This window comes from Hyperolius riggenbachi, chromosome 6 (assembly GCF_040937935.1).
Source record: "Hyperolius riggenbachi isolate aHypRig1 chromosome 6, aHypRig1.pri, whole genome shotgun sequence".
NCBI lineage: Eukaryota > Metazoa > Chordata > Amphibia > Anura > Hyperoliidae > Hyperolius > Hyperolius riggenbachi.
This window is the reverse complement of record NC_090651.1, coordinates 387,263,385-387,335,473: the sequence shown is the minus strand read 5'-3', so window position 1 is coordinate 387,335,473 and position 72,089 is coordinate 387,263,385. Positions and strand designations below refer to the sequence as shown.

Below are 72,089 nucleotides of genomic sequence, written 5' to 3'. Positions count from 1 at the left end.
CTTCAGAGTAGAGAAAGCAGCATGGGCCTCTGAGGACCAGTGGTGAGTATCTGCCCCTTTTTTGGTGAGACTGGTGAGAGGCGAGATCACCGTAGAGTACCCCTTTATGAACCTTCTGTAGTAGTTGGTGAACCCCAGGAATCTCTGGAGTGCCTTCATTCCTACAGGCTGAGGCCACTCCAAGACATCAGAAACTTTTCCAGGGTCCATAGAGAGGCCAGAGGTCGAGATTATGTACCCCAGAAAGGCGACAGAGGTCACTTCGAAAATGCATTTTTCCAATTTAGCATACAGCATGTTCTGTCTCAACTGTCGTAGCACAAACCCCACATGTTTCCTATGTTCTGAGAGGTTGGATGAAAAAATCAGTATATCGTCTAAGTACACCAAGACGAATCTGCCCAACACCTCTCTGAACACCTCTTTAATCAGCTCTTGAAAGATGGCCGGGGCGTTACACAACCCGAAGGGCATCACCAGGTACTCGTAATGCCCGTCGGGTGTGTTAAAGGCCATCTTCCATTCATCACTGTCCCTGATACGCACAAGGTTGTATGCACCCCTCAAATCCAGCTTCGAGAAAATCTTAGCATTGGTGCCAGGCCAGGTAAACAAATCGTCAATTAAAGGCAAAGGATAACGATTTTTTACTGTAATATTATTTAAGTCCTGATAATCAATGCATGGATGGAGGCCTCCATCCTTCTTTTTCACAAAAAGAATCCTGCCCCTGCTGGTGACCGAGAGGGACGAATAAAACCTTTAGCTAAATTTCCTCGGATGTATTCTTGCATAGCCAATTTCTCTGGCCCAGATAAATTATAGAGATGACCTCTAGGGGGCATACAACCAGACCTGAGATTGATGGGACAATCAAAAGGACGGTGAGGAGGAAGTTTATCTGCTGATTTGGGACTAAACACGTCTGCAAATTCTGAATACTGGCTTGGCAAACCTTCCACCTGAATCTTGGTGTTACCCAAGGTTACCTTCGCTAAACAATGATGATGGCAAAGGGTAAACCAGCTCGTTAGCTGTCCTGAAGCCCAATTGATCTGAGGAGAGTGAAGTTGTAACCATGGCATGCCAAGAATGATCGTGGAAGTTGTCATCCGCAAAAACCAGAAACTGTAGACTCTCTTTGTGTAACACCCCCACCGTAACCCTTAACTCTGGGGTCTGAGACAGAGGGTTTTTACTGTGCAGAGGAGAGTCGTCCAATGCAGTGACCAGAATTTGTTGATTCAAAGGGAAATAGGAACCCCTAATTTCTTTGCAAATTCGTAATCCATAAAGTTGGCTGCTGAGCCAGAGTCTAGGAAGGCCTCAGTGGCCACTGTTTGATCTTCCCAAGATATAGTACAAGGAAGGAGCAAACGTTTATCATCTAGAGGTAAAGACTGTGCGCCTAGGGTATTACCTCCGACTATACCTAGGCGGCAGCATTTCCCGACTTCTTGGGACAATTCTACACTCTGTGACCCTTCTCTGCACAGTATAGACAGAGCTGTTCTGTTTTTCTGCGACTCTGCTCCACCCGGGACAATTTTGACCGACCAATCTGCATTGGTTCTGGAGGAGGTGAAACGGGTGGAAGTGAAATGGATGGAGGCGAGGCGTAGAAAACATATCTCACATTGTTCCTGCTCCGAGTCTATTTTTGGTAACGTAGGCGACGATCAACCCTGACTGCTAATGAAATGGCCTCATCAATAGACTTCGGTTCAGGATGACCCAACATTAGATCAGAGACCGCGTCTGACAACCCTGACAAAAAACAGTCTAGAAGTGCGAATGAGTCCCATCTAGCTGAAACTGCCCATTTCCTGAACTCAGCTGCATAATCTTCCACCGGATCCTTGCCCTGCCGCAGAGTCTTGAGCTTCTGCTCAGCGGTAGAGGCAATGTCCGGATCATCATAAATTATAGCTTTAAAAAATTCCTCAACTGAGGTTAGAGCTTTCTGCCCTGTCTGGAGACTATATGCCCAGGTCTGAGAATCCCCTGACAACAGAGTCTTAATGAACATAACTCTCTGTGCCACGGTTCCTGATGAATTGGGCCTCAACTCAAAGTAGGATAACACTCGATTTCTGAAATTCTGGAAGTCAGATCTGTGACCAGAAAACCTTTCGGGTACAGGCATAAGTAAGTCTGTACTTGGAGGAGATCGCACTGTATTCACAGCTGTCTGAAAGACTTGTACAGACCTAGACAAAGCGCTGATGACTGTCCAGCATTCGGGTTTAATTCTCCACCGAAGTGGTGAGTGCATCAAGACGGCTGTTAAGTGCGTCAATTTGGTTTTGGTCTGCCATTCTGTAACGATCGGTGTCAGCACAAAGAGAGAATCTGATTATTGGTGATCTGCAGTATCTCCAAGAATACAAACATATACCTGATTATTGATGATCTGCAGAATCACCGATAATCCAAGTATAACTAACCTCTGGTCACCTATATAGTGTGAGTGTTTGGTGCAACAGTAATTACTTTGAGTAAGACCACCCGAGGAGCAGGTGGTCTTTGGCAGTATGGGCGATACTGCCTTCTGGGAAGTGCGAAGACCCTCCAGCAGCCTGAGATCTCCAAAGGGGTGGAGTCCCAGTCTGAAAGTAGGAAGGACCTGTGAGTGAGTGACACCTGAAAGGTGGATGTCACTAGCAGGTCTGGAGACTATCTCTAAGGAGAGAGATAGCTCTCTAGGTTGGGCAAGCCAGGTCGGCAACACACAGACAGACAAGGTACATAGACAGAAGGCTGATTCGGTATCCAAAGGCAGGCAGGGTTTGGCAACAGATAATCAGATATGCGTAGGTACCGAATCAGAAAGCAGAGGGATAGTCAGGAATGCAATAGGTCATAACAGATATCAACAATGCCTAGTCTTGGGTGTGAGGTCCATGGTCTCTACACCCTGGAACTAGTCTGGAGTATAATATTATGGTACACAATATCCCTAGTCTTGGGTGTGAGGTCCGTGGCCTCGACACCCTGGAACTAGTCTGGAGTATAACAGAATGATAACACAAAGTCCCTAATCTTGGGTGTGAGGTCAGTGGTCTCAACACCCTGGAACTAGTCTGAAGTATAACACAATGATAACACAAAGTCCCTAATCTTGGGTGTGAGGTCCGTGGTCTCGACACCCTGGAACTAGTCTGAGGTATAACACAATGATAAACAGAAGTAATCTGGCTCAGTGTGAATTCCCAGGTCCTCCTGGTTCTAACACACTGTAGGATCTGACTAAGGTCTGAGTGCTTCCACGTAAGTGTTCGCAACGGCAGACAACTTGAGACTGACCAGCAGTGACTATATATAGTGCGGCGCTCTCCAGCGCCACCCATCAGCGATCAACCAATAGCCATTTGCTTTGAGGTCAGCTGACCAACCTGGTCAGCTGATCCCTCCTTGTTTGTCATAAAGGTTCTGCCTCTCAGCGCGCGCACGCGTATTCCTCAGCCTGTGTGAACTAACAGGCCCAGCCACACCAGACGCAAGCTGCTGCGTGCAAACTGCCGTGCTGGACGCGGAATCAGCCGCCTTGCCGCCAGTACATGCGGCGGCTTTTCCACGTTTTTACACAGCAAGCTAATAGTTCCGCCACGCCAGCTGTCAGACGCCGGGAAGAGGATGACTGGCAGACATTTGCTTCTTACGCTCAAATACTTCCTTCACGGACAGCTGGGTACTGCTGTGGGCAGAGGAGAAGGAACCGCTCAAGGGAAGAGGCGGTGTGGAGGAGGGTGGCTGTGAAGGTGCAAGGGAGAAAGTGGATGAAGACGATGCACCTGAAGGAGGAAGAGGAGAAGGAGGGTGGCTTGTCTTTTGAAGGGTGCTGCTTTTCCTCAGGTGTTCTTGCCATAGCTGTTTGTGCCTTCTCTCCAGGTGCCTTCGTAAGGCACTTGTCCCTACGTGAGAGTTGGCTTTTCCATGGCTCAATTTTTGCTGGCAGAGACAACAGATGGCTTTGCTCTGATCTGAGACACACACGTGAAAAAATTTCCAAACCGCTGAGCCCCCTGGGGTGATGCCACTACGGTGGCATCAGCAGCTGACGTTGAAGGGCATGTTGGCTGGCTGGCTGGCGATACATGGCGCCGGACACTGCCCCCAGCTGTTTCGGAGGACGAGCTCCCTCTGCTTCTAAGATGGAGTCGTCTCCTCCTACTCCTCTCTTACTCTCCCTCTGAACTGTCCCCTGGTCATCTCCTCTACCGGGAACATATATGGTATTCGTATAATCGTCATCATAATCCTCCTGGCCAGTTTCGCTTTCCTCAGACACCTCCTCAACTGCACCAACTTCAGGTGGTTCATCATCCCCCTCCTCACACGTTACATCCATACTATCGCCACCTAACTCAGACGTATGAGGTGGTGTACCTGCGCCTTCTTGTTGTTGTTGCAGTAGTGGCTGGGAATCAGTGATTTCACCACCACCACCAAATAACTCCTGCAAAGTGTCAAATGCAGCGGATGTGGTGCTTGCTGTAGCGCTGGTGGCTGCGGGAGATGAGGTGTTCTGTGTTAAATAGTCAAGCATGTCCTGATCTTGGGAAGTGATGGCACGTGCTTTCTTCTGAGCACTGAATTTTGGGGCAGGTCCGCACGAAATCACAGCAACACCACCTCGCACAGACCTGCCGGTGCCTGGTGGCCTTCCTCTGGGTCTGCCTCTACCTCTTCCTCTACCTGGTTTGTCCATTTTGTCCATTTTGGGTGGATGCTAGGTATATGCAGTGAGGTGGGTTCACTCAACACAACAGGTAGTAAGATGCAGTGAGCTGGGTTCACTGAACCGTAAAGGTATTTAGATGCAGTGAGGTGGGTTCACTGAAAAGTAAAGGTACTTAGATGCAGTGAGGTGGGTTCACTCAACACAACAGGTAGTAAGATGCAGTGAATTGGGTTCACTGAACAGTAAAGGTACTTAGATGCAGTGAGGTGGGTTCACTCAACACAACAGGTAGTAGGATGCAGTGAGCTGGGTTCACTGAACAGTAAAGGTACTTAGATGGAGTGAGATGGGTTCACTCAACACAACAGGTAGTTAGATGCAGTGAGCTGGGTTCACTGAACAGTAAAGGTACTTAGATGCAGTGAGGTGGGTTCACTCAACACAACAGGGAGTAAGATGCAGTGAGCTGTGTTCACTGAACAGTAAAGGTACTTAGATGTAGTGAGGTGGGTTCACTCAACACAACAGGTAGTTGGATGCAGTGAGCTGGGTTCACTGAACAGTAAAGGTACTTAGATGGAGTGAGGTGGGTTCACTCAACACAACAGGTAGTAAGATGCAGTGAGCTGGGTTGACTGAACAGTAAAGGTACTTAGATGCAGTGAGGTGGGTTAACTCAACACAACAGGTAGTTGGATGCAGTGAGCTGGGTTCACTGAACAGTAAAGGTACTTAGATGCAGTAAGATGGGTTCACTCAACACAACAGGTAGTTAGATGCAGTGAGCTGGGTTCACTGAACAGTAAAGGTACTTAGATGCAGTGAGGTGGGTTCACTCAACACAACAGGTAGTAAGATGCAGTGAGCTGTGTTCGCTGAACAGTAAAGGTAGTTAGATGCAGTGAGGTGGGTTCACTCAACACAACAGGTAGTTGGATGCAGTGAGCTGGGTTCACTGAACAGTAAAGGTACTTAGATGCAGTGAGGTGGGTTCACTGAACAGTAAAGGTACTTAGATGCAGTGAGATGGGTTCACTCAACACAACAGGTACTTAGATGCAGTGAGGTGGGTTCACTGAACAGTAAAGGTACTTAGATGCAGTGAGATGGGTTCACTCAACACAACAGGTACTTAGATGCAGTGAGGTGGGTTCACTGAACAGTAAAGGTACTTAGATGCAGTGAGATGGGTTCACTCAACACAACAGGTAGTTAGATGCAGTGAGCTGGGTTCACTGAACAGTAAAGGTACTTAGATGCAGTGAGGTGAGTTCACTCAACACAACAGGTAGTAAGATGCAGTGAGCTGGGTTCACTGAACAGTAAAAGTACGTAGATGCAGTGAGGTGGGTTCACTCAACACAACAGGTAGTTGGATGCAGTGAGCTGGGTTCACTGAGCAGTAAAGGTACTTAGATGCAGTGAGGTGGGTTCACTAAACACAACAGGTAGTAAGATGCAGTGAGCTGGGTTCACTGAACAGTAAAGGTACTTAGATGCAGTGAGGTAGGTTCACTGAACAGTAAAGGTACTTAGATGCAGTGAGGTGGGTTCATTTAACAAAACAGGTAGTAAGATGCAGTGTGATGGGTTCACTGAACAGTAAAGGTACTTAGATGCAGTGAGGTGGGTTCACTGAACAGTAAAGGTACTTAGATGCAGTGAGATGGATTCACTCAACACAACAGGTAGTTAGATGCAGTAAGCTGGGTTCACTGAACAGTAAAGTTACTTAGATGGACTGAGATGGGTTCACTCAACACAACAGGTACTTAGATGCAGTGAGGTGGGTTCACTGAACAGTAAAGGTACTTAGATGCAGTGAGATGGGTTCACTCAACACAACAGGTAGTTAGATGCAGTGAGCTGGGTTCACTGAACAGTAAAGGTACTTAGATGCAGTGAGGTGAGTTCACTCAACACAACAGGTAGTAAGATGCAGTGAGCTGGGTTCACTGAACAGTAAAAGTACGTAGATGCAGTGAGGTGGGTTCACTCAACACAACAGGTAGTTGGATGCAGTGAGCTGGGTTCACTGAACAGTAAAGGTACTTAGATGCAGTGAGGTGGGTTCACTAAACACAACAGGTAGTAAGATGCAGTGAGCTGGGTTCACTGAACAGTAAAGGTACTTAGATGCAGTGAGGTAGGTTCACTGAACAGTAAAGGTACTTAGATGCAGTGAGGTGGGTTCACTCAACACAACAGGTAGTAAGATGCAGTGTGCTGGGTTCACTGAACAGTAAAGGTACTTAGATGCAGTGAGGTGGGTTCACTGAACAGTAAAGGTACTTAGATGCAGTGAGATGGATTCACTCAACACAACAGGTAGTTAGATGCAGTGAGCTGGGTTTACTGAACAGTAAAGTTACTTAGATGCACTGAGGTGGGTTCACTCAACACAACAGGTAGTAAGATGCAGTGAGCTGGGTTCACTGAACAGTAAAGGTACTTAGATGCAGTGAGGTGGGTTCACTCAACACAACAGGTAGTTGGATGCAGTGAGCTGGGTTCACTGAACAGTAAAAGTACTTAGATGCAGTGAGGTGGGTTCACTAAACACAGCAGGTAGTAGGATGCAGTGAGCTGGGTTCACTGAACAGTAAATGTACTTCGATGCCGTGAGGTGGGTTCACTAAACACAGCAGGTAGTAGGATGCAGTGAGCTGGGTTCACTGAACAGTAAAGGTACTTAGATGCAGTGAGGTGGGTTCACTGAACAGTAAAGGTACTTAGATGCAGTGAGGTGGGTTCACTGAACAGTAAAGGTACTTAGATGCAGTGAGCTGGGTTCACTGAACAGTAAAGGTACTTAGATGCAGTGAGGTGGGTTCACTGAACAGTAAAGGTACTTAGATGCAGTGAGGTGGGTTCACTCAACACAACAGGTAGTTAGATGCAGTAATGAGGTGGGTTAAGTAAACACAACAGGTACTGCAGTATATGCAGTACTGGGTAGTACAATGTGCAGCTCCCTGTCACACACACAGGTAGTCACTGAATGTGCTGGGCTGCTGGCAGTGGCACACACACTATCAATTAGCAAGGCTGTGCATGCAACAAAAGTGTCAGTTTGACACACAGAAAAAAAAGTACAGGATGTAAAAGCAATAACAATCAGCCAGGAGCAAGATAAGCAGCCAAGAGCCTAACTAATCTGTCCCTAGATGAACAAGTCTGCAGCAGCTGTCCCTAGTATGTCTCTAGCAGGCACACGAGTGAGGCTAATGGCCGCCGGACCCTGCCTTATATAACGGAGGGTGGGGCTCCAGGGCTTAGTGTAGCCTGAATGGCTACAATGTGCCTGCTGACTGTGATGCAGAGGGTCAAAGTTGACCCTCATAGTGCATTATGGGGCGAATCGAACTTATTTATTTTATTTATTTATTTGTTGTATTTATAAAGCGCCAACATATTACGCAGCGCTGGACATTAATTTAGGTTACAGACAATATTTAGGGGTGACAAACAGCAATATGACAATACAGGAATACAAGAAAACCAGATCACACAGCACAGTATGAGTACAAGGTAATGCTTAGTCAGTCACTGGATGGAGCATGGAGATCACACAGCACAGTATGAGTACCAGGTAATGCTTAGTCACTGGATGGGAGCATGGAGATCACACAGCGCAGTATGAGTACAAGGTAATGCTTAGTCACTGGATGGGGCATGGAGGTCACACAGCACAGTATGAGTACAAGGTAATGCTTAGTCACTGGATGGAGCATGGAGATCACACAGCACAGTATGAGTACAAGGTAATGCTTAGTCACTGGATGGGAGCATGGAGATCACACAGCGCAGTATGAGTACAAGGTAATGCTTAGTCACTGGAGGGGAGCATGGAGATCACACAGCACAGTATGAGTACAAGGTATTGCTTAGTCACTGGATGGAGCATGGAGATCACACAGCACAGTATGAGTACAAGGTAATGCTTAGTCACTGGATGGAGCATGGAGATCACACAGCACAGTATGAGTACAAGGTAATGCTTAGTCAGTGGAGGGGAGCATGGAGATCACGCAGCACAGTATGAGTACAAGGTAATGCTTAGTCACTGGAGGGGAGCATGGAGATCACACAGCACAGTATGAGTACCAGGTAATGCTTAGTCAGTCACTGGATGCAGCATGGAGATCACACAGCACAGTATGAGTACCAGGTAAATCTTAGTCACTGGATGGGAGCATGGAGATCACACAGCACAGTATGAGTACAAGGTAATGCTTAGTCACTGGATGGAGCATGCAGATCACACAGCACAGTATGAGTACAAGGTAATGCTTAGTCACTGGAGGGGAGCATGGAGATCACACAGCACAGTATGAGTACCAGGTAAATCTTAGTCACTGGATGGGAGCATGGAGATCACACAGCACAGTATGAGTACAAGGTAATGCTTAGTCACTGGATGGAGCATGGAGATCACACAGCACAGTATGAGTACAAGGTAATGCTTAGTCACTGGAGGGGAGCATGGAGATCACACAGCACAGTATGAGTACAATGTAATGCTTAGTCAGTCACTGGATGGAGCATGGAGATCACACAGCACAGTATGAGTACAAGGTAATGCTTAGTCAGTCACTGGATGGAGCATGGAGATTAGGCAAGTTAGGTTCACTCAAATGCATAGCATGGGTGCACAGTAATGGAGGTGCATGATCAGGTAGGACACAAAAGGAGTGAGGACCCTGCCCAAAGGCTTACAATCTAGAGGGAGAGGTAGGGACACGAGAGGTAGGGGACCAGAGTTCGGCTGTGGGTTTAGAGCAATTGTGAGGGGTGGTAGGCAAGAGTGAAAAGGTGAGTTTAGAGGGCCTTCTTGAAGGTGTTGAAGGAGGGGGCTGCCCTAATGGGTGGAGGTAGGGAGTTCCATAGTGTCGGAGCGGCTCTTGAGAAGTCTTGGAGGCGTGCATGGGACTGGGTGATGCGGGGGACGGTCAGGCGAAGTTCATTGGAGGAGCGGAGTGAGCGGCTTGGTGTGTATCTCTGAGTAAGATCAGAAATGTAGGTTGGACAGGTTTTGTGGATGGATTTGTAGGTCAGACACAATATCTTGAAACTTCCGCAAAAGTTTGCTTGGTCCAGGCGAACGCGAACCCCCAAAGTTCGCCTGGAACCGTTCGCGCTACATCTCTAGTCTGAAACAATAACTGCTCATTAAGTCAAGCCAGATCATAGACTCTGTCAGTCTCATGAAGGTTCCTTCTAATATGTCCTACTGCTGTTTATGAAGACTGAATTCATGGATAAGTTTTATGAAAACATAATTTTTGTATTTTCGTGCCAATAAAGTTGTATCAAGTTTTGTACTGCAAGATTGTGCCGTGGTACCTTAACCACTTCAGCCTTCAGTCGTTTTTTTACCTTATGCATCCGAGCAATTTTCACCTTCCATTCATTCACTAATAACTGTATCACTAATTATCACAATGAATTGATCTATATCTTTTTTTCACACCACCAATTAGGCTTTCTTTGGGTGGTATATTTTGCTAAGAATTATTTTTTTCTAAATGCATTTTAACAGGAATATTAAGAAAAACATTGAAAAAAATCATTATTTCTCAGTTTTCGGCTATTGCAGCTTTAAAATAATGCATGCTATAATAATTAAAACCCACACATTTTATTTGCCCTCTTTGTCCCGGTTATTACACCATTTAATGTATGCCCCTATCACAATATATGGCACCAATATTTTATTTGGAAATAAAGGTGCATTTTTTCAGTTTTGCGTCCATCGCTATTTACAAGCTTATCATTTAAAAAAATATTAGTAATATTCCCTCTTGACATGCATATTAAAAAAGTTTAGACCCTTAAGTAACCATTTATGTTTTTTTTAATTGTAATTTTATTTTTATTTTTAAGTTAAAAATTGTATTTGGGTATTTTTTGGGTGTGGGAGGTAAACAGTTAATTTTACATGTAATTTATTGTGTTCTGTGTGAAAAAAAAATGTATGTACATGTAGTTTTACTATTTGGCCACATGATGGCCACAGTCATTGTTTTTAATTCCCATCCTGTAAGCGAGAACTCTTTCTTACAGGAAGTATAAGGAGGACGATATTTTTTTTTTTGCATTCATTGATCTCCAGGATAATGGGGGGCACGCAGCCTTTTGGATGTGACAGTCAAATAGGGGGTGTGGTGGATCACCCGTTGAAGGACTTTTGCCCTTCCCATTGAAAGAAGCCTTTCCAAACACATATAAATGGGATGCTGCACCACATAGACAAACACAGAACATTTATATTGAGTGGAGCAAAATAATTTTTTTTTTAAAGGCATTTTTTAAAGGGAACCTCCGGACTAAAAATCGACTTAGCAGCACTGAAAAGGCTTTGTGTTTCTTTAACAGTTTCACAGCATCAGAACTTTGTTTCTTTTATACAAGCCTCATTTTTAGCTGCACAGAAGAAAACTGCCCGGGCTTTTTTCCCTGATGCTGTGCAAAGCATGATGGGATTTCTGATTTTGTTGTTCTCGTTCTGCTGTTTTGGTGGAATTTTTTTTCTTACATTTTGAATTTGACATTTGAAGCCTAGCATGTGCAGCTGAGAGGGGTAATCAGGACACAGGACAGTTGGAACTGTGTCTCCTGCTCCATGTCATCTCCTTTCAACCAAAAAGACGGCTGCCCCCATGACAAAGATGGCAGCCCCCATGAATCACAAACATTTGCCTGTTCTTTTAAAACAGGGTGGGTAAGAGATTATATTACCTATCTATTCTAATTAACATAACTAATGTAACTTGATGACAGCATGTTTGTTTAGGCTGAAGCTCCCCTTTAACTATAAAAAAATCAAACAATCACAGCAGCAATCAGAGGCTACCAAAAGAAAGCCCAACTACTGGAAAGAAAAGTTGTATGGCTGTGCAATAGACTTATAAAGGTGCAGAGTGCAGAATTGTACAAAATCATCTGGTCACTGGGGGGGGGGGGGGGTGTAAGCCTGTGGTTCTCAAGTGGTTAAGAAAGTCCACTAATAACGTAATGTATTAAAGAGACTCTGAAGTCTCCAAAAATGAGGTTTTTACTTTAAAAACCTCTTTAACATAATTGCCCCTCCTAAAATGCTGCATCCCCGCGGCTGAAGACGCCATAAATCACCCCAAACTCCCTTGGGCACATTGCAGGGCTCCTTCCGCATAGAGGCAGAGCTTTTGGCTGTAGCTCTGCCTCTACACGCGTCCATCAGCACTGATCACCGCCTCTCCCCACCCCTCTCAGTCTTCCTTCACTGAGAGGGCAGGGAGAGGCAATGATCAGCGCTGATTGACGCGCATGGAGGCAAAGCTACAGCCCAAAGCTCTGCCTCCTCAGACAGCAAAATGCAAGACCAAGAAAGTTGTGGATTTTGCGGGTGGAGTTAGGGGTGATTTATGGAGTTTTCAGCCACTGGGATGCTGCGTTTTAGGAGAGGCAATTATGTTAAATAGGTTTTTAAAGTAAAAACACATTTTAGGAGACTTCAGAGTCTCTTTGAAGTAACTCTATTTAGCTTTCAGTTTCTTCTTCATCTTAAAATCTTTACTGCAAAATGACACGGCAAAATAGTCAAACAACTGCTATAGACCAGGTCAAGCTTACTATTTACTTGCTTATGCAGAACATGTACTCAATTTATTATGAGATCAGATGTCATGTAAATATGTTGTCACTCCACAGATCCTTGTGTGCTGGAGTAATCTGTTCCCCAACATTAAATTCAGAAATTATTTAAATAACAGATTATGTCTTTTGTCAAGAACTGCAGTGCTTACGTCTTGACAGAGCAAAACGTTCTAAGAAGTAAAAATATTTGTTGTTTTGACACAACTCCTTACACGAATCCGGCCATGAAGTATGGATGACATTATGACAGTGCATGAAGCAAGGATGAATGGTTAATTAAGATTAATACATTACTTTTCTCCTTGTTTCTGTTTCATTTAAGTTTAACTCTTTATGGAAATGGGTAAGGGGTACTGCAGTACCCCTATACTAATGTCACCTGGGGGACGGCATCATGCAAGGGACATATATCCAGATGCCACCATGCAGGGGACATATATTCAGGCTCAATAAGTGCCTTAATATAGGTGGTATTATAAAAAGGTACACCTGAAAGCCAGAGGGATCTTAGTGTGATGCTGGGGGGACATATTTTCTGACCACCCAGCGCAACAAGGCTAAACAGCTGGACAATGGAAGAGGTCACACAGGCTGCCCAGAGCAACTGCAGCTCTGGGCTTCTGATATCGCTACAAATAAAACACAATGGCAGCGCAGTGCGATGTTGCGCTGCCTTAGTTCGCACTGTGCTGCCTTAGCGATAGCAAGCATTCAGACAGGTACAAGACAGGACTATAGATTGGAGCGTAACTAGTAGCAACCGCAGCTCACACAGAAGCAGAGCAAGCTGGTTAACAACAGTCACCAGCAAGCATCCTACCCAGGCAAGACTACAGGATAGAACATAACTAACAGCAACTGCAGCCTATAGTTACGTTCCCAGAAACTAGAGTAGCAGGAATACTACCAGTCACCAACGTGGTGATGGCAGAATCCAAGCTATCTGGATAATGGACTGACCCACCACGGATTTAGCGAATGGCCATCAGGCAAGGGAACTGTCAGAATCTGTTCTGCTGGCCTTGATTCTCTAGACAGTTTGTTGGTTTCCTATGCAGGCTGCATAGTTCAGTCCAGGGAAAAGAGACCTTTTTGTCAGCTTGCAAGATTCAGGAGGCTTCCTGCTGTAGTGACTTGCATTCACTTATCTTGTTGCAATTGGCATTTCTGCTTCCTTTGAAGGTTTTCAGTATAAATGTCACTTTCTCCCAGAATTCCTTGCTCGTCATAGGTTCTGTTTTGTAAGACTGACCTTAGAGAAACAGTCTCTTTGTATCTTGTAGCTAAAATATCCTAGTGTAGTTAATTCTTGGGGAGTGCATTTTGCACTCCTACTAGTGCAGTCAGTTTTGTGTATTATTTGTACTGCCTAGTCTTGTCTTGTCCTGTCCTTGCGATTCCACTATCTCCAGTGGTGGCTGATAGTGAATCATTCAGTCCTGTTCCTTGATCGCATTCGCCCTAGCTCTAGAGGTGGCGGATGTCCCTTGTCTGTGTCTTGGAGTATAACCTTGGCAGCGGTTGCTATTCAGTCTGTTTTGTCTGGAGCAAACGCTTGCTGTTGTCTGGTGTTAGGCAACTGATTAGCAAACGTTCCCGCTATCTGTTTCTTTGTTTCCGTGTTAATTTGTTAGTCAGAGTTGTTACTTTTTGTCACTGTTGCGCTTCTCGTGCGGTGACCGTGAATTTAACCTGCTTGTCACTGTTGCACATAACGTGCGGTGACCGCGTTTGCTGTGTCTTCCTTTAATCAATTCATGGTCTGTCTTTGCTCAGTCTTGTGTTTCTGATAGCAATCGCCTCTCTTGCGATTGGCTTTCTCACTCTGGTCTGTTCGGCTGTTACATGTCTACCATCGCTAGGTGGCGACTAGATTGGTAGACATTAATATATCTGTCTCTGTTCTTGCTCTCTGTCGAATTGCTACCTTGTTTATATTTGCCCAATAAGGAAAAGAAAGGTATAGCGCTCAACAGTTCAAAAAATATTCAGACCAGAGTAGTATTGGCTCCTTTTAGATTCCATCCAGTGGTTTCGTAATTATCCCCATACACAGTGTCAGAACAAAATACATATGAATGGAATTATAAAATAATTAAAATAATTAAAAGTCCCAAACAGTTCCTTCTAGAATATCTTCATATAAGCTCTTCTTCAATGTAAATGCATATCACACATACACGCTCACCAGATATTGTGGCCAACCAGTCACGATCGGCAATCGCGTTTATGATAATGATCAGTGGTCCACAACGACTTGCTCAATCGATCCCCACACCTTCAATGCTCGGTACATGTAAACAAATACATGATCATAGTGCAACTCTGCATCAAACTCTTTATGACACCGCCACCAAAAATAATTTCACTGTCACCAGTGAGGTCTTGATTTTAGCATGCACCTAATGTGCTATCACCCGTTTTTCAAACCAGCCTCTCACCTGATGTAAGTGCTGACCTCATAACAGACCAGCGTCAGCGCTTTTTCATAAATCTGCGTGTCACTCAGAACGTGGTTGCCTATGAACTAAACAGGCCTTGACATAGCGTAATACTGTCTTGTTTATTGTAAAATAATTAAAATAGTGCACTCACAAGTTTCAAAGTAAAATTGCGCATTACAAAATCCAGCTCCTGGTTCAGCGTCTCACTTGCTCCGTAGGCTCCGCCCAACTAGTTTCGTCATTCGACTCATCAGGGGCATGGCCTATCGGAGCCGGGAGACGCCATTTAATCCATCCTTCTAATCACATGATCTCTTACTTCAGTACATTTCATTCGCCTCTTAACCATACCATTGTACGCCAGCCTCACCAGTAGGTGGAGACTAACAGAACTACAATACCCATAACCCTGCTCGTTCCTACATCCGACATCCAACGCTGGCGTGCAGCTTAAAAAGGATATATTATGGACTACATTACCCATAAACATCCCCTCCTATTAGCATATACCTCAATTATGGGCACTACTTCAGGATGATTACAAATTAAAATAATTAAAATAGTAAAATCAAATATGCCTAAATATTCCTCTCGGGATACATAAACATATATCCACATCTAATTCTATGTACGGCCCTATTCTATATGGGAAGTCAGGTATCGATACTCTTCTTTCTAGATCTATTCTCCCCCTATGTCCATTACTATACACAGCTCATAAAATGTACCTCCGCTTACATTTGACATGGAGCACTGCCGATGCGCACATACACACATATCATGTGCATCATCCAAAGCTCCACCAATTCAGCAGTCACCCAGTGGCTGTTGCATAAATAATAAAACCCATTCTAATATCTAAATTATAAAATCAATACCACTTATAGATCCCAATTATTTCATATGGTAAAACCAACATTTGATATACCCCAACCAATTCAGTATATTATGGTTATGTTCACACTGTCCCTAGCCATCATAGATGAAACAATTAAGATCCAATTCGACATTCAGCTCTCCTGGAGCCAATGTTTTCAAATTATATATCCAGCGAGTTTCCAACTTTGATATCTCCCTAACCTTATGGCAGCCCCTCCATCTTGTGGTTAACTTCTGCAAACCACAAAATTTCATGGCTGCTGCATCCCCACCATGCTTGTCTACAAAATGCTTAGAGACACTGTGTCCTATAACTCCATTCTTAATGTTATTGATATGCTCCCCTATTCGTTGTTTAAGGGTTCTTTTAGTACGTCCCACGTACTGCAGCCCGCACGGGCACCATAATAGGTAAACCACGTGCGTACTGCAGCAGTGGATGAACTCCCTCACTTTGAACTTCCTCCCTGTCTGTGATGATATAACCTCTTTTGTTCTAATCCCCTGCGCTTTTTCACATGCCACACATTGGCGACAGGGATAAAAACCTGTATTGCCCCATGCATCAGTTTGATTCATTACTTTGGGTCCCTCCACATACGTTTTAACCAAGCTCTGTTGCAAATTCCTCGCACGTCTATATATAAACTTAGGGTATGCAGGGAGTGATCTCCCTAAAATAGGGTCATTTCTAAGTAGACCCCAATGTTTCTTATATACCTTTTCAATTTGTTTGTATTGAGAGTTGAAATCCATCATTACCGCATACTCAAAGGCATTACTACTGTCATTATTAGTGTCCCTTGGTTTTAACAGATCTTCTCTGTTCCTCATACATATTTCATCAGCTACTTCTTCAAGTTGTGGTCTATTGTACCCCTTATCAACAAATCTATCTATAAGCATATTTGATTGGGTGATATAATCTACCATATTGGAACAGTTCCTTCGTATTCTATAAAACTGCCCTTTTGGAATATTCTGCATCCATTTAGGATGATGGCAGCTTTGTATTGGTATGTACGAGTTCCTGTCCGTTTTTTTAAAGAACGTTTTAGTGCCCAGATATTTATCCCTTTTCATTATTACTATATCCAAAAAATCAATTTCTTCTTTACTATATTTCATAGACAGGTCAATCCCCAATGTATTTGTGTTCAGCCACTGAACATATTGTTGTAATTCCTCCTCTTGTCCTTCCCATATCCAAAACAAATCGTCTATGAACCGTTTCCAATTAATAACTCTACTACTATTGGGATCTGCCAACACAGATCTCTCCCATTGGTCCATAAAAATATTTGCCACACTGGGAGAGAATTTCGCCCCCATAGCGCACCCTACTGTTTGCAAATAAAAATCACCATTGTACCAAAAATAATTGTGTGACAAGCAGAATGTTAAGAGTTCCAGAATAAACATAATCTGGTCCTCCTTAAGTGAATCCTGATCTATCAGTGCCCTTTTAACAGATTCTAATGCCCTTTGATGCGGAATGATGGTGTACAATGCCGACACATCGGCTGTAACTAATAAACAATCTTCATTAATCTGCATCCCGTTAATGGTCTGCAAAAAGTGCTTGGTATCTTTTAACAGATGCGGAAGGGTTGTTACCACCGGTTGCAGGAATCTATCTATATACTCACCCAGTCTCTGATTAAGGGAACCTATCCCACTAACAATCGGCCGCCCAGGTGGGTTGTTTTGATTTTTATGAATTTTTGGGTTATGATAGATCACCGGAATACGAGGTGCATCTATCATAAGATAACAAAACTCAGAGTCATTCAAAATCCCTCTGTCCAATCCATCCCTAAGGATTTGTCTCATCTCTTCTTTATACTGACTAGTTGGGTCACCCCTTAGTTTCCTATATGTACCTGAGTCGGATAATATATTTTCCATTTCTTCCTTATATTGTTGTATGTGCATAATGACCACCCCCCCTCCTTTATCTGCCGGTCTTACTACAATTTCTTTTCGCTTGTTGAGTGTGTTAATGAGATGGTTCTCCTCTTTATTCTTTTAAACTGGATTTTTTCTAGATCTTTTAATACCATGTTCTTAAAATTTACAAGCGTACTTTCTTTGGAGAAATCCGGTGGGTTAAACGTCGATAAACGTCGTTAAATGTCAAGGCCTGTTTAGTTCATAGGCAACCACGTTCTGAGTGACACGCAGATTTATGAAAAAGCGCTGACGCTGGTCTGTTATGAGGTCAGCATTTACATCAGGTGAGAGGCTGGTTTGAAAAACGGGTGATAGCACATTAGGTGCATGCTAAAATCAAGGCCTCACTGGTGACAGTGAAATTATTTTTGGTGGCGGTGTCATAAAGAGTTTGATGCAGAGTTGCACTATGATCATGTATTTGTTTACATGTACCGAGCATTGAAGGTGCGGGGATCGATTGAGCAAGTCGTTGTGGACCACTGATCATTATCATAAACGCGATTGCCGATCGTGACTGGTTGGCCACAATATCTGGTGAGCGTGTATGTGTGATATGCATTTACATTGAAGAAGAGCTTATATGAAGATATTCTAGAAGGAACTGTTTGGGACTTTTAATTATTTTAATTATTTTATAATTCCATTCATATGTATTTTGTTCTGACACTGTGTATGGGGATAATTACGAAACCACTGGATGGAATCTAAAAGGAGCCAATACTACTCTGGTCTGAATATTTTTTGAACTGTTGAGCGCTATACCTTTCTTTTCCTTATCTAGTCAAACTGAGATGTACACTCTGTATGGTAGATAGCGATCCAGTAGAAATTACTATATGCATATAGATTGAAATTAACACTAAACTGAAGTATTATTGGAGTGGATAGAGGAGCGCACGGTCAGACCATTATCTTATATTTGCCCAATGCTGCTTTACGTCGTGCAATTTCAATCTGGCATCTGTGGTTGTACAGAGGTCTTGTTCCTCTGTACTCCACAGCTCCACCTGCTGGTTGGAATTCCTCTCTACAAATGTATTTACATATACTGAATACTTTGCTTCTGTGATTGTGGGGATTTCCATCTGCTTCAGCGCACTTGGTGTGCGCTGACTGTGGAAATCGGCACCAGATCATTACAGAAACAAGGCAATAAACAATAATACAGAAAAATAACAAACAGCTCAACTAACGGATAAATATATATTAGCAAGTCTGCATATATATTTATCAAGAAACGAGCTAAAGCACAAATAATAAGGTCACATTGAACTACAATAACAGATCTATAAGAGTGTCAAGGTGCCCAGCAGATCAGCGAACTGACCGCTATGACAGGCGGGGTCTAAAATGGGAGGCAGACTTTTAAACTGGCATCAGCCAATGGATGCAGGTATGCAAATCTCCACACAGCTGAATGGTAATCATTCAATCCTGAGCTGGCTTGATTACCATTTCCTAGCTGGCTGTGAATGCAAAGGACTCCTGTAATGATCGCTGCTGCAGCAGGTGTTGCTGGAAGTAGTAGTGCTGCAGCTCAGGCAGTTCTGATCTCTTTCCATGCAAGCTGCATAGCTTTGTCTGCCTTTCCCTGCTGTCAGCTTGTGACTGATTATCATTCACCTGTGTGGGAATCTGCATGTCTGCTCCCATTGGATGACCTCAGTATAAAGATCTGCTTCCTGCAGGACTCCTCGGGTTTTCATAGCTTCAGTTTAAGCCTGTCTTGCTGTCGCTTCAGCCCCCGATCGTGTTTCTTGTTCTAAAAGATACTTTGCTGGTTTTGCATCATATATTGGTTCATTGCCCATATATATGCATACCAGCACGTTTGTTATTTTCCTTGTATTCGTGTTACGTTGATACATCAGTGTCGCTGATGTATACGTACACAAACTGTTTATATCCTGTGTGCAGTTAGTCAGCTTTCCAGCACGTTTTGGTAGGTTGCGCGTACCGTGATCACCCGTGCTGAGGTAGTTACCCTGCTCCTGGTTCTGTTTGTGGATTGCGTTCATCTCTGCGAAGAGATAGCGAATCCGTCTGAATCCTGTTCTGTTACCATTTGTGGATTGCGTTCATCTCTGCAAAGAGATAACGAATCCTTCTGAATCCTGTTCTGTTACCGTTTGTGGATTGCGTTCATCTCTGCGAAGAGATAGCGAATCCTTCTGAATCCTGTTCTGTTACCATTTGTGGATTGCGTTCATCTCTGCGAAGAGATAGCGAATCCTTCTGAATCCTGTTCTGTTACCATTTGTGGATTGCGTTCATCTCTGCGAAGAGATAGCGAATCCTTCTGAATCCTGTTCTGTTACCATTTGTGGATTGCGTTCATCTCTGCGAAGAGATAACGAATCCTTCTGAATCCTGTCCTGTTACCGTTTGTGGATTGCGTTCATCTCTGCGAAGAGATAGCGAATCCTTCTGAGTCCTGTTCCCTGTATTGCTCCAGTCTGAGTCAGTGTTCCTGCTTATGTTATATATCGGTTCATTGCCGATATATACATATGTTAGTCAGACGTTACAAATAGTTTCATTGATAGCTGTTATTGTAATACGCTAGGAAATACTTATTGTATATGTGTCTGTGTTACGTTCATCTATCTTGATCCTGTTATTTCCTGACTATCCTGTCCGGTCTTTGTGAGGCACGCCATCGCTGCAATCGCATTGGCTGCCTCATTCCAGTCTGTCTTGTTTTGGACGCTTGCTGTCGCTAAGTAGCCGCTAGCTAGCAAGCCTTCATTCTGTCTACCTGTCCTGATCTCCTCAGTTCTGGTTTATGCGCTCAGCGCTACTTTGCGCTGAGACGTTATAACGAAAAGCATTGTTTGTGGCTGTCAGATCTGCACCGGCTCTGTGCGCCACAATCTCCTATTGGAGTCAGTCCTCCCCTCCACTATACTAGGGATAGCCTGTTTCCTTGTGCTAGTGTGTGTACCTCCTCCACGTCAGCTCATGCGTTGCATGCTGACTGTGGAGAATACACCACCAAGCCTTACATTATGAAAACCCCATTACCAATCCCCATTGTGGGGGGGATTCCCAGAAAGTATGACACTGTTAATTATGGTTCCTGTTCCTTTAAGAAATTTGAAGAACTTAACTCTGAAAGAGAAAATGAGTTTTTCTCTGAATGTGCCAGGTTCCTGGCCAATCCCGATCTCCAAGCGACTCCTGTTTCAACCTGGGCACTCCAACTAAGTTATATTTTGTTTAAAGGGGAATTATTCCAGTGGGCATTTGATGTTCTCAATCATTCCGATTTGAAAGAGAGACCGCTGGAATTTCTAGCGTTTGTGATCCATAACTGGTTGCGCATAGATCCATTGCCTTTTCCTCTTAATGAACTCCTGGCAGCAGGCCAATCAGCTTCTCCTTCAATTGCTTGCAAAAATGTTTAGCAAGCAGAAAGTGTTACTGATAATTTTCCTGCAGCCTTGAATAAATCACCAAAAACAGCAGGGTCTAAGGCAAAACGCAAACGTTCTAAGAAACGTGTCCGATCTGCAGAGTCGTTATCCTTAGCGACTGAGACCTATAATGAGATTCTGCCATTAACAGATAATGAAATGCAATTGTCTTTCAGGGGAGTTAAATGGACTTATGAAACTACTAATGAACTTTCCTCCCTGGCTAGGGAAAATAAAGATTTTTGTTTAAAAGAATTATCTGAGTATGATTATGAGGAGATATTACAGAGTATTGAACAAATCAACTTATTTGTGAAGCAAGGAAAGTTTGCATACACTACAGTTCAGCAGCACTTGCTACAGGTATTGGAGATTCTTAGGAATAAGGAATCTGCCAATCACCTGCTAATTAACCCAATATATGTCCCTGCTACAATCATATCTGCAAACCATGATCTGCCTGTTAAGTATGCTTGGAATCCTCCATTTGAGAAAGGAGAGATGGAAGCTCTGGTCAATGAATGGAAGAATGATTCAAGTTCATTTTGTCAATTTTACAGTGCAAAAGGTGAATTAGTATTGAATGCATGCATTAAGTCTGCCTATAACCTAATAAAAACTGGTGTGTGTGGGTATGACTTTGTGGCTCCATTGATTGATGTGTGGGAACTGATTTTGGATGATTTTTATGTGACTCCGAATTCGCAAATTTGGCGTTCTGACCCGCCTGCTTCAGCACCTTTGGCTGATTCAGCAGGTGATTCGGAGCTCTTTTTGTGTGAAATTGAAGTTCCTGCAATTCCACCCTGTACCATGGATAACTCAGTGTTACTTACCAGTAAAACAGAAGCCACTGATACATTCTTAACCTTGCCCTGCGCAAATTTCTCAGCAGAGAATCCAGAGGTCCTGCTGACTTCCGAGTCCAGCCTAGCCAGTACTCATGACTCTTTGTTCAGTGAAACAGACACCAGAAAAATCTTGCCTGCCTCTGCAAACACTTCTGCAGAAATTACCTGTGTTAATAAAGTTCAACTCCTGTCTGATCCAGCAGATGCCAATAGATGCACTACATCAGTTTCCGAGTCCCAGCAATCCTGTCTAGAAACCTCAGAACCCCAGCATCTGAATTTTCCAATTTTACAAATGAATGGTGATTCAGATGCGCAAACATTGTGTCTTGATCTTCCTGTTTCTACACCTCGCTCTAGTTTCGTGAATAGCTCAGAGCATCTGCTATGTGAACCTGAAATCGCAGAATTATTACCTTGTTCAGAAAATGTTCCAGTAAAATTGCCCTGTACCATGAATTGTGCAGTAGATCTCTCCAATGAAACTCAGGTCACAGAATCATTATGCTGTCCAGCAGGTGCTTCCATGGTTTTGCCCTGCAATATGGACTCTTCAGTGATCCTGTCCAGTGAAGCTGTGGTCGCAGAGTCTTATGCTTCACCCAGTACTTTGGATACTTCAAACCCTCTAGCAGAGGAGTCTGAGGCACTGCTTACCTCAGTTGGTGTTGCAGTAATATTCACTTGTCTAGCAGCTGTTTTGGAATTACAGTCTGCTCTAATAAAACTTGATGAATTTCTGCCCAGCAAAGCAGAAGCCATTGAAATATTGTCCTCGTCAGCAAGTGTGTTAGATACCTTGCCCTGTACACAGTCTGATTTAACCAATGTTGTTGAGTCCCTCTCCAGTGTTGTAACAGCCGAGGAACTCCAGCCCTGTCCTCTGAATGTTTCAGAAGTCTTGCCCTGTAACATGGATAATTCTGATTCTCTGGTCAAAATAATAGAAATCTCAGAATTTCAGTCCGGTCTGATGAGTGTTCCTGAAACCCAGCCCTGTATCCTGAAAGATTCTGGTTCTCTGGCCGCTGTGGCAGAGGTTCCAGAGTCCCCTTCCTGTCCAGGGAATTCCTCAGTTTTGCCTAGTCCAGTGGGGGCTGCTGCAATACTGACTTGTTCTGCAGCGCCTCATGAGCTCCAATCCAGTGTATTAGATGAGTCTCTGTCCAGTCCAGAGGTAGTTGTGGAGTCCCTATCTGGTTCAGTGCATACATCAGAAGATTTGTCCTGTCTTGTTAGTGCCCCTGAATCTGATTTGTTACTGACTTTGCTGGAATCAGCGACATCTAAGTCTGATCCTGCATTCTCGTGTAAAAGTCCAGTAGTTGCGAAGTCTAGTCATGATGATTTTTTTTGGCCAGTCCTGGTTTTGGTCCTGTCTTGGCTGACCCTGAGGCTCACAGTTCCTTGACATGCCCAGAGGTTTCTCTTGTGCCAGTGTGCCCAGATGTTCTTTGTGTGCCAGAATGCCCAAGTGTGTCTAAGGTGTTAGCGTGCTCTGATGCTTCCTTAGTGGGAACATGTTCTGATGTTGCCAGTCTGCCTGCATGCCCAGAGATGGTTCTGGTCCCTGAAAGCCCTGATCTTGATGTTTGTCCTTGTGGCCCTGACTCGGGAATTGCCCTAGGTTCCATAGGGGTTCTTGATAGTTCTCCATGTGAGCCTAAGGGGCGTTCTGACCTATGGGGATCTCTTTGGAGCTTCAAGGTGTTCTGGGAGGTCTCTGAGGAAACTTGTCCTGGTGCCTTGGACTGGTTCAACAGTGGGTTTTGTGTTGGTAAAGACAGTCCCGGTGGGCATTGCAAAGGCTTTGGCATTTTTGAACGGTTCCTGGAAGGCGGTGGGTATCGCTCAGGGAGTTTCGGAGGGCTTTCTTCTGGAAATCATGGTTCTGATGGGTGTCACACTGGGGCTTGTAGTACTGATGGGCATGGTTCTGTAGGTTCTGGTTCTGATGGGTCCAGTCTTGTGGGGACTGATTCTGGAATTCGGTCTTGCCGGGCTGTCCCGGTCATCATGAATTATCAGTCAGACTGTTTTGTTGGGAATTTCAGTTTTGAAAAGCGTCTGGAATCCGCTTTTAAGGGCAGGGGTACTGTAATGATCACTGCTGCAGCAGGTGTTGCTGGAAGTAGTAGTGCTGCAGCTCAGGCAGTTCTGATCTCTTTCCATGCAAGCTGCATAGCTTTGTCTGCCTTTCCCTGCTGTCAGCTTGTGACTGATTATCATTCACCTGTGTGGGAATCTGCATGTCTGCTCCCATTGGATGACCTCAGTATAAAGATCTGCTTCCTGCAGGACTCCTCGGGTTTTCATAGCTTCAGTTTAAGCCTGTCTTGCTGTCGCTTCAGCCCCCGATCGTGTTTCTTGTTCTAAAAGATACTTTGCTGGTTTTGCATCATATATTGGTTCATTGCCCATATATATGCATACCAGCACGTTTATTATTTTCCTTGTATTTGTGTTACGTTGATACATCAGTGTCGCTGATGTATACGTACACGAACTGTTTATATCCTGTGTGCAGTTAGTCAGCTTTCCAGCACGTTTTGGTAGGTTGCGCGTACCGTGATCACCCGTGCTGAGGTAGTTACCCTGCTCCTGGTTCTGTTTGTGGATTGTGTTCATCTCTGCGAAGAGATAGCGAATCCTTTTGAATCCTGTTCTGTTACCATTTGTGGATTGCGTTCATCTCTGCAAAGAGATAACGAATCCTTCTGAATCCTGTTCTGTTACCGTTTGTGGATTGCGTTCATCTCTGCGAAGAGATAGCGAATCCTTCTGAATCCTGTTCTGTTACCATTTGTGGATTGCGTTCATCTCTGCGAAGAGATAACGAATCCTTCTGAATCCTGTCCTGTTACCGTTTGTGGATTGCGTTCATCTCTGCGAAGAGATAGCGAATCCTTCTGAGTCCTGTTCCCTGTATTGCTCCAGTCTAAGTCAGTGTTCCTGCTTATGTTATATATCGGTTCATTGCCGATATATACATATGTTAGTCAGACGTTACAAATAGTTTCATTGATAGCTGTAATTGTAATACGCTAGGAAATACTTATTGTATATTTGTCTGTGTTACGTTCATCTATCTTGATCCTGCTATTTCCTGACTATCCTGTCCGGTCTTTGTGAGGCACGCCATCGCTGCAATCGCATTGGCTGCCTCATTCCAGTCTGTCTTGTTTTGGACGCTTGCTGTCGCTAAGTAGCCGCTAGCTAGCAAGCGTTCATTCTGTCTTCCTGTCCTGATCTCCTCAGTTCTGGTTTATGCGCTCAGCGCTACTTTGCGCTGAGACGTTATAACGAAAGCATTGTTTGTGGCTGTCAGATCTGCACCGGCTCTGTGCGCCACAATCTCCTATTGGAGTCAGTCCTCCCCTCCACTATACTAGGGATAGCCTGTTTCCTTGTGCTAGTGTGTGTACCTCCTCCACGTCAGCTCATGCGTTGCATGCTGACTGTGGAGAATACACCACCAAGCCTTACAACTCCCCTAACAAAACACATGCAGTATTATGTAACAACATGCATGCAGGAAATCCAGGGCTATCTGGCCGCAGTTCAGCTGCAACAAGCAATTGGTGGAATGATGACAGCATCCTGAGCTGCCCAGAACTGCAGAGCAATTGTAAATGACAATGAGCCTTATTGTGAATGCACAACCGAATGTAAGCAGATAAGCCAGAACTGTCCGTTTGCAGCTCCACTGCAACGGACAGAATACGCTACAGGAGGGATCCTTACACTTAGAGAGTATACTAGGTGGCTGAGAAGTTAGAGAAGTAAGAGCAAACAGTGGGATAAACTAATCCCTATTGGCCCCTTTAGGAAAATGGTAATATAATACCGAAAATATTACTTTTATTAGGAGGGCTAACACACCATCACCGTCATCAACACATACAAGAGGGGGGGGGGGGGGGGGGGAGGGGATATCCCTATATACTGAGTGTGTGATTATTGATAGCTCAGAGGTGTGGTATAGTAGGTATATATAGCTGAGTGGGAATCACACAGGATATAAACCACCCCTCAAAAGCACCAATACAATAACAATCACACAATAATGATTGATCTCAGTATTCCAGGGAATAACATAGGACACTATGCATCAGCATCGTAATCTATGGCTGCACATGGACATCAGTAGACCGGGCCTCAATAGGTCCCTATTCCCATGTACATTTAAAAAACTGAGCTATGGTGAGTAGAAAATGCCCCCCTCACTAGCAAACAATTACCCACAAATCAAACCAGCATGTTTCGCTTAATTTTACATTTATCCTTCGTCAGGAAAATACTAAAAAAGTGCAGTGCGCTAAGAGTGCATTAAAAAAGTGAGACAACATGTATAGCCCAAGTCAGAGCCAACCTGATAATGGCTCAAAAGCAGGTATATACAGTGGCTTGCAAAAGTATTCGGCCCCCTTGAAGTTTTCCACATTTTGTCACATTACTGCCACAAACATGAAACCATGTTATTGGAATTCTACGTGAAAGACCAATACAAAGTAGTGTACACGTGAGATGTGGAACAAACATCATACATGATGCCAAACATTTTTTACAAATCAATAACTGCAAAGTGGGGTGTGCGTAATTATTCAGCCCCCTGTGTCAATACTTTGTAGAACCACCTTTTGCTGCAATTACAGCTGCCAGTCTTTTAGGGTATGTCTCTGCCAACTTTGCACATCTAGAGACTGAAATCCTTGCCCATTCTTCTTTGCAAAACAGCTCCAGCTCAGTCAGATTAGATGGACAGCGTTTGTGAACAGCAGTTTTGAGATCTTGCCACAGATTCTCGATTGGATTTAGATCTGAACTTTGACTGGGCCATTCTAACACATGAATATGTTTTGTTTTAAACCATTCCATTGTTGCCCTGGCTTTATGTTTAGGGTCGTTGTCCTGCTGGAAGGTGAACCTCCGCCCCAGTCTCAAGTCTTTTGCAGACTCCAAGAGGTTTTCTTCCAAGTTTGCCCTGCATTTGGCTCCATCCATCTTCCCATCAACTCTGAACAGCTTCCCTGTCCCTGCTGAAGAGAAGCACCCCCAGAGCATGATGCTGCCACCACCATATTTGACAGTGGGCATGGTGTGTTCAAAGTGATGTGCAGTGTTAGTTTTCTGCCACACATAGCGTTTTGCATTGTGGCCAAAAAGTTCCATTTTGGACTCATCCGACCAAAGCACCTTCTTCCACATGTTTGCAGTGTCCCCCACATGGCTTGTGGCAACTAACAAACTGCAAACAGGACTTCTTATGCTTTTCTGTTAACAATGGTTTTCTTCTTGTCACTCTTCCATAAGAGCCAACTTTGTTCAGTGCACAACTAATAGTTGTCCTATGGACAGATTCCCCCACCTGAGCTGTAGATCTCTGCAGCTTGTCCAGAGTCACCATGGGCCTCTTGACTGAATTTCTGATCAGCGCTCTCCTTGTTCGGCCTGTGAGTTTAGGTGAACGGCCTTGTCTTGGTAGGTTTACAGTTGTGCCATACCATAGGCGGACTGGCCTGGGGGGACAGGGGGCGATTGCCCCCTGGGCCGCCTCCTGCACCTTTCATCAGGGCCGCCAGGATGTTTTCCTACTCTTTTTCATAGAAGCTTCTCTCTCCTCCGGCCCAATGCAGTGCGTGTTGGTGAATCTCGAGGTGCTGCTAGGCAACAGAGGTCCTGCCCCCTGCCTGTAGTAGCAGCCAGCCAGTGAAGAGAGAGCAGAGGTGGCTCTCTAGCGCGTCATTTGAAGTGGCCAGGCTACAGGAGGATTTCAGTGCTGCCTGGTGAAATGAATGCAGAAGTTTCAATCCCAGATTCCCAGCGTCCTGCCCCTTGAAGCTGGACGAGACAGGGCACAGATCACTGCAGCCAGACATCAGCGGCTGACCAGACAATGTTCTTTGTAAGCGGACACCTCTCCTCTTCATTTGTTTGCTTTGTTTTGAACTGGCCAGCTCTGTGTACATGTAACCCTTTCACTGCTGCCTGCTAGTTGTAGCTTTTTGCAGCACTGGCTCTTTGGATGCATATTTATATATTCTTCTAGTTTGACTGCACACTGATATACTGTACTATATCACTAACACTTACTACTTTACTTAAAGGACTTCCGATGCACAATAAAAAAAAAATCTCTTTTTTAAATCACGCTTCTCCCGGCCGCAAGCAGCAGTCGCAGTCCCTTGCCGCAGCCCTGGTCCTCTTCAGTGTCCCTGCTGGCCGTCCGCAATGATGTCTACCTGCTGGCAGGGTCGGCTCTTCTGCGCCTGAGTCCAAGTCATCTGGCGCATACTGCTCCTGAGCATTAGTTGTGCACACGCCCAGTATGTGCTAGATGATGTGGACACGCAGGCACAGAAGACCAGACCACCTGGCGGGTAGCCATCATTGTGGACGGCCAGCAGGGACACTGAAGTGGACCAGGGCTGCGGCAAGGAACTGTGACTGCTGCTCGGGGCCAAAAGAAGCCCTAGGTGATTAAAAAATAGATTTTTTTACTTTGCATTGGAAGTCCTTTTAAAGAAACCTTAAAGTGTACCTGAGTTGTGTACTGGTGTATTTATACTTACCTGGGGCATCCTCCAGCCCCATGAGGTGCTCCCTCGCTGGCCGCTTTGTTGTCTTGTAATATTACACAACCCCCTCCTTGTAATCTAGCCAGTCATGCACTTCTGCACATGCCTGTTTCCCCACCATTCCCTCTCCCTGCTGTCCTTCTTGTTCCTCTCTGATATCCATTCAGCAGCTGTTCCCTCTGTAAGTTGCATGTGCCTCCTGAATTGCGCTCCCACAGCCGGGAGCATTCTGCATTTGCAAAGTTGCTAAAAATTGGTACTGCACACGCTGCAAACATTTCCAACTATGGAAGTGTGATCAGGGAGGCATGTGGCCATGCCTGGTTCCTCACCCTCTGCAGGGGCATCAGGCTGAGCTGTCCCTGTGCTCCACAGCCCCCCTTAAGAGTAGTACTCACATGTCCTCGATACAATGGCAAATCTCTCTGCTCTCCTCAAGCTGAGAGTAACTATGGTGACTTTCCTGTCACTTAGCCACCAGGTACCATGGTTACTCCCAGCGCGGCCGGTTCCATGATAAGCGTTCTCCTATCTTCCTCACTGGTACCCCCTACTGCTGGATTATATTGGTCACATCATTACGCGACACCGGCATTAGGAGGGAGCAGGGAGAGGAGGACGCTTATCATGCAGGCACCCAGGAGTAGGTGAGTAGACTGCTGCTCTTCCCGCTGCGGGGAGTGGGGAACCAAAGGAGCCACAGTGGGGGGAACACAGGAGCCATGGGGGTGGGGCACAGGGGGAACAAGAGTGACACAGGGAAAAAAAGGAACAAGAGACATGAGGTGACACAGAGGGAGACAAAAGAGACAGAGGGGGACAAAAAAGGCACAGGGGGAATAGGTGACATAGAGGGGGACAGAAGAGGCACAGAAATGAGTGTTCTGACTTAAGAACAGATTTAGATTAAGAACAAACCTACATTCCCTATTTCCTTCATTAACCAAGGACTACCTGTATTTCACAAGCCACTTTAATAGGTACAGTATGTCTTGCTAGTACTGAATATATTCTTTTTTTGCCATCAGAAATGCCTTAATTTTAATTCTTTATGGCATTCCTCTGAGATTTTTGGTCCATACTGACATTTTATGCAGTTGACTCCACCCACAGCATGACATGGTCACGCCCATTTTTGTCATCTGTCGTTACCCCCCCCCCCCCCCCCCTTTCAAGGGCCTCTGGGTTGCATTTTCCCCCCAGGCCAAAAGGTCCCAGTCCTCCCCTGTGCCATACTCCTTCCATTTCTGAATAATCGCTTGAACAGTGCTCCGTGGGATGTTCAAGGCGTTGGAAATCTTTTTGTAGCCTAAGCCTGCTTTAAATTTCTCAATAACTTTATCCCTGACCTGTCTGGTGTGTTCTTTAGACTTCATGGTGTTGTTGCTCCCAAGATTCTGTTAGACAACCTCTGAGACAGAGCAGCTGTATTTGTACTGACATTAGATTACACACAGGTGCACTCTATTTAGTCATTAGCACTCATCATGCAATGTCTATGGGCAACTAACTGCACTCAGACCCAAGGGGGCTGAATAATTACGCACACTCCACTTTGCAGTTATTGATTTGTAAAAAATGTTTGGAATCATGTATGATTTCTGTTCCACTTCTCACGTGTACACTACTTTGTATTGGTCTTTCACGTGGAATTCCAATAAAATTGATTCATGTTTGTAGCAGTAATGTGACAAAATGTGGAAAACTTCAAGGGGGTTGAATACTTTTGCAAGCCACTGTATAGAGGTTTGGAGTAGGAATCACACCCCAATCAGTGGACCCCACCTCCTCATATTCACCACTTGTTATACCACTAATCCCAGTGGATGAGGCAGACTTAGTGGGCGTGTACTCAGAACTCTGTGTCACCCCCCGGTCAGAATGTAGTCCCCCTTTAGCATATAGATACATACAGATCTATCTCTCCCCACCTAATGCTAAAATATTGCGAACAGAAAACACTGCATCTAGGGGCTAGCTTTCACCCATCCAGACCAGTGACCAGATATAACCAATATGCATGGCGGGGGGCGGGGATGTGCTATATTCAGTACACTATTAAGTGGTAACTGCAGCGTAAGTGTAGTAAGGGTTAATGATACGAGTCCTACCTCCAGGGGTGTCATATATATCAGCCACGGGGTACCGATGAGCTTGGCAGGTTAACAGGCAATCAGTATCACTGCCGCCACAAATGTATACACTTGTAGGGTACTGATGATGTCACAGTTGGAAGGTAAGTCCATTGGCTTATCAATATGTGAGGGCGGGCTGCGTGTGACACGCCTTATTCATAATCAGCCAATAGCGCACTCAATCCGCCTTCCCAATACATGAAACAGTATTTTAGCCAATCAGGGGCACTTATAAACCCCTGTCACTTGTTACCAAGGAGACATCTGCCGTTCATGACCGGCATAGTGTGTAATCATAGTATATATATATATATACATGCATATGCAGTCCACTACACACCAGTAGACGGAGGTGCTAGTGGCTGCACAGCCATAATTATTCTCATTGACAATGTATAACCCAACTAATAACTCTGTGCATATGTGAGACAAGACATGGCCGGCCTATTATGTCACAGCATATTGATGGACAGGGTGCTGATTGAGGGCACCCCATTACAAATATACAGAGAGAGAAAGAAAAAAATCTTTACAATAATATTAATGATAATAAAAAACAAAAGAAAGAAAGAAAGAAAGAGACGGACAAAATAGAGGAGGATCGGTCACTGCTTGAAATGGCCGATCGGGATATGCCTCCCTGCTAAATAAATGGAGTGAAGGTATAGCCCTCTTTGAGGCCCTCGTTGACAAAGATCCAAACCGATAAATCCACTTCACCTCAATCTTACGTAATTCTTTATCAAGGTTGCCCCCTCTCGGGCCCAATTTCCAACTCTGTAGACCTCCACAATGTAATCTCACTTATTCTACCCCCATGTTCATGTGACGTGCCACTGGGGTATTCCTCCTGAGCTCTATGTTCCCCATATGCTCCAAAAATAGCTCTCTAAGTTCTCTAGTGGTTTCCCCCATGTAAAACTTGGGGCATGAACACTCAGCGACATATACAGCCCCCCTAGTCCCACAATTCCTGAAGGTGTAGAGCTCATATCTGCGCAGATATTTGGGATCTACAGAACACTTTCTAGGGGCTACAACTTTGCATGCCTTACAGTGACCACATTTAAAGGAATACTATGGATCCCCAAGTGTTCTAAAATGACAATGTGCAGATAATGTCTAAGTAGCTGTGTAAACATGTTCCTACTTTTCATGTTAAATATCAGAGGCAAAAGCTGTAATTTATTGAGGGTAGGATTTAGCTATATTGGGACAAATCAATTGCAGAAGGGGTGTCTGCTTCAATGCACAGCCAGAGTTGCATATCAGACTACAGAAAGCAAATATCAAACATATCAAACTCTGAAAGCAAAAACAGTATGAAAAGCTGTGGCAATTAGTTACATTTCCTCTGCTCTCTTCAGACAAGTCAGTCAGAAACACAGGACACAGGAGCTGCAGCTGTTGGAAGCCCTCTCTCTCTCTGTCACACACAGAGCTACACATAGAGTTAACTGATCAAGTGTGAGGGGAATTTCCCCTCTCCTCATGGCTCAGTCAGCCGTCAATTTTGGCGTCAGTAAAGATTGAAAGTATTTTGGTAACAGTAAACAAAGAAGTTGCTACTAATATGTATACACCAGTACTTAGCAGCACTTCCCAAACAATTCCTGTGTCAATTGAAAAAAATATGTGAATCGATAGTATTCCTTTAAACATTCCCTTAGGTGGATTAGGTGACCATGTGCTTACAGGATCACTTTTCTCTGTGTACAAGGTATGCACCAAATGATACCTCAAGTTTTTAAATCTGTGATAAGTGACTTATGGTCTATGGGGAAGGATCTCCCGAAGGTCACTGTTCGGTTAGAGGATTGGCAAATGTCTTCCAAGAATCCAATATAAATCTTCGGACTGGGATGTATAAGTAGTAATCACTCTACATTTATTTCCACAATGATCTGATTGCTTCTTAGTCCGGTTGTTACATAGGAGGGTAGATCGCGATGTACACCGAGCTCTATCATAGGCACTATTAATGACTTGGGAAGGGAGTTGGAGTAGTAAGGAAGATTCTGGGTTCCTGGAAAACTTGGAAGACTTCTCAGTCATGGACTCCACCATAGGGACAGTCTGCACATAAATGGGTAGGGAAGAGACGGTCCCTGGATTATAAATTAGAACCTGTGTGAGGAGGGAAGGTACACAGAGCATGTGAGCTATGAAGTGTAAATAGATAATGAGGGTCTGAGATTAGAAGATTGGGAGAGGGATATGGGACTGGCACTAGGAGTACGGAGCTGACTAAACTTTCATGTTCTCCATCTTGCATTATTAAAAGAGTGAAATGTGGTGATAAAAACTTAAACTGGATGCTGACCAATGCAAGAAATCTTGTAAATAAAACTGATGAGCTTGAGTTGCTTATGAAAAATGAAGACTATAAGTCATACTTCCCACGTTAATCTGCACCCTTGGCCTGTCAGTTCCCAGAAGGCAAGGTATGCTACAACTAGGAAGGACATTGCTTGTGTGCTTATGAGATTGTTGTCAAACTTCTGACTTTTCTGCAAAATCACTTTGGCAAACTTGCATGGGAGTCAATTTTGTAAAGCCAACTTCTGCGGCTAATAGCACAGCCCCCATACATGCTATCTTCACTAAAATTGAGAGGTATTTTAGGAAGTGTAGTGGAAACAAATCTAAAACAAGTTTTTAAATACAGTAGCTTAGAGAAATGTATTTAAAATGTACATGTAACACCATATAATGTGCTTTTATTGTTATGTTATATACTGCTACCTTTGGAGGGCATAGTTCCTTTAAGACTGCAGAGAATTCTGGAAGAGAGGCTGGAGTGAGCAGAGGCTGCTGGGAGCTGAGGTGTGGCTGGTGTGCCTAGAGCCTGGGAGAGAGGTCTGGAGGGACTGGGACTGGATCTTCAGGCCTAAATCCATCAGACTGGTTTCCATTCGATTTCTGAGTGTGAAGAAGGGATCCTGTGACACAGATTGCTGCACCCTGAGCTGAATCTTGGAGAAAGGATACAGCTGCCGGACCAGAACTGTGTGAACCTGTGAGGTTGGTAGAGTCTGGATTGTACAAGCCGTGTGGACTTCAGAAGGAACCATTTTAGCTGGATTACAAAGGTTACTGGTTAACCTGTCCCCTCTTCCATCACTGGCATCTCTGCTGTTATTGCTGAGTGCATCAGGAGTCTACTTGCTGCTGCACCTTCTTCACAAGGCACCCAATTGTGGACATAACGTTCCTTAAAGGGGTACCCCGAGTGCAGAAACTGCACAATAGCCCACTGGCCAGTCGGGAGTTAAATAAGGTTGTGCTACTGATTGCATTTTCTTCAGTTTGTTTCTTTGCTATGGTTGTGCTTCTTTCGCCAGTGTAGTGTGCACTTCTTTAAAGTGACACTGGAGGGGCGCAAGAAGTTACTACCGTGTGTTCATTGCAGTTTATTAAGCTTGTCCCTTTGCTGCGGTGCGTTCTGCGCCAGTCTAGTGTACACTTGTTTAGAGTGACACTGGAGGGGTGCAGGAGGTGGCTACCTTGGACATACACTTTCTATGCACTTTGAATGTGTGAAGCATATTACTTTTATTGTTATGATCTTACTGAGTTAACAAGTGTTTCATTAGTGCTATATTTTCTATTGCTTACGTGACCCCATTAGATCACGTTGGTCTGTGGGGAATAAATATATTGCATTGATACTGGTGTCTGCATGATTCTGGGAGGCAGGGTGCCACTGGAGGCGGTATCCACTAAGAGGCCCCGTTACATTCATTAGCAATCCAGTCTGTCTCGCTACATACAATTGGATACATGGATTTAATATGGTTAAATGCAATGGCGTAGCAATAGGGGGTGAAGAGGTCGCGACCGCATTGGGGCCTCTAGATCATAGGGGCCCTTCCTTCTTCATCCATCTTATTCATTTTTCATTGGTGCTATACTGGTAATAAACACCTCTATATGTGCATTACACAGTTGTAATCCTTACTCCTTAACAAACTGTTTCCTTACTCTGATCACACCTCTCTGACACTGAAACTGTCCTTAGTAGGTTTTGAAGCTTCATATCGATAGAGTTCTTGGGCCCCATGTAAAACTTGCATTGGGGTTCCTTAGCTATGCCACTGGTTAAATGCCAGAGACTCTATGGGCCTGATTCACAAAGCGGTGATAACTCAGTTATCACGCCTAAAAGACTTTAGGCGTGATAACCTTTGCACTAGCAAAGTTATCACCGCTTTGTGCTGTAATTCGCGCGAAGCTCCCGCACGCAAAGTTTTGCACGCACAGACGCGCACGCATGCGCGCAAAGTCCCATAGGGCTTAATGGGCGCTAAGCGATTGCTCGCGCAAAACTTTGCGCGCAGGAGCTTCGCGCGAGTTGCTTCAGATCACACCTAAAATAAGTTTAGGCGTGATAAAGGGATTTTCACAGGCGTGCAAAGTGTTTGCACCGCTTTGTGAATCAGGCCCAATGACTGGCACGGCACAGACAGACAGCACCACCAAGATTCTCCTTAACTGGTGCATCTGGCATGAAAGTAACTGTTGAATATGATAATAATGACAATGTCTTGCCCCATTTACGTTTGTTTCTGATCGAGGAGATTATTGAAAAGAATTGTTGCTACTTCAGCTACCTCACTTTGGAGGCTTTCTAGAAGCAGAAAGTGGAAACAAATGACCAAAGATGAGATTTGGCCATCACTGGGCTTAGTAATACTTCAAGGAGTGGTGTTAAAACTCCTGCAGAAGTGGTGTTGGCCAAGTAGTAAAATATTTGCCTCTCTATTCTTTGGCACAGTACACATTTGTCTTGATATTGACTTTTTTTGCACTTTACACAAATAACAATGAATTTGATGAAACTACTCGTCCACCCCTAAAACTAAGGAAACTGTGAGATACAGTATATACCAAAAGATTCTAATGAGTGTGGCAGAAAGAGACATCATCATAGAGGAAAGTTTAATGGCCTACAAGGGAAGATTTAGCTGAGTACAAAAAAATTGCATCAAAGAAAACACTTTTTGGCATAGAATCCTACTTGCTGAGCATATCGTCAACTGACCACATTTGGAATTCCACAATAAAAACACTGGAAAAGGAACAAAAGTACAACCCAAAATATAGCAACTATGGGATAACAGCATTTTCTGTTCTAACTGAGTAGTACCTGCTAAATCAGGGCTGTCGCCTTCAACCAACAACTCTTATACATCTGAGCTTAATGGGTTTTTTCTGCAAAATAAAACTGGCCATTTACTACAACAGCCACTATTCAATAATTGTGTAATCTTGTGTAAAATAACAACAGTAAAAAAAGGACTTTTTCATTCTTGATACATAGACGAATAGGCAAAGTATAATATTCTCTTTTCTAAAACAGCAGACAAAGTTAAAGAGAGTCTGAAGCGAGAATAAATCTGGCTTCAGACCTCATATATAGCAGGGGCACTTGTGCCCCTGCTAAAACGCTGCTATCCCGCGGCTTAACGGGGGTCCCCGTCCCCCCAAATCCCCTCCGTAATGCGGGGGAGCGTTTCCGCATTGGGGCAGGGCTAACCGCCGCAGCCCTGCCCCACGCGCGTCTGTCAGACGCGTATCTCCGCCTCTCCCCCACCCCTCTCAGTCTTCCTTCACTGAGAGGGGCGGGGGAGAGGCGGCGATGCGCGTCTGATAGATGCGCTGGGAGGCAGGGCTGCAGCCGTTAGCCTGCCTCCAGGAAGAGAAATTTAGCGACCAAGTCTGCGACCAACTTTTGCGGGGGGTGGGTTGGGGGTGAAGGGACCCCCATTAAGCCGCGGGATAGCGGCGTTTTAGCAGGGGCACACGTGCCCCTGCTATATATGAGAGCTGAAGCGAGATTTAGTCTCGCTTCAGTGTCTCTTTAAGGTGCATAAGACCTCCTCTGTATGATCCACAGTGTGTATGCGGCGACAGAAAGCTGAGACCTGGGCTGCAGCTTGGACTTCCGGGTCTCGGCAAGCCGCTGACATCACTGAAGTGAAGGGTGGTTCTCAGACGCCATTGGATAAGCAGAGGACACGTTCCCAGTACGCGCTCTGCAGATGTAAACAGTAGTTCACATGTGCCTGTGTGTCAGCTGATCAGCTGACACGCTGAATAACTATTGATTTAGTTTCAATTCTGCTTTGTGTTGATTGGTTAAGCTCTTGTATTTAAACTCAGTGAGCGCCCCCAGTCATCGCCCGTGATCGCATTAGCTGTGGCTTGTTGCTGGGTATGCGCTCACTTCCTGATTGATTCCTGTTGCCGATTACTGCTTTGTATCCTGGCCACATTTAACCTCTGATTGGTTCATGTTGCCGACTACTGCCTGGTATCCTGACTGCGCTTATCTCTACTGGATTTCCTGTTGCCAACCTTGCTCTTGTACGTGGACTACACTTGCTATCAGCCTGGATTGACTTCTGCTTGGACACGGATTTGCATGAACGCTGCCTGGACTGACCTCGGCTTGCCTAGACTAGGCTATCTTTGGAAAGTATTATCTGGACTGCCTTGCCATTCTGGAACATCTGTCTCTGCAGTCATCTGATTCATACATCTGGATTGCCTCATCCTGCAGTCCTCAGGTGACTATATATTTACACTTGTGAATACTGTGCCCACTGCATTGCTAGAGTTATCAGGTTCTGTTGGTGGATTACTATCTGTCAGTCTGTATGCTACATCTACTGCAGGGTGTATTGTAGTATTGTGTTAGGTAGGAGTTTTTGCAGGTGTTATGGGCTTGGCTATAGGTCAGTTATATGGGCATACAGCCTGTCCTATAGTCATTGACCAGACAAGCCAGACAGTATTATGGGCCTGATATCCCCAATCAAAAGGAGACTAATGAGGGTTCTCCATAATGGAGGCGTTACAACAACAAAAAATACTGCTCCTCGCATGGGCTGTGAATCAGCTCACGGAACAAGTATCTGCTCAACAGGTGCAACTGACTCAACTGGCCAATGCCTCTTCCCGTGTTGAGGTTCCTGTCTCTTCCGCTGAATGTTCCAATACCTCCTCCAGCTCCATCTCTTTGAACACCAATGGATCCCAAAATGCCTCTTCCGGAGAAATGCAAAAGTAGTACAGAGGCGCCAACAGGGTAAAAACAATATTTCTTTAAAATGGATAAAATGAAGTAGGTAGCGGTGGACTTACCCCTCCAAAACAGACACAAAAATTGCTGTCTTAAGCAAAAATCAGTTTATTTACATACTCCGAAAAAGGTGCATACTCCTTTTTCGGAGTATGTAAATAAACTGATTTTTGCTTAAAACAGCAATTTTTGTGTCTGTTTTGGAGGGGTAAGTCCACCGCTACCTACTTCATTTTATCCATTTTAAAGAAATATTGTTTTTACCCTGTTGGCGCCTCTGTACTACTTTTGCAGTTGTTTCCACCCCTGGTGGAGGGAAATTCCTCTTTTTCCCGATCTACAGAGAGCGACTTCTTAATCCTGAGTGGGGACAGGTCTAATCTCCTCACCTGCCTTCATAGTGGTTACCTGGACGGTAACCCTTGTTTGTGAGTATAATCTACCTATACTTACCTTCCAGACCCAATTTACAGTACATACTACACTATACTGGGCTCTCGGCGTCTTCCCTTATATCTTCCGGAGAAATGTTCTGGTGCCAGATCTCAATTCAATAACTTCATGAATAACTGTCTGTCGTATTTTAAAGTCCGCTCTCAATCTTCTGGTTCAGAATCTCAAAGAGTGTCCTTTGTTATATCCCTTTTGCAGGGAGATCCACAGTCTTGGGCATATGCACTTTTGCCTGAACATGAAGCCCTGACCTCAGTTAATAACTTGTTTAAAGCTATGGCCATATGATCCTGATGCTACTTCTATGGCAGTACAAGGATTAAGGAATTTGCGACAAGGTCAACGCACCGTAGAAGTATATGCTACAGAATTCAGGCGATGGGCAATTTCAACTAAATGGAATGATTCAGCACCATTAGACCAATTCCTGTTTGGACTCTCTGATATTGTTAATGATATTCTTGTCAGGCATCCAGTTCCTACATCTCTGGAGGAAGCTATAACTTTGGCAATCCGGGTAGATAGGTGAGTCAGACAATGCCATCAGGGGAGTCCTCATATGTCTATTCCTGTATCTGTTCCTTCAAATAGTAATACTACATCAACCACAGAGGAATCTATGCAGCTGGGGTTTTCAAAACTCTCCTATGCTGAACAAAATCGTAGAAGAGTTGAAAGACTATGTTTCCATTGTGAGGAATCAGGACACATTGTTCATACATGTCCCAATAAGACAAAGAGGTTGGAAAACTAGAATGCTTAAAGGGACACTTAAGTCAAACAAAAAAATGAGTTTTACTCACCTAGGGCTTCCAATTGCCCCCTGCAGCTGTCTGGTGCCCTCGCCACCTCCCTCCGATCCTCCTGGCCCTGCCGGCAGCCACTTCCTGTTTCGGTGACAGGAGCTGACAGGCTGGGGATGCGAGTGATTCTTCGCGTTCCCAGACACATTAGCACCCTCTATGCTGCTATATGGTATATGATCTATGCTATAGCAGCATAAATGGCGCTATTGTGGCCAGGAACACGAAGAATCACTCGCGTCCCTAGCCTGTCAGCTCCTGTCACCGAAACAGGAAGTGGCTGCCGGTGGGGCAAGGAGGATCTGAGGGAGACGGTGAGGGCACCGGACAGCTGCAGGGGGCTATTGGAAGCCCCAGGTGAGTAAAACTCATTTTATTTTTTTTGACTTAAGTGTCCCTTTAACTGGGGTGGAGTGAACTCAGTTAAGCAATCAGTGTGTCTCTCCAGAAAACATCTCATCATATTGCCTGTCTCTATTGTCAAAGGAGAAATTGTGCACAGCTGCCAGGCCTTAGTTAAATGTGGCGCTGTGGGAATTTTTATGGATATTTCTTTAGCTGAGAGGTTATCCATTCAGACAACTGCAGTGTCTGAATCGATACACATTACTGCTGTCCATGACTCTGTGTTACAGCAAGGTCAGGGGTTAAGGTTAACTTCTATAGTTGCCTTACAAGTAGGGGCTCTACATCTTGAAACCATGAAGTTCTATTGTTTGAAATTGCCTTCTCATCCTATTATTTTTGGGTTACCATGGTGGAAAAGGCATAATCCAGTGTTTGATTGGCAGTCTGGTCAGCTGATTAGTTGGTCTGCCCAATGTAATGATGAATGTTTACAAAAAAAAAAATTGTGTTAGGTTGTACTAAACTCATTGAACATAAATTACCTCATGTTTATCAAGAATTTGCAGATGGGTTTTCTCCAAAAGCAGCAGATGAGTTACCTCCTGATGGGCCTTATGATTGTGCTATTGATCTTCTCTCTGGCAGTATGCCTCCTCGTGGTCGTCTTTACAATCTGACCAGGCCAGAAGAGAAGGCCATGAGGGAGTATATCAAGGACAATTTACAAAAGGGGTTCATCAGAACCTCTTCCTCACCAGCTAATGCAGGGTTCTTTTTTGTAGAGAAAAAAGATGGTGGTTTAAGATCTTGTATTGATTACAGGGGGTTGAATTAGGTTACTGTATAACATTGTTACCAATTACCCTTGATTGATGATTTGTTTTCACAGGTTGTGGGTGCTAAACGTTTTTGAGGGGTTAAAACAGGCCTTGTGTTCTGCCCCAGTTTTGGTTCATCCTGACATCCAAAAGCCTTTCATTGTTGAGGTAGAGGCATCCGAGATGGGAGTTGGGGCAGTCCTGTCTCAGCTTTCTGGCAGTCCCGAACAACTACATCCTTGTGCATTTTTCTCTCTGAAGTTTTCTCCCTCAGAAAGAAATTATGACATTGGAAATAGAGAGTTATTAGCCATTAAATTGGCTCTAGAAGAATGGAGACATTGGTTGGAAGGAGCAGAGAATACTGTGACAATTTAAACTGATCATAAGAACCTTGAATACATTGAAAATGTCAAGCGATTTAATTCTTGACAGGCCGTTGGGCATTGAGCATCTTCTCCAGGTTCAATTTTTACAAACCTGGTTCAAAAAAACATCAAGGTTGATGCTTTGTTGAGATGTTTTGAGAAAGAAAATTTCAACATGGATCCTGTATCTATAATCCTTAAGAAATGCATTATCTCCACTTGTAAATTGTTTCCTGACCTTTCCAACCAGTTGCTCAAAATACAAGACCAGGCACCTCGGAATAAACCACCTGGGAAGATGTTTATTCCTTGTGACCTTTGAGAAATAGCTTTTAAGCAATTACATGAGGATAAATCTGCAGGTCATTCTGGGGTTAAAGAGACTCCGTAACAAAAACTGCATCCTGTTTTTTATCATCCTACAAGTTCCAAAAGCTATTCTATTGTGTTCTGGCTTACTGCAGCACGTTCTACTATCACCATCTCTGTAATAAATCAACTTATCTCTCTCTTGTCAGACTTGTCAGCCTGTGTCTGGAAGGCTGCCAAGTTCTTCAGTGTTGTGGTTCTGCTATGAAATCCCCCTTCCAGGCCCCTCTATGCACACTGCCTGTGTGTTATTTAGATTAGAGCAGCTTCTCTCTTATCTTTTACAAGCTGGATAAATCGTCCTCTGAGCTGGCTGGGCTTTCACATAGTGAGGAATTACAGACAAGGGCAAAGCTGTTTGCAGGAAGAAAAGAGCAGCCTGAAACTTCAGTGCATGAGAGATGCAGGGGGAAAGAAACAAACAAATGATCTCTTGAGATTCAAAAGGAAGGCTGTATACAGCCTGCTTGTGTATGGATGTATTTTCTATGTGTGGACATACTGTACATCAACCTACTTCCTGTTTTGGTGGCCATTTTGTTTGTTTATAAACAAACTTTTTAAAACTGTTTTTAACCACTTTTAATGCGGCGGGGAGCGGCGAAATTGTGACAGAGGGTAATAGGAGATGTCCCCTAACGCACTGGTATGTTTACTTTTGTGTGATTTTAACAATACAGATTCTCTTTAAAGGACTAGTGAGCTTATCAGAAGGGATGTTTGGTGGCCCTCTCTCAGTAAGGATGTTGATGCTTTTGTTAAATCGTCTTCTGTCTGTTCCCAAAGTAAGGCTGCACGTGTCGCACCTCAAGGTACCCTGTTACCATTACCCATTCCCGAAAAACCCTGGTCACACATATCCATGGATTTTGTGGTTGATCTTCCAGTTTCCCAGGGTAAAACTGTCATTTGGGTAGTGGTGGACAGGTTTAGTAAGATGACTCATTTTCTACCTCTTCCTAAACTCCAATCGGCTAAGGAATTAACCCAAATGTCTGTTAAAAATATTTTTTAAATCCATGGTATTCCTGAAAACATTGTATCTGATAGAGGGGTACAATTTGTTTCCCAGTTCTGGCGTGCTTTTTGTGACAAATTAGGAGTTTCTTTGTCATTGTCCTCTGGTTTTCATCCTGAGTCCAATGGACAGACTGAAAGAATGAATCAGTCTTTGGAACAATATTTGAGATGTTTTGTTTCAGATTGTCAAGAAGAATGGGTTCAGTTTTTGCCTTTTGCTGAGTTTGCTATGAACAATCAGATTAATAGTTCTAAAAAGATGTCTCCCTTTCAGATCATTTATGGTTCAAATCCTAAGTTTAATGCACTTTCTGGTATTTCCAATCTAACTGAGTGAGAATGGTCCTAAAGATGTAATCAAATCTGGAAACAAGTGCAGAATAACATTAATAAAGCTGTAAATACCCAGCCAGAAATTGTTCTCTGATATGCACCGAACTGTTGAGGATGAATTCATGCCTAGGGATGTGGAATCATATTTGGTTACGCCAGCCTTCTGCTAAGCTGGGACCCTTGTTTATTAGTCCATATCTAGTGGTGGAGAAAATGAACTGGGTTACTTATCGAGTCAAATTACCCAAATCCATTAGAGGCGAGGGGTTAACTCTATTCATGTTTCTCTGTTGAAATCTGCGGTTAATGATAATACTACGGAACCACCCCCTCCTCCCGTGGAAGTTGATGGTGAACAAGAATTTGAAGTTGAGAGAATTCTTGATTCCCGTATTCTGAGAAATTCATTACAATCCTTAATTGACTGGGATATAGCAAAGAAATGAACAGCGCTACTTAAAAACAGATAAGTGCCTACCTGCAAGAGAGTGCAAGCCCCACTTGTGGGATAAAATACACACCTAGCATACACATAACCTGTCTACCACTGGAGGATATTAGTTTCCTGTAACAGCTTGCATGCAACTTGTTAAGTACTCGTCCCTCCCACTGCGGAGAAGTCATCCCCCTATGGGAGAGGACCTAACACTAACTAAATCCTAACCTATGCATATGCATAGCCTGGGTGCGCTACCAAGTAAAATCAAAAATTTTAAAATTGCGCAAAAGGTGGATCAGCGAATCACCAGGCCACCTCCGAATGGCCTACAATCAGAGGTGCGCTGAGCCCCCCCAGAAACGTTGAAGTTGAGAGAATTCTTGATTCCCGTATTCTGAGAAATGCATTACAATTCTTAATTGACTGGAAGGGATATGGACCAGAGGAGAGCTCTTGGGTTCCTGCTAAACTTATCCATGCTGATCTAGCAATTAAAGATAAAAATTCTAGTAAACCTAGGTTGTAGTGTCCAGAGTCCACTCCTAGGGGAGGGGTACTGTACACAGTGTGTATGTGGCGACAAAACGCCGAGACCCGGGCTGCAGCTCAGACTTCCGGATCTCGGCGAGCCTCTGACGTCACTGGAGTGAAGGGTGGTTCTCAGACACCATTGGATAAGCCGAGGATGCGTTCCCAGTACGCGCTCTGCAAATGTAAACAGTAGTTCACGTGTGCCTGCGTGTCAGCTGATCAGCTGACACGCTGAATAACTATTGATTTAGTTTCAATTCTGCTTTGTGTTGATTGGTTTGCTCTTGTATTTAAACTCAGTGAGCGCCCCCAGTTATCAACTTTTGCGGGGGGTGGGTTGGGGGTGAAGGGACCCCCGTTAAGCCGCGGGATAGCGGCGTTTTAGCAGGGGCACACGTGCCCCTGCTATATATGAAAGCAGAAGCGAGATTTAGTCTCACTTCAGTGTCTCTTTAAGGTGCATAAGACCTCCTCTGTATGATCCACAGTGTGTATGCGGCGACAGAAAGCTGAGACCTGGGCTGCAGCTAGAACTTCCGGGTCTCGGCGAGCTGCTGACATCACTGGAGTGAAGGGTGGTTCTCAGACGCCATTGGATAAGCAAAGGACACGTTCCCAGTAAGCGCTCTGCAGATGTAAACAGTAGTTCACATGTGCCTGCGTGTCAGCTGATCAGCTGACACGCTGAATAACTATTGCTTTAGTTTCAATTCTGCTTTGTGTTAATTGGTTAAACTCTTGTATTTAAACTCAGTGAGCGCCCCCAGTCATCGCTCGTGATAGCATTAGCTGTGGTTTGCTGCTGAGTATGCGTTCTCTTCCTGATTGATTCCTGTTGCCGATTACTGCTTTGTATCCTGACCACGTTAACCTCTGATTGATTCCTGTTGCTGATTATTGCTTGTATCCTGACCACGTTAACCTCTGATTGATTCCTGTTGCTGATTATTGCTTGTATCCTGACCACGTTAACCTCTGATTGATTCCTGTTGCTGATTATTGCTTGTATCCTGACCACATTGACCTCTGATTGGTTCCTGTTGCTGACTACTGCCTGGTTTCCTGACTACGCTTAGCTCTACTGGATTTCCTGTTGCCAACCTTGCTCCTGTACCTGGACTACGCTTGCTAACTGCCCGGATTGACCTCTACTTGGACATGGATTTGCATGAACGCTGCCTGAACTGACCTCGGCTTGCCTAGACTACGCTATCTCTGGAAAGTATTATCTGGACTGCCTTGCCATTCTGGAATATCTCTCTCTGCAGTCACTTGATTCATTCATCTGGATTGCCTCATCCTGCAGTCCTCAGGTGCCTATACAGTATATATACACTATTAATACTGTGCCCATTGCATTGCTAGAGTTATCAGGTTCTGTTGGTGGATTACTATCTGTCAGTCTGTATGCTACATCTACCTGCAGGGTGTATTGTAGTATCGTTTGTTAGGTAGGAGTTTTTGCAGGTGTTATGGGCTGGGCTATAGGTCAGTCATATGGGCAATTGGGCATACAGCCTGACCTATAGTCATTGACCAGACAAGCCTGACATCCTCTTGATAGGCCAATTGACCATTACTTCCATGTAATATGAGACATTACCTTTACAATCTGTTCAAAGAATTCAAATTCTGTTGATCCTCATACTGAATGGAAGTGGTAATATTAGACAAGACAGAGATTACCTGTCATTTTGCCATAATTATGCAATCTTTGAAACCAGAAAACCCAATTCTCTAAAGAATTGTTACAGGTGCTTCTGGGCCCTTGCATATTTACAGCCTTTGGTTAGTATATAGGATGAGTTTGAAATAATACTGGTCAAAATCACCATTGTCATGGTGATCTCTCAGCTTCCAGGTCCGTGCATACTTACAACCATGGATTAGTATTATAGATAGGGGACTGACAGAGGTCATGGAAAATATGTGATCAGTTATTGTGAACCAGGATGAGATTATTTACGTGTTATATGTTCTAAGATGAGAAGAATTTTCCAAATGCTATTGATCTTTTTCCCAAGGACGTTCTCTGTTTACAGATCCTCGTGTCCTGACCTGGAGTGATCTGTTCCTCAAAATATAAGTAAGAGATTATGTCTTGGTACAGACGTGGCATTTACAAAGTATAAATATCAGCTTTGCTTCCATAAATTATCTCACAGATCAGGACACTGAGGCAAGAAGACCTGCCTATCATCTGAACCACCAACTGAAGCCGACATCTGAGATTCACAGCCATGAATTCCATCCTTGCCTTCCTGATCTTCAGCATTGTCCACACTGCAGGTGAGAGAAACAATATAGAAAATGTTACAATCCCTGGCTGTGTCTTCATGTTCTAGTGAAATAATACACAGAGAGAACATTTACTGTGAGATGATTAAACTAGAACAATTTTCCTAAAATAGAAACATTTATAAAACTGACTGCTTATAAACATTGTGTAATAGCTAATAAGCCTAATTTCTATGCTTCCCATTTACACAGTCTATTATTCCAGCCACAACTAGTAACAGCCAGGCTTATTTTTTTACAATATTCATTTATACATGATCTAATCAGTGTTTGCCTGATTTAGATTTTAAAATTTCTCACAGGTGACAACAACTTTAGTTCTGTCAGTGGCATCTCTGCTGAATGTTTTGCTACTGAGATTTTCGAAGCCAGTACAAAACATACCTTATCTCCCAGATGGTTTTTAGAGGGATTCTGCATAGCTAATCAGCCGACCTAGGCTAGTCATCACTGGGAGGGAGGGGCTAGATTCAATATACAGCAATATTTCACTATAGGAAGTGTTTATGAGGCTGAACCCAGGAAAAGTACCATAGCATTAAGTATCCTTAATAATTTACTGCATTTTACTAAATGTTACTGCTTTTTTTTTTTCTTAACCCTCTGGGTGATACAATTAGATCGCCCAGGAGGGGGCGCAGCACTTTTAAAAAAAAAAAAAAATTTTGTAAATCATGTAGCGAGCCCTGGGCTCGCTACATAATAGCTGCTGCCCAGCGGCATCCCCCCACCCACTCTGATCGCTTTCGGCGATCAGAGTAAGCAGGAAATCCCGTTCAGAACGGGATTTCCTGCTGGGCTTCCCCGGTCGCCATGGCGACCGGGCGGGGTGATGTCAACGACGTCATGGATGTCGTGACGTCAGAGGGAGTCCCGATCCACCCCTCAGCGCTGCCTGGCACAGATTGGCCAGGCTGCGCAAGGGGTCAGGGAGGGGGGGGGGCTGCGCAGCACGGCGGCGAGCGGCGGATCGGCGGCGAGCGGCTGCGATCGGAAGTTACACGCAGCTAGCAAAGTGCTAGCTGCGTGTAACAGAAAAAAAATTATGCAAATCGGCCCACCAGGGCCTGAGAACTCCTCCTGCGTGACATACCCCGAGCTCAGCTCGGGATTATCGCCCAGGAGGTTAACATAAGGTTCTATGAACATCATTCGCACAGTAACACTTTGTGATGTGAAGTGATTTCAAATTGAGTTAGCAAACCCTAAGTAAAAAAAATGGTTTAGCTTTAGATAATCATTGATCTTTACCACTAATGTAAATGCATTACTATGAGAATTTTCTACAGAAATACAGAATATAACCCTAAACCTGGCTGCCAGTCACACCTCATCTACCTCTACTCCCACTTCTCCAGCCCAATCCCCCACTGTCACTCCCTTCACTGGCTGCCAATCACACCTCATCCACCTCTCCTCCCACTTCTCCAGCCCAATCCCCCTCTGTCACTCTCTTCGCTGTCTGCCAGTTACACAGAAGATACAATTTAAAATCCAAGGATACAATTTAAAATCCTACTCTTGCCTACAAAGCTCTCCACAACCTAGCTCCTTCCTTTCTAAATCAACTTATTTCCAGACTAGCTGATGACCCGGCATTGCTTGGGTATGTATTTGGCTGGTGTTGGCTGTGCCCACTTTTTCTAACCCTAACACACAATCACTCAATTACTCAATGACCAAGTTTGGGAGCTTTGCTGTCTTTGGCATCAAACATTTGCATTTAAATGAAACAAATCTGATTAGCTGTTTGTGGCTCCACCCCCTTTTCTGAATTTGAACCCCTGTCACCCAATGACCAACTGTACCAGGTTTGAGGCTTGTGCCATTAATAGTGCAAGAATGGCAGCAATTAAACATTCCACTTGAAAATCAATAGGTGAATTTTGATTGGCTGTTGTAGGCTCCACCCACTTTTCTGAATATTAATCACAGTCACCCAGTGACCAACTGTGCAAAGTTTGAGACACCTGCAATTAACTGTGTAAGAATGGCTGCTGTTTACATTTTTCCAGTGAAATTTGTGGTTATTGGGCTAAAAAGTATCCTTTATATTATTCCAGGTAATGTATTATATGTGTGTGCCAAATTTCATTCAAATCCGTTCAGCCGTTCTTGCGTGATCGAGTAACAAACTTCCAAACATCCAAACTTTTGCATTTATAATATTAGTGAGATACCATCCTACATGCAATGTCCGCTCTACTAACAATATCCTTCTGTCTCCTTCCCTGATCACCTCTTCCCACTCCCGCTTATAAGACTTCTCTTGATCCTCTCCCCTCTTCTGGAACATTCTCCCTCAACACATCTGCCACTCACCCACACTTACACTTTTTAGGCGCAATCTTAAAACTCATCTCTTCAGGCAAGCATACTCTCCTACCTCGTACATCCTGCCCACTAACCACCATTCTACCACCTTATACACAGCTTCCCTTTACCTACTGTCCTATACCTTAAACCTTTAGACTGTAAGGCCTTTTGGCCAGGGCTCGCCTCCCCTTTTGTCTCACAATGTTGTGTAATGGGTGTACATACCTCCCACCCGTGTCAAAATATGTAGTTAATTTGTTCACTGCATCAGCTGTTATCCACTCTTGTATTGTATTAACTGTTGTTTTGTCTATTTTGTATTGTTATACCCTGTATACTGCTGTACAGTGCCAAGAAAGATGCTGATGCTATATACATTAATAACAATAATAAGAGTAAATTAATAAGGCAGCCTCCATATTCCTCCCCCTTCAGGTGTCCTTATAGTGTTTTCTCTTCACCAGTCTATTCGATCAGGTAATTGTAGTAATATAACTGTGCATTTGTTGTATTTTTAGTGCTGGGTGTACAATACAAGTGCCATGCTTGCCGCGCCCGGGATTCGGACGACTGTGAAGGTGAAGAAGTTTTATGCCCAGAAGGCAGCGCCTGTATGACCGTCTCTGAACGACTGATCATTTCCGGTATGTCTAATCCTCATTTTAAATTAACCTCCCTGGCATTAACCCCTAGTCAGGCTTGGAGTTTGAAAGCCGCAGCTCAGATCGGTAGCCCCGAGCTAGACTCGTGGTCACCGACACAAGGTCTATGCAGAGCAATGGTGCGCAGCGGGCGTTTTCACTCACCTCCCTGGGGATCCACATTCTTCTTCCTGTCCTCCGAGGCTCTGCATTCCCCTAGTGAGATCGCCGGCTGTCATCATGACACCAGGTGGCGATCTCACTATAAGGTTACAGCGCTATCCGGAATACGGAGGGAGAACTGCAGCCCTGGATGCCAGGGAGGTGAGTAAGTGCTGCGGCTGCTGCAGATCTCTTTAACCCCTTGTTCCCCATGCAGGCTGGGATAGCCAGAATGTGGAGCCCCGGCCATGTAGCTATGGACTATGGTATGGGGGGTTCCGGGGGGGGAGAGGGGCAACCAAGCCTCTCCCTCTCCCCTGGAGGCCTTGTCCAATCCATGAACAAGGGCCTCTTCCCCACCTCTGTTGCCCAGGAGAAGGCAGAGGCCGATGACGCTCAGGGGGGTCATGGTGGCATCTGGGAGTTCAGATGGAGACAGACCACTTTGTACCCCTATACTCATTTTGCACGGGGATCTCCATCTTGAAGGGGGCTCCCAGATGCTACCATGAACCACCCAAGGCATTGTTGGCTCCCACCTCCTCCTAGGGCACTGGAGGTGGGGAAGAGCCCCTTGTCTATGGATTGGACAATGGCTCTGGGGGAGAGGGGCAGGCTTGCATGGACCATGAGGGCTGGTATAGCTCCTGGTTTCCAGGGAGTCTGTACACAACTGCCTACGGACCCCCTGAAAGCCCCGTCAGGAAAATCACTGCTCTTTCTTTTGATATATGTAAATTGACACTACCGCTCGGCTTATACATTATCTGTTATTTACGCATTTAAATGTATACTTTTTCCAATCGTAACTTAAAATTGTTTTTCTCCAAACCTATAAGGTCTTTTAGATTTTTTTGTTTTGTTCCCTCGTTCCTCCTTAACAAACCCTGCAAATTTGGTGTTTCTAGCACGTAAACGCTAAATTCAGCGACTATTACCATATTTCCCACACTCAACTTAAAAAAAATAAATCGATTTTCTCAAAAACTATAAGGTCTTTTTGAAAAAAAAAATTATTCTTGTTCCCACTGTCCTCCCTGCAAATTTGGTGTTTCTAGCATGTGCCGGGCTTTGCTATTAACGCCTAAAAAATGTGAACGCAAATTTTTAAAAAAAAAAAAAAGTGTTCAATGGGATTCCACAGATTTTGGTGACAGTACCGTGAATGGGGCTGTTTTGCACTATGGACAGCATCATGGAAGATGTTGGCGCTATATAAATAAAAATAATAATAGTTGTTATTATTATTATAGTTGTTGTTACTACTATTGTTTGATATCACTTTTGTTTTTACAGGTCAACAAACTCACTCGGTTTTAAAGCGATGTGCGGAGAACTTGCCTTGCAAAGCAGCTTCTAACGCATTTGCCACAAATGAAAATCGTGTATCGCTTTTCACGGAATGCTGTACAGGAGATCTGTGTAACTCTGATGGCTACAACAGTAAGTTCTGGGAAGAGTGTTCCTTGTTATATTATCCTCCTCAGCTAGATCCAGACATTTCTTGGCCTGCATACAATATTCACACCAGCTTGTGACCTTAAAGGGGATCTGAAGGGGAAATAAACTTATGAGTGTGAGGAAGCGTGGAAGAGCCGCCGCCATGAGCCAGCGGTCGGCGGCTCTTCCCGCGTGCAGTGCCCGCTCACACGGGGAGGCAGCCGCCTCCTCCCAGCGTGAGGCGGCTGTCCCCGTGGAGAGGCGGACGGAACGCGAAGAAGCCGCCGCGTTAGACGCGGCGGCTGGTGCACATCTCTCCGCTGCACCACAGAGCAGGGCTGGGACTCGTAGTCCCTCAGTGTTTAGAGTGACGCGCGCGCGCGCACTCAAGGAAGATTTATGATAGTCTGAGGGGAGTCAGCTGACCAGGCTGGTCAGCTGACCCTGATTCCGCTCCCCATTGGTCCAGCAATCAGGGAGGTGCTGGGGGTCACGATTGAGTATATATACTGCCGGCAGTTCACTTCTCTGGTGTCTGGCGTTGCGTTCACATACGTGGGAGCACCCAGATCCGTTAGTCAGATCCGTTAGTGTGCCGGGACCAGCTGGAGCTGTAATCCTACACTAAAGCTAGATTTGTTGATAGCTTAAAGTACTAGTTTGATTGTGATTATTTGTTATGACTTCTTGCCTGCCTTGACTACTCTTCTGAACTTTGATCTTGTACCTCGTTATTTCTGATACACCGTTGCCGAACCCCGGCTCGCTCCTAGACTCTGTTTCTGCCTCCTGATTCTGTACCCCGATATATCTGATACCCCGTTGCCGAACCCTGCCTGTACTTTGACTCCGCCTCTGCCTCTCGATCTTGTACTTTATCTGTCTGTGTGTGTACGACCTGGCTTGTCCGACCTCGAGAACCGACCTCATCATTGGAGGAGGTTCTTCGTTCTGTTGGTAACCCTTCCGCCTGAGGGTGACTTTCAGAAGATACTTCCTGCTTGCAGTCTGACTCCTCCCGTCTTGGAGAGCTCAGGGCTGCGGAAGTAATCTGTACAGTACGTCTTACTGTACTGAGGCCTAGTCCTCTAAGTGTTACTGTTACACCTAAACACTACACTCTACTCCGGTGAACAGAGGTTAGCTGGTATATTGGATTATCGGTGATACTGCAGATCACATATAATCTGGTATACGTCTGTATTCCCCGTGACGCTGCAGGTCACCGGTAATCAGATCTCTCTGTGCTTCACCGAGCGTTACAGAACGCCAGACCAAAAAATACTGATGGAACGCACTGATCCTCTGACTGTGCTTGCCACTTCGGTGGATAGCATTCATCAAGCATTAGGCCAGCACAAAGCCTTAATTGATGCTTTATCAGGCTCTGTGAGAACCCTCCAGACATCAGTTGATTCAGTGCGATCCCCTCCTAGTGACGACATCCGCATGCCTGTCCCTGATAAATTTTCCGGCCACAAGTCTGACTTCCGGAATTTCAGGAGTAGAGTGTTGTCATATTTTGAATTAAGGCCCCGATCCTCGGGGACTGAGACCCAACGGGTCATTTTCATTAAAACTTTGTTGACTGGAGACTCCCAGTCGTGGGCTTACAACCTGCCCACTACCGATATTGCTTTGACCTCAGTGGAGGAATTTTTTAAGGCCATGGCCATAATCTACGACGACCCTGACCTTGCCGCATCCTCAGAGCGGAAGCTCAAACTCTTACGGCAAGGCAGAGGGTCAGTCGAGGATTATGCGGCAGAGTTCCGTAGGTGGTCAGTCACCTCAAGATTTGATAATTTTGCCCTCATGGACTACTTCCTGTCTGGGTTGTCGGAAGAGGTTTCCGATCTAATGTTGACGGTACCCGAGCCCAAGACAGTTGATGAGGCCATATCATCGGCCATTCGAGTGGACCGCAGGTTGCGCCATCAGAGGCAGGCTAGAGGCAGTCACCGTGTCAGGGTGACATCGTACGCGGCACCGTCCGCTACACCTCTAGTAACACCTTCTCCGCCTGTCTCACCCTCCCCGGCTTTACCGCCGCCCGAACCAATGCAGATTGGTCGGTCGAGACTGACCCAGGTGGAGCGAAGGCGGAGAATGACAGAACAGCTGTGCCTGTACTGTGCAGCAGCAGGGCATAGGGTACGAAACTGCCCTAACAGGTCGGGAAACGAGTTTGCCTAGGAGTAGTGGGGGGTGACACCCTAGGTACACAAATTGCACCCCTTAAGGAAAAGAAATTTTTGCTCCCTTGTACGGTTACATGGGAAAATAAGTCTATGGCCACTGAGGCATTTATTGACTCAGGCTCAGCGGCCAATTTTATGAATTTTGAGTTCGCACAAGAGTTGGGTATTCCCCTCACTCCTGTGAGTCCCCCCATTCAGGTCACGGCAGTAGACGATTCCCCGCTACAACGGAATCATGCACTGTCTCAGACTCCGGAGGTGAAGGTCACCATCGGGGTACTACATGGGGAACAATTATCATTTTTTGTATTGCACATGTCAACCTCCACTATCATCCTAGGCATGCCATGGTTGCAACTCCACTCACCTCAAATAGACTGGGCCACAGGTCAGCTAACCACTTGGTCACCTCGTTGTTTTCAACAGTGTTTGGGAAAATTGACCCTGGGACAAACCAAAGTTCAGGTAGAAGGGGTACCCGACCAGTACTCCGAGTATTCCGACGTGTTCTGTCCCAAAGCAGCAGACAAGTTGCCCCCACATCGCCCTTTCGATTGTCCCATTGACCTCCGTTCGGGATGTGTACCTCCCCGGGGTCATTTGTACAATCTGTCGGGACCCGAAAAGGTAGCCATGCAGGATTATATCCGTGAAAACTTGGCCAAAGGTTTCATTCGGCCGTCCCGGTCACCTGCTGGAGCTGGTTTCTTTTTTGTTAAGAAAAAAGACGGAGGCCTGCGACCCTGCATCGATTATCGCGGCCTTAACAAGATTACAGTCAAAAATCGCTATCCCTTGCCACTGATAGACGATTTATTCACACAAATTACAGACGCTAAAATCTTTTCTAAATTAGATTTGCGGGGCGCGTATAACCTGATACGCATAAGAAAGGGCGATGAGTGGAAGACGGCCTTTAATACACCAGACGGGCATTATGAGTACCTGGTGATGCCCTTCGGGCTGTGTAATGCCCCGGCCGTCTTTCAGGAACTCATTAACGAGGTATTCAGAGAGGTGTTGGGGAAGTTTGTTTTGGTCTATCTTGATGATATTCTCATCTTCTCCAACAACCTCTCTGAACATAGAGACCATGTGAGGTTTGTTTTGAATCTGTTAAGGCAGAACTCTTTATATGCAAAACTTGAAAAATGCATCTTTGAAGTAACATCTGTCGCCTTCTTGGGGTATATAATTTCCACCACAGGCCTGTCGATGGATCCTGCCAAGGTCTCGGCTGTGCTGGAGTGGCCACAGCCGGTGGGGTTGAAATCTCTTCAGCGCTTTCTTGGCTTTGCCAATTATTATAGACGATTTATAAAGGGGTACTCCACGGTCATTTCTCCCCTTACGAGTCTCACCAAGAAAGGGGCAGATACAACTCACTGGTCTCCTGAGGCTTTACATGCTTTTTCCACTCTGAAGGGCCTATTCTGTTCAGCACCCATCCTCAGACATGTGGATACATCCTTCCCGTTCATTGTGGAGGTGGATGCTTCGGAGGTAGGGGTGGGGGCTGTGCTGTCTCAGCGGTCAGGCTTGCAGGGTAGAATGCACCCATGCGCTTACTTCTCTCGCAGGTTTTCCCCTGCAGAGAGGAATTATGATATTGGTAATAGGGAGCTCCTAGCCATCAAATTAGCTTTCGAGGAATGGCGACACTGGTTAGAAGGAGCTGAGCATACCATCACGGTTTACACCGATCATAAGAACTTAGAATACATCGAGGGGGCTAAGAGATTGAGCCCTCGTCAGGCTCGATGGTCGCTATTCTTCTCCAGGTTCACGTTTATCATTACATACACCCCGGGAAGCAAGAATGTTAAGGCAGATGCCTTGTCCAGATGCTTTGAGTCAGAGACAGCACAGCCCTCCGTTCCAGAGACCATTATTCCTCAGAGGTTGATACTGGCAGCCACTGGAACCTGGGAGGATTGGGCGGAGACGCTGATTCCCTTTCAACAGGACATCCCGGAAGGGAAGCCCGCAGGGGTTCTGTTCGTTCCTCTGCCGTTTCGCCTTCAGGTTCTAGAGATGTTCCATACACATAAGAATGCGGGACATCCTGGGGCATCCAGAACACAGGATTTAGTAGCCAGATGCGCCTGGTGGCCTTCCTTGGCAGCAGATTGCAAGGAATATGTGAAGGAGTGTGTGACATGTGCCAGGAGTAAACCCTCCCGACTGGCACCTGTCGGTACCTTGCAGTCATTGCCCACCCCGACTGAACCGTGGACCCACCTGTCCATGGATTTTGTGGGCGAGCTTCCCAGATCTGAGGGGATGACGGTCATTTGGGTCGTGGTCGACCGATTTAGCAAGATGGCCCATTTTGTACCTTTGAAAGGACTCCCCTCCGCTCGAGAACTGGCCGAGTTGTTTATCACGCATGTTTTTCGTTTGCACGGTATTCCCGAAGACATAGTCTCAGACAGGGGAGTCCAATTCGTCTCACGTTTTTGGAAAGCTTTTTGCCAGCTCATGGACATAAAATTGTCTTTCTCGTCTGGCTATCACCCACAGACCAACGGCCAGACTGAGAGAATAAATCAATCGTTAGAACAGTTCTTAAGGTGTTATGTAGCTGAAGCACAGGACGATTGGGTCAGATTTCTGCCGTTTGCAGAATTTGCCCAAAATAATTTAAAAAACTCGTCCTCCGGTTTTTCTCCTTTTCAAGTAGTGACGGGAAGATCACCCAAATTTTCCCCATTGCCTATAGCTTCCACTCCATTCCCAGCCCTGGAGGTCTGGCAAAGGTCATTCAAGGACCTGTGGGGGACAGTAAGAAATAACCTGGAGAAGGCTTTTTTGAGTCAGAAGGGTCAAGCCGACAAGAGACGGTCGGTGGAGTGGAGATTCCGACCAGGAGACCCGGTCTGGGTGTCCACACGTCACTTGGCCCTAAAACAACCTTCTAGTAAGCTTGGTCCCAGGTTTGTGGGTCCATTCCCAATAACCAAAAAGATCAACAATGTCACTTATACTGTCGAACTTCCCACTAGCATGCGGGGGGTAAGGTCTTTCCATGTTTCCCTTCTTAAACCAGCGGTCCAGGTGGGTCCCACTCCTCCCCCTCCTGTGTTGGTAGATGCCCAACCTGAATACGAGGTGGAGAAGATAATTGATTCACGTACTGTACAGAACTCGGTACAGTATCTCGTACACTGGAAAGGGTATGGCATTGAGGAGAGGCAATGGGTACCTGGGAACCGCATGCATGCGGACGAGTTAAGGAGGGAGTTTCATGCCTTACATCCCGAGAAACCTGGTGGGAGCTGTCCGGAGTCCACTCCTTGGGGGGGGGGTACTGTGAGGAAGCGTGGAAGAGCCGCCGCCATGAGCCAGCGGTCGGCGGCTCTTCCCGCGTGCAGTGCCCGCTCACACGGGGAGGCAGCCGCCTCCTCCCAGCGTGAGGCGGCTGTCCCCGTGGAGAGGCGGACGGAACGCGAAGAAGCCGCCGCGTTAGACGCGGCGGCTGGTGCACATCTCTCCGCTGCACCACAGAGCAGGGCTGGGACTCGTAGTCCCTCAGTGTTTAGAGTGACGCGCGCGCGCGCACTCAAGGAAGATTTATGATAGTCTGAGGGGAGTCAGCTGACCAGGCTGGTCAGCTGACCCTGATTCCGCTCCCCATTGGTCCAGCAATCAGGGAGGTGCTGGGGGTCACGATTGAGTATATATACTGCCGGCAGTTCACTTCTCTGGTGTCTGGCGTTGCGTTCACATACGTGGGAGCACCCAGATCCGTTAGTCAGATCCGTTAGTGTGCCGGGACCAGCTGGAGCTGTAATCCTACACTAAAGCTAGATTTGTTGATAGCTTAAAGTACTAGTTTGATTGTGATTATTTGTTATGACTTCTTGCCTGCCTTGACTACTCTTCTGAACTTTGATCTTGTACCTCGTTATTTCTGATACACCGTTGCCGAACCCCGGCTCGCTCCTAGACTCTGTTTCTGCCTCCTGATTCTGTACCCCGATATATCTGATACCCCGTTGCCGAACCCTGCCTGTACTTTGACTCCGCCTCTGCCTCTCGATCTTGTACTTTATCTGTCTGTGTGTGTACGACCTGGCTTGTCCGACCTCGAGAACCGACCTCATCATTGGAGGAGGTTCTTCGTTCTGTTGGTAACCCTTCCGCCTGAGGGTGACTTTCAGAAGATACTTCCTGCTTGCAGTCTGACTCCTCCCGTCTTGGAGAGCTCAGGGCTGCGGAAGTAATCTGTACAGTACGTCTTACTGTACTGAGGCCTAGTCCTCTAAGTGTTACTGTTACACCTAAACACTACACTCTACTCCGGTGAACAGAGGTTAGCTGGTATATTGGATTATCGGTGATACTGCAGATCACATATAATCTGGTATACGTCTGTATTCCCCGTGACGCTGCAGGTCACCGGTAATCAGATCTCTCTGTGCTTCACCGAGCGTTACAATGAGAGAATGATTTGTATGTGTAGTACAGCTAATAAATGGAACATTGGTAGCAAAGAATATAGTCTCATATGGTTTCCAATACAGGAAGAGTTAAGAATCTTCAGTTGTTATCTATGTAAAAGAGTTTCTCTGAGCTCTTCTCCTAATTTAATCAGAGAGCAATGCTATTTTCTGAAGTACTTATCTCAACCTGTCTGTCACTGTTCCTAGTTTGTTTAAGGTTTTACTGCCAGGAAGTTCAAAGTATCCTTAGCACCATATAGGCAGGTGGGGAGTGTTAGACCTGTCCCCATTCAAGAATAAGATGTCCCTCTCTGTAGATTGGAAGAAAGGGGCCAAATCCTGCCCACCAGGGGTGGATACGATTAATGTACAGTTGTACAGAGGTGCCAGTAGTATAGAAGGAGCTAAAAACTTTTAAAATGACGGAGGCAGCAGTGGACTTGCCACCCCGAGGTAGACACAAGATACCGTTGACTTTTTTCCACAAAAACAATTTATTTACATACTCCAGACAAGTGCAACACGACAAGTGCATTTTGCGGGCATATCCCACTTCATCAGGCTATAACAAGGAGTACACAACTCATGCAGGTCTAAGCTTAGTGCCTCTGTGTCATCATCACGTACAGCATCAGAGTGTCTGCCTTGCTTCTCTCCCTTTTCTGATGCCAAGAATGCACAAATGGCACTCTGGTGCATCAATGGCTAGGGAAATAGGTCCTCTGAGCAATCCAATTCAGGGGCAGCGTTTTAAGGGCAGAAATCACATTGCATGCTAAATTGCAGGCCTTAAAGTGCTTTAAAACATCTTGCATGTGTATACATCAATCAGGGAGTGTGATTAGAGTACTGCTTCACACTGACGCACCAAACGCACTGTGTAACACACCGCAAACAGCTGTTTGTGTAGTGATGGCCGTGCTGGACTGGTGCGCACTATGGCCAGAGTGCAGGCCGTGGCGGTGTTCAAGCCCATATGGTCGCCGGGCTGAGATAGCTCAATGATAGAACAACAGTGACTGTCCAGCTGATCAAATTTCGTCTGTCCACAATGAAGCAAAAACCTCATTATCTTGGGTGTGCCACCCCCACCCGAGACACTCATATAGCCGGCGGTCATTGCTTCATTGTGATACGCAAGCCCCTTCACCGTGGCAAGGTGGCGATCACGAAGGGGAATTGACACATGCCTTTTGTTTTGTTGTTGCAGCTTTAGTGCAGCCAGAAAAATTAGGCAGGCATGTACACACACCAGAAAAATTATTATAGCGGCCGCTGCTAGCAGGGGCCTTAAAAATTCAGGAATCCGCCTGGAGTCCTGGACCCTGTTGGTGGTGGCAGAGAAGGCAGTCAAGCGGCCTGCGGGCAGAGATGCTGTGTGGGGACCGACTGAGTCTTAGGGCAGGCAGGGGTGCTTTTTTTTAGCAATAGGAATCAGCAAGGAGCAAGCTAACAAGCCTACAAGATCCTAACTAAGCTTTCCCTATAGCTCTCTCTGCAGCAGCTCTCCCTTTTCTAATTACTGCAGGCACATGAGTGAGTGAAAAGGCTGACGCTGCCTGCCTTTTATAAGGGGGGTGGGGCTCTAGGAGGGAGTGTAGCCTGATTGGCTACAATGTGCCTGCTGACTGTGGTGTAGAGGGTCAAAGTTGACCCTAATGATGCACTATGGGGGCAAATCAAACTTCCGCAAAAGTTTGCGGTTCTCCGCGATCGCGAACTACGGAAGTTTGCTGGCAACCATTCGCCAGCGAACAGCTCGGGCCATCTCTATTCTAGACCAGCGGTAGGGAACATTGGATCTCCAGCTGTGATAAAACTACAAAACCCAGAATGCATTTGTCTTCACTAATCATGACTGTGGCTGACAGACTCCTGCAATGCATTGTGGGACTTGTAGTTCCTTAACAGCTGGAGAGCCAAGGTTCCCTACCCCTGTTCTAGAGCATGAGTGGCACTGCAGGCAGAGAAGTCCGGCAGGACTTGGACCTTTGGAGCTCGCAGGACGTGAGTGTTCACTTTGTGTTCCCAGCCCGCTGCGCCATCAAATCTCCCCCAAACCCCTTTATGAAAGATCTGTGCTTCCATCTACTAATATGTTCTATTTCTACAGTGCCAATTGACATCAATGATCACCTGGGTCCTCGGTGTCCATCTTGCTTTGCAACGAACACGTTGGGTACTTGTGAGACGGATGTAACATCAATCTGTCCAGGAGTCGATGACAAATGTTCAGATATCTCAGGACACATTTTAGTACCTGGTAAGGTTTTTACTGTTTCTTTAGATGCAAGCTTTACATTTTTAGTACCACTTTTTTGTGTTACATTTTCTTAACCTTATTTCTGGTTATTTACGTAGGTTTATCTTACGTAGGTTTTTCTTTTTGTTTTGTTTTTGTGTTTTTTTTACATTACTCAAAAGCAAGATTTTACAGGGGTAATTGTTAATGCTTCAAGTGTGGATATATTTCTACACTTAGACATTTACACATAAATACGTGTATGTAAGAATGTTTTGGTTTTGCAGCCTACTGAGTCAGGGGAACAAGCAACCAGTTCACTAAGCAAAAAAGTACTTCTCTCACTGTAGTAGACAATTTTACATGGTATAATATTTATACAGATGAAGCATCCACTGTAAAATAATTTGGTGTGTAGAATTTGTATGATTTAGTAGCACCTATTCTACAAATTCATTTATTTATTGTATCTGTATAGCGCCAACATATTACGCAGCGCTGGACATTAGTTTAGGTTACAGACAATATTTAGGGGTGGCACACAGCAATAAGACAATACAGGAATACAAGAAAGACCCGATCACACAGCACAGTATGAGTACAAGGTAATGCTTAGTCACTGGATGGAGCATGGAGATCACACAGCACAGTATGAGTACAAGGTAATGCTTAGTCACTGGATGGAGCATGGAGATCACACAGCACAGTATGAGTACAAGGTAATGCTTAGTCACTGGATGGGAGCAGGAGATCACACAGCACAGTATGAGTACCAGGTAATGCTTAATCACTGGATGGGAGCATGGAGATCACGCAGCACAGTATGAGTACCAGGTAATGCTTAGTCACTGGATGGGAGCATGGAGATCACGCAGCACAGTATGAGTACAAGGTAATGCTTAGTCACTGGATGGGAGCATGGAGATCACACAGCACAGTATGAGTACCAGGTAATGCTTAGTCACTGGATGGGAGCATGGAGATCACGCAGCACAGTATGAGTACAAGGTAATGCTTAGTCACTGGATGGGGCATGGAGATCACACAGCACAGTATGAGTACAAGGTAATGCTTAGTCAGTCACTGGAGGGGAGCATGGAGATCACACAGCACAGTATGAGTACAAGGTAATGCTTAGTCACTGGATGGGGCATGGAGATCACACAGCACAGTATGAGTACAAGGTAATGCTTAGTCAGTCACTGGAGGGGAGCATGGAGATCACACAGCACAGTATAAGTACAAGGTAATGCTTAGTCACTGGATGGAGCATGGAGATCACACAGCACAGTATGAGTACAAGGTAATGCTTAGTCACTGGATGGGAGCATGGAGATCACACAGCACAGTATGAGTACAAGGTAATGCTTAGTCAGTCACTGGATGGGAGCATGGAGATTAGGCAAGTTAGGGTCACTCAGATCCATAGGATGGGTGCACAGTAATGGAGGTGCATGAACAGGTAGGAGACACAAGGAGGAGGACCCTGCCCGAAGGCTTACAATCTACAAATAAAATTCCCTCTTTAATTTGCCATTTTTTAAATATTGGTTATTTGTAAGATTCCCGTGGACCCCGTGCCATGTTACTTTACACTGGTGGATTCCTGAAGCTTGAATTTAGAAGCCAGAGGATTGCAGATCATTGTATTTTGGTTTAGTCCTCCACTGCGAGTGCAATCACTAGGCAAGATGTGCAGTGATGTAGAGAGAACCCGCCTCCTCGGGGGTCACTGCAAGTGCAATCACTAGGCAAGATGTGCAGTGATGTAGAGAGAACCCGCCTCCTCGGGGGTCACTGCGGAGGCAATCACTAGGCAAGATGTGCAGTGATGTAGAGAGAACCCGCCTCCTCGGGGGTCACTGCGGGTGCAATCACTAGGCAAGATGTGCAGTGATGTAGAGAGAACCCGCCTCCTCGGGGGTCACTGCAAGTGCAATCACTAGGCAAGATGTGCAGTGATGTAGAGAAAACCCGCCTCCTCGGGGGTCACTGCAAGTGCAATCACTAAGCAAGATGTGCAGTGATGTAGAGAGAACCTGCCTCCTCGGGGGTCACTGCGGGTGCAATCACTAGGCAAGATGTGCAGTGATGTAGAGAGAACCCGCCTCCTCGGGGGTCACTGCGGGTGCAATCATTAGGCAAGATGTGCAGTGATGTAGAGAGAACCCGCCTCCTCGGGGGTCACTGTGGGTGCAATCACTAGGCAAGATGTGCAGTGATGTAGAGAGAACTCGCTTCCTCGGGGGTCACTGTGGGTGCAATCACTAGGCAAGATGTGCAGTAATATGGAGAGAACTCGCCTCCTCGGGGGTCACTGTGGGTGCAATCACTAGGCAAGATGTGCAGTGATGTAGAGAGAACCTGCCTCCTCGGGGGTCCCTGCGGGGGCAATCACTAGGCAAGATGTGCAGTGATGTAGAGAGAACCCGCCTCCTCGGGGGTCACTGTGGGTGCAATCACTAGGCAAGATGTGCAGTGATGTAGAGAGAACCCGCCTCCTCGGGGGTCACTGTGGGTGCAATCACTAGGCAAGATGTGCAGTAATATGGAGAGAACTCGCCACCTCGGGGGTCACTGTGGGTGCAATCACTAGGCAAGATGTGCAGTGATGTAGAGAGAACCCGCCTCCTCGGGGGTCACTATGGGTGCAATCACTAGGCAAGATGTGCAGTGATGTAGAGAGAACCCGCCTCCTCAGGGGTCACTGCGGGTGCAATCACTAGGCAAGATGTGCTGTGATATAGAGAGAACCCGCCTCCTCGGGGGTCACTGCGGGTGCAATCACTAGGCAAGATGTTTAGTAATGTAGAGAGAACCAGCCTCCTCAGGGGTCACTGCGGGTGCAATAACTAGGCAAGATGTGCAGTGATGTAGAGAGAACCCGCCTCCTCGGGGGTCACTGCAGGTGCAATCACTAGGCAAGATGTGCAGTGATGTAGAGAGAACCCACCTCCTCGGCGGTCACTGCGGGTGCAATCACTAGGCAAGATGTGCTGTGATGTAGAGAGAATCCGCCTCCTCGGGAGTCACTGCGGGTGCAATCACTAGGCAAGATGTGCAGTGATGTGGAGAGAACCCGCCTCCCCGGGGGTCACTGCGGGTGCAATCACTAGGCAAGATGTGCAGTGATGTAGAGAGAACCCGCCTCCTCGTAGGTCACTGAGGTGCAATCACTAAGCAAGATGCTCAGTGATGTAGAGAGAACCCGCCTTCTCGGGGGTCACTGTGGGTGCAATCACTAGGCAAGATGTGCAGTGATGTGGAGAGAACCCGCCTCCTCGGGGGTCCCTGCGGGTGCAATCACTAGGCAAGATGCGCAGTGATGTAGAGAGAACCCGCCTCCTCGGGGGTCACTGCGGGGGCAATCACTAGGCAAGTTGTGCAGTGATGTAGAGAGAACCCGCCTCCTCGGGGGTCACTGCGGGTGCAATCACTATGCAAGATGTGCAGTGATGTAGAGAGAACCCGCCTCCTCGGGGGTCCCTGCGGGTGCAATCACTAGGCAAGATGCGCAGTGATGTAGAGAGAACCCGCCTCCTCGGGGGTCACTACATATCAGGAGATAAGATTGGTTCACCTGAAATGATCACTGCACAGGTTTCCCTACTCACGACTAGTGATGGCCTTAACATCAAATTTTCAGTTCATGAAGTTCAAACGTGAATTTTCAACAAATTTCCTGTGAGAATGATTGATTATAATTATTGTCTCTATTATTATTATTGTTATTATTATCATTATTATATATAGAGCGCCAACATATTCCGTGGTGTTGTACAAAGTTGTAAGGCTTGGTGGTGTATTCTCCACAGTCAGCATGCAACGCATGAGCTGACGTGGAGGAGGTACACACACTAGCACAAGGAAACAGGCTATCCCTAGTATAGTGGAGGGGAGGACTGACTCCAAAAGGAGATTGTGGCGCCCAGAGCCGGTGCAGATCCGACAGCCACAAACAATACTTTCGCGATAACGTCTCAGCGCAAGGTAGCGCTGAGCGCATAAACCAGAACTGAGGAGATCAGGACAGGTAGACAGAATGAACGCTTGCTAGCTAGCGGCTACTTAGTGACAGCAAGCGCCCACAACAAGACAGACTGGAATGAGGCAGCCAATGCGTACAGCGATGGCGTGCCTCACAAAGACAGGACAGGATAGTCAGGAAATGGCAGGATCAAGATAGATGAACGTAACACAGATAAGTATACAATAAGTGTGTTTTCCTAGCGTATTACAATTACAGCTATCAATGAAACTATTTTTAACGTCTGACTAACATATGTATATATCGGCAATGAACCGATATATGACATAAGCAGGAACACTGACTAGGACAGGAGTAATACAGGGAACAGGACTCAGAAGGATTAGCTATCTCTTCGCAGAGATGAACGCAATCCACAAACGGTAACAGAACAGGATTCAGAAGGATTCGTTATCTCCTCGCGGAGATGAACGCAATCCACAAACAGTAACAGAACAGGATTTAGAAGGATTCGTTATCTCTTCGCAGAGATGAACGCAATCCACAAACAGAACCAGGAGCAGGGTAACTAACTCAGCACGGGTGATCACGATACGCGCAACCTACCAAAACGTGCTGGAAAGCTGACTAACTGCACACAGGATATAAACAGTTCGTGTACGTATACATCAGCGACACTGATGTATCAACGTAACACGAATACAAGGAAAATAATAAACGTGCTGGTATGCATATATATTGGCAATGAACCAATATATGATGCAAAGACCAGCAAAGTATCTTTAGAACAAGAAACACGATCAGGGGCTGAAGCAACAGCAAGACAGGCTTAAACTGAAGCTATGATAACCCGAGGAGTCCTGCAGGAAGCAGATCTTTATACTGAGGTCATCCAATGGGAGCAGACATGCAGATTCCCACACAGGTGAATGATAATCAGTCACAAGCTGACAGCAGGGAAAGGCAGACAAAGCTATGCAGCTTGCATGGAAAGAGATCAGAACTGCCTGAGCTGCAGCACTACTACTTCCAGCAAAACCTGCTGCAGCAGCGATCATGACAAAAGTAAGAAACAAATTGGAAGTACATAATACAGACAAATTGAATTATCATTGGTAAAATGTCATTTCATTGGTATTGGTATTTTTAATGGTGAAATGTAAACTGCAGCCATTCTTCAACTGTTAAAGCGGATATGAAATGAAAAACTAACTATAATGAGTCACTTGTCTATATATCTTATCTAAAGTTTAGATCGTTCACACAGCAAATCTAGCTGCAAACAGCTTCAACAGTATATGATTATTTATTCCTGTAATACAATGAAGGCTGCAATTTTCTGTTTATCACATTACACACAGGCAAGCTGAAAGCATCTCCAGCCCTCAGCCTGTCACAGCCTGTGACAAATTCACTCCTCCCTCCTCCCCTCTGCGTCTGAAATCTCTGGCTAGTAACCTCCTCCTCCTCCTGCCCAGACTGAGCTCCCATAAGCCCCTGCTACCTGGGACTGAGTGCCAAGGCTCTCTGAAAAACTGTGGGCAAGGCTTGTATAGTTTATAGGGAATTGGAGTATTAAAACAAAACAAACTAAATATTTGGCTTGAGGAATGCCCTATAAACTATATGAAAGGAACACAATTATGCTATGAGTAAAAGTTTATCTCGGATCCACTTTAATCGCAGAGTTTTTAAACTTGGCACACTTGGTCACCGGGATTAATTGTCAGGAAAATAGATGAAGCCTACAACATTCAATCAAAATTCACCTATTGATTTTCAAGGGGAATATTTAAACTGCTCCCATTCTTACGCCATTAATGGCAGAGGCCTCAAACCTGCTACAGTCAGTCATTGGGTGCCTGGGATTAAAAATCACTAAAGGGGGCGGAGTCACAATCAGATCATCAGATTTCTTTGCTGGATAAACTGCTTCCATTCACACATTTTTGATGCCAGGAAACCAAAAGCTCACAAACTTGGTCACTGAGTGACTGTGTGTCCAGGTTACAAAAAGTGTGCAAAGCCAAAAATCCTGCATATTTCACTGGGAAAATGTAAACTGCAGCCCTTCTCACACTGTTAATTGCAGGGTTCTTAAACTTCACATAGTTGGTCACTGGGTGATTATATTAATATTCACTGGATGGAGCCTACAACAGCCAATCAAAATTCACCTATTTTTAAAGGGGAATATTTAAATTGCTGCCATTCTTACACTCTTAATAGCAGAAGCCTCAAACCTGGCACAGTCTGTGATTGGGGGACTGAGGTTCAAATTCAGAAAAGGGGGTGGAGCCACAAACAGCCAATCATATTTGTTTTATTTATCAGGAAAAATTTAACTGATTACAACCAAGGACCCCAAAGCTCATAAACTTGGTCACTGAGTGGGCGGGGTAAATGACCAACTTTTTTTTACAAAGGAGGGTGGTTTAATTGTATAAATGGTCATATTACGCTGCCTGAATATATCCTAAAATACCTACAACCACCCAAGTAAATAGATAAAGGGGTCTAACATTTCTTACTCTGTAAGTATTTACATAAATTGTTCAACAATACCCCACATTGTACTTAAAGAATCATATTTGTAATCTTGGCACAAGAAAATGCCCTCTGGATCAAAGAGCAGTCATTATAGGAAACCAGAGACGTTTTATAATAAAAGTTTTATACCTACCTGGGACTTCCTCCAGCCTCATCCGCACGGATCGCTCCCACGCCGCCGTCCTCAGTCTTCTCTGTCGCCGGTATCGGGTCAGTGAGGGTCACACTGTAGTCACTTCCTGTCTGAGTCACGACTGAGTCAGCCACTTACATACCTGATATTTAACTCTTTCAGGCAGAGAAAGAAAAAAAGGAACACAGCCTAATTATTTGTGTGCTCGGCACTGTACATACACATGTCTATCTCATCATGTCACATGTCACTTCAGGTATCCTTTAAAGCAACTCAACAAATCGAGGGGATAATTAGCTAAGAAATTATGACCCTAAGAAAATATTATCAAATTAGAAACTCTACAGGCTATCTTAGCCCCACCCCTTATCCATTCTCTTTGATAGAAATATTTCCTTAAAACTTTAACTAGAAATAATGAACTCTCTCAATGCTTCTGCAAACTTCTATTTTGCTACAATTTTCTATTTTGCTCCAATTTGATCTATAAATCACCGAAACTAGCCCCCCCCCAAAAAAAAAGTGCCAAAGCCCCTCCCCCAATGCGTACTCAGACCTATACTGTAAAACATTTGTTGATATTTTGTCCCCTACTTTATTTTCATTTAACAATATACTAGAGGGGAAACCTGTACTTCCTTCTAAGCTCATCTTAGCTCAAATCTCTGGAATTCCAAAACCTCCCAGAGATCCTTTATACCCTAAAAACGATTGCCGCATATCTCTACTTAATATATAAAAAAAATGTGTGATTGATGTTTTCTGGTATTTCTGTATACTGTTTATTTCAGCAATTGTGGCATTTGTGTTAATCTGTACACTTTTCTCATTCAGGTGGAGTTGATAGAGAATTCTCAGCAAAAGGATGCGTATCTTCCGATATCAGCCACTCTGATTACTCCACCCTTGCTGGTCTGGCAATTTTCAATTACACTCGACTGGTCTACGATACTCCACCTACTAATCTAGTGTAACTGAAGAATTCTGAAGGCATTTACAACGAGATCACATTACAATTATTAGTAATGCATAAAAGCTGATAAATTAATTATACTCACGATGATTTGCATGAATGATCTGAAAATCAAAAATATTGGCGAACGGATCGGATGGGGTGAATAACAAACAATTAAAGTGTAGCTGAGGCGACATGTGATATGATTAATATGTTTTGTACTGTACAGAGAGGTTGTTACAGAGAGAGGTGGCAGCACATACTGGGACAGACAGACAGGGGGCCTTGACTGGACAAAGTAGCAGGGTGAGGGAACATACACAGTGGTGGTTGTTTGGCAGAATAAAGGGGGAAGAACACAGGATGGAGATCACAGGCCTAGTATAAATATTATTCCTCTTTATGCTCTTTTTATGCCCATTCTCTATATGGCGCACCAAAACCTGCCAAGGACAGCCACAGTGTCACAGGTGCAAGAAGGGGATGGGGGGCAGTTTGCTAATGATTACTACTATTCAAAGTATCTATAGAAGTTATTATTATGAGCACAAGACCAATAGAGAGATACTTCTGCAGTTGAGGAAGGGCCCTTCGGGGCCCCTCTGGCCCAAGGGCCCTGATGTGGTCGCAACCACTGCAACCCCTATTGCTACACCCCTGGCCATTGCTGTAGTTTGGAAAAAAAACAAACACGATTCAGATAAAAATGATCACAAATGTTTTTGATTCTGTCATAGATAAGCCCAACGATATAAATTCTTTGCATTTTAAGTGAATGCTTATTTTGCAATACAAATGTAATTGTAATCAGAAAATAAACTTAACTTTGGCTTTCCTCTATTTTGTTCTTGTGGTGTTCTGTTTCCTCCAATATCTATATATAAAATCGTGTGTGTGTGTGTGTGTATAGTGTGTGTGTAGTGTGTGTGTGTGTGTGTGTGTGTGTGTGTGTGTGTGTGTGTGCGTGCGTGCGTGCGTGCGTGCGTGCGTGTGTGTGTGTGCGTGTGTGTGTGGTGGCTGGGGCTGTTAGTCATCACAATTTGAAGATTTGCACACAAGAAAGGTATGGCTTTGGGCTGGGGATGCCGTGAAACGGGCCTCTAGTTTGTGTTGTCCCCCCAGGCCAAAAGGTCCCAGTCCTCCCCTGCTGCACACAGAATTCTGCATAGCAGTTAAACTAGACTGCAATTCCAAAATGGCAGAAAAACAGGTGAGAATGGTAGCAATACCTAGACGAGCCTCTAGGGTCACTGCAGGAGATTTTATGCAAGGCAATACTGACTCATCCAGAGTACAGGGTGGAGAGTCAGCACCAGCCTCTGAGCAAGAAAGGGACTCACAAATGTCAGTGCGATTGTACATCATGGTTTTATACATGGTACAGGGCAGGCTCACAGAGATCTTCTCTGGACAAGGCAAAGATTCCCCAGTATCAGATTCGCAAAACCAAAGCGCTGTCTCACCCTTAGACTCGGCTAACAATGTCGAATCCGAGGAGTCAGAACGCAAAATTTGCGAATCAAAGATCGCTTTAGGTTCCGAAACTGACGCTTCCTTAGCGCAAACGTCCGCAATCTGTGGACCAGACTGCAAGGTGTTCAGGACAGAAACACTGGAGCAACTGTCATCAGACAACGGGCCTTTACAGGTGTGAACAGAGTGAGACATCGATTCATATGCAGAAGAAGTTGCGACAACAACAGGAGAAACTTTATTAGACACATTAATTTTACTTTTGATGCTGCATAGTTTAGGAATTTTCCCCATAGCAGGATCATAGATGGAAGGTAAGATCTGTTTTTAATTGACAAGGGATCCCACATATCTTTGACAAAACTGACACATTTATGTTGATCACAATCTGCAGAAACAGGAGAGAATCTTTCAGAATTCACACAGGTGTCCACCAGCGTAGTACACCCATTCATTTCAGATCGCACAGTGTCTAAACTCACTTGCTTTACCCCAGAAAGACAGGAACAATCATCAGACCATGGTGTCGCTTTATTGGAGTCAATTGGTTGGTGTGTGTGCAATTGATCCAAAATCGTCTGCCACACACAAATCAGCGGATCCACAAACCATTCGTCACACTCATCAGAACCAATCAAAGCGTACACCGAGTCAACACAAGCATTAAGAGTCACCTCGCTTTTTGCGATATAATAATCGCAAAAGGCCTTCCAATCAAACTCAAGCTCCTCAACCAAAGCCCCAATATCCCATGAAGCAAATGGGGGGTCAAACAAGCCTGTATCAGGGTAAGATTCATATGGATTGGGATCAGGAATATGTATAGATTTTCTTACACCTTTAATATACCAAATAATTCTGCCTATCATAGGTTCCACATATGCTTTAGCCTGGGGCAACAAACCCTGGGACTGAGAAGTCTCTCTGAATTCATCACACCCAAAGGTTTTACACATTTCCGACTTGACAGAAATAATTTCCTTATCTGTAGTTGCTATGGGCAACGGATTTTTTGGCTGAAAAGCAGAATCAGCAGACTGGCCTGCAAGCACCAACTCATTAGCATATGGTAAAGACTGAGAGGTGTTGCATAAACCAATCTGATCAGCATCTTGCACTGCAGGAAAAAACTCATAGAAATAGCATGGCATGGGAATTCCAAGCTTACGAAAGAACAAATGAGCAAGAAACCTGCGAGGGTTATGTCTCAGATTCTTGTGTCTGGCATACTCATCAGCCCACAAAAACAGATCTCCGTTTTTGTTCAACTGTACGTGATTGTTTTGCACTTAAGCACTTTGTTTTATGAATGAATTGTAATTATCACTGAGCACTTTATATAAATACTGAACCCGGGTTCTACCACTGGCGGGCTCTCATTTGTAGCCCACCAAGTTGGCATATCTCCATAGGAATTATTCCGTTTATCTACATGTGTACATATATATAAGTATATGTTCAGAGTATATGAATTATTGCAGCTGGTGTTTTAGGACCATGAACTACATAAAGTTTTTGAAATAAAATTGTTATATCTTGATTTGATTATGAGTGGTGCTGTGTATATGGGCTTTCTTTCTCTATAATTATTGCTCCCTTAGTTGGGCCCTTAGCACACTCTTATTTTTGCTAGTGTTGCGGACAAACTGCTTTGCATTTCCACTTGGAGTGTTCAGATTGCTTACAATCTTTTCCAAGGAGATCTGTTTTTGTGGGCTGCTGAGTATGCCAGACACAAGAATCTGAGACATAACCCTCGCAGGTTTCTTGCTCATTTCTTCTCTCGTAAGCTTGGAATTCCCATGCCATGCCATTTCTATGAGTTTTTTTCCTGCAGTGCAAGATGCTGATCAGATTGGTTTATGCAACACCTCTCAGTCTTTACCATATGCTAATGAGTTGGTGCTTGCAGGCCAGTCTGCTGATTCTGCTTTTCAGCCAAAAAATCCATTGCCCATAGCAACTACAGATAAGGAAATTATTTCTGTCAAGTCTGAAATGTGTAAAACCTTTGGGTGTGATGAATTCAGAGAGACTTCTCAGTCTCAGGGTTTGTTGCCCCAGGCTAAAGCATATGTGAAACCTATGATAGGCAGAATTATTTGGTACTAGCTGATTGCCCGGCGTTGCCCGGGTATGTATTTGGCTAGTGTTGGCTCTGCCCACTTTTCCTAACCCTAACACACAATTACTTAATGACCAAGTATGTGAGCTTTGCGGTCTTTGGCATCAATAATTTGCAATGAAATAAAATTTATCTGATTGGATGTGGCTCCACCCCTTTTCTGAATTTGAACCCCAATCACCCAATGGCCAACTGTACCAGGTACAGGTGATTAACAGTGCAAGAATGGCAGCAATTAAATATTCCCCTTAAAAATCAATTGGTGGATTTTGATTGGCTTTTATAGGCTCCACCCACTTTTCTGAATATTAATCCCAGTCACCCAGTGACCAACTGTGCAAAGTTTTAGAACCCTACCATTAACAGTGTAAGAATGGCTGCAGTTTACATTTGTGCAATGAAATTTGTATTTTTCTCCACCCACTTATTTCCTAACATGGTTCAGGTATGTATTTGGCGGGTGTTGGCTCCACCTACTATTTCTAACCCTAACACACAATTACTCAATAACCAAGTTTGTGAGCTTTGCGGTTTTTGGCATCAATAATTTGCATTGAGATTAAACAAATCTGATTGGCTGTTTGTGGCTCCACCCCTTTGTCTGAATTTAACCCCAGTCACCCAATGACCAACTGTACCAGGTTTAGGGCTTGTGCCATTAACAGTGCAAGAATGGTAGCAATTACATATTCCCTCTAGAAAATCAATAGGTGAATTTTGATTGGCTTTTGTAGGCTCCACCCACTTCTCTGAATATTAATCCCAGTCACCCAGTGACCAATTGTGCAAAGTTTGAGAACCCTACCATTAAAAGTGTAAGAATTGCTGCAGTTTACATTTTCTCAGTGAAATTTGCATTTGTCTCCGCCTACTGATGACCCAGCATTGCCCGATTATGTATTTTGCAGGTGCTGGTTGGGCCCACTTTTCCTAACCCTAACACACAATTAATCAATTACTCAATGACCAAGTTTGTGAGCTTTGCTGTCTTTGGCATCAATAACCTGCATTAAAATGAAACAACTCATATTGGCTGTTTGTAGGCTCCACCCACTTTTCTGAATATTAACCCCAGTCACCCAGTAACCAACTGTGCAAAGTTTGAGAACCTTGCCATTAACAGTGATAATTCAGGTTGGAGTGAGCTTGAGATGTCTCCAAGTGTATCACTGCTGAATATATGCAAATTAACCATTCTACCCTTAAAAGCTAAACACACCTCCAGTGTAACAGTGTAAGAATGGCTGCTGTTTACATTTTCCCAGTATAATTTGTATTTGTCTCCGCCCACTTATGACCCGGCGTTGCCCGCTTATGTATTTGGCTGGTGTTGGCTGTGCCCGATTTTCTAACCCTAACGCAAACTAATCAATTCGTCAATTACCAAGTTTGTGAGCTTTGCAGTGTTTGGCATCAATAATTTGCATTGGAACATAACTAATCTAATTGGCTGTTTGTGGCTCCACCCCCTTTCTGAAATTGAACCCTAGTCACCCAATGATCAACTGTACCAGGTTTGAGGCTTGTGCCATTAACAGTCCAAGAGTGGCAGCAATGTAAATATTCCCCTTGAAAATCAATAGATTAATTTTGATTGGCTTTTATAGACTCCACCCACTTTTCTGAATATTAATCCCAGTTTTCCAGTAACCAACTGTGCAAAGTTTGAGAACCCTACCATTAACAGTGTAAGAATGGCTGCTGTTTACATTTTCCCAGTAAAATTTGTATTTGTCTCCACCCACTTATGACCCAGCGTTGCCCATTTATGTATTTGGCTGGTGTTGGCTGTGCCTACTTTTCTAACCCTAACACACAATTAACCAATTACCAAGTTTGTGATCTTTGCGGTGTTTGGCATCAATAATTTGCATTGAAATGAAACAAATTTAATTGGCTATTTGTGGCTCCACCCCCTTTCTGAAATTGAACCCCAGTTACCCAATGATCAACTGTACCAGGTTTGAGGC

General features: G+C 44.9%; 1 protein-coding gene across 1 annotated transcript; it reads left to right on the top strand.

Moving 5' to 3' along the window:
- The first annotated feature begins 27,618 nt into the window (after positions 1-27,618).
- Positions 27,619-67,273, top strand: LOC137523125 (uncharacterized). The gene is made up of 6 exons (XM_068243356.1): positions 27,619-27,773; positions 45,316-45,439; positions 48,283-48,408; positions 49,864-50,010; positions 58,767-58,916; positions 66,401-67,273. Exons 2-6 carry the CDS (start codon positions 45,391-45,393, stop codon positions 66,538-66,540), a joined length of 612 nt encoding a protein of 203 aa, XP_068099457.1. The 5' UTR covers positions 27,619-27,773; positions 45,316-45,390; the 3' UTR covers positions 66,541-67,273.
- The last annotated feature ends 4,816 nt before the right edge of the window (positions 67,274-72,089 follow it).

Excerpts from the sequence above, each read along its gene's own strand:
- LOC137523125 (XM_068243356.1), top strand. The coding sequence starts at position 45,391 with ATGAATTCCATCCTTGCCTTCCTGATCTTCAGCATTGTCCACACTGCA. Across the intron at positions 48,409-49,863 it reads TGAACGACTGATCATTTCCG|GTCAACAAACTCACTCGGTT; the intron begins GTATGTCTAATC and ends TTGTTTTTACAG. Across the intron at positions 58,917-66,400 it reads AGGACACATTTTAGTACCTG|GTGGAGTTGATAGAGAATTC; the intron begins GTAAGGTTTTTA and ends TTTCTCATTCAG.